Here is a 60,948-nt window from a genome sequence, read left to right as displayed (position 1 = left end):
AACAGTGCTTCTTTGTTCACAGCCTCACCCGCGACGCCGCCCCAGGGCAGTTCTACCCGGGTGTCACGAACGAACCTAATCAAGGTCTATCGAGCCAGCACCGCAGCACTCTCCACAACACTCGCGCAACTTCAAGCCTCGTCGACATATACCATTGCCAGGAACATCACTTTCGTTCAACGGTCACCTGTTCTAGAAGCTCAGCGCACACGACTGCCGTCGCTCTCAACACTCTCCATACTGGACCTGAGACTGCACACCAGTACGACACTGTGACCGGCCCACCATCTCAACACGGCAACGAGATCGCTGGCTTCAGACGCGAGCTCCACTCTTTTCAAGGTCAGTTCCCATATGTCTTGCCCGAGATGATCGCGCGTTGCATTCAACCTGGGCCATCGACATGCATCGCTCAGGTCTCGACGATAATGGGCGTCGTCGTGCCCGGAAAACATGCTCCAGTGCGCGGCGATGAGAGCTTGGTATCTCCTCGTTAGGAATCGAGCTTCTGCACCTTGCGACTAGTCGCAATATGGACCGCCAGATGAAGCCGCGCCTCGAGCGCCGTACGGCGATAGACTGGTCCTCGGGATCATTTGTTCAAGGTCGCGAGATCGAGTGCTAACCTGAAGATAGATCATTCGACATTCGACTGACGTTGAAAGAAACACCTTCACTTTGGCGCAACTCTGAACTCAATCCGACTTTGAGTGTCGGTCCGCGGCCATCAGTTCCTTGACCGCTGCAAGCCTTCAGCATTAGCCCGGCAAGTCCATTCGATTGACTGCCTCAATTGCCTCGTTGGTGCGTTAGCGGGCCTCGTCCACCAATCTGCCCACGAATCGCGACCGGCCCGAAGTGGAGCGGCACGCGTAGACTATTCCTGCGAGCTTCGGATCAGGCCAAAGTCGTGCCTGCCAAGCGAGCGAGCGACTGCGAGCATTGCGACAATCACTGCACCGACGATTGACTGAGGAGTGAGCTCTCAAGGCGCGACTCGAGACCGGACGCCAGTGTGAACTCACGGCGCGCCGCCCACGGCTACATCTGCGCCGCCACGAGCTGTCAAGAGAACAGACGTCAAAGGTTGATATATGGGTTCAGCAGTACTGACGATGGAGCAAGGTAAGCTCGCTTCCCTCCATCCTGGCACATGCACCGTACTTTCGGCGCCCAGCCCAAGGTTGTTTCTCGTGTCAGCCACCACCTACTACTATGGCGCCAAGTGAAGCACATCGGCGACCTTCATGCGTGCATTGCGATTAGAGTGTGTCTCCAACCCACCGCACTGTTTCGAACGAAAGGCTCCTCAAACAAGAGGCATTCTGGCAGCAGCCACGTCGTGTAACGTTGGGCGACTCAACATCGTCCACGTGCCAGACGTCGGCATGCCTTGGTCCCAACCACAAACCGACTCTGCATGGCATTTTCGCCGTGCAGCGTGTTTGCTGCAAAGTCGTCAGCATTCTTGCCAACCCGTACTAACGTTTCAATGCAGGACCGATCCTCCAGCAACACCTACCGATTCACGATTATTCGTTGTCCTCTGACCACGATTACAACGAGCAGTACTCTGGGCATGCACATCATCCGGGCTACGCCACAACCGGCTCAGTCGACTCGCTCCGACGAGATGGCTCTGCCCCGATACAGGCGCCCACGCCTTTCACCTTCACGGCCACTAATAGCGCAACGGGAGCTCGCTTCTTACCGGATCGAGGCGTAGCTTCAGAGACCACCAGGTGAGTGTGCCCTTTATTGGCTGCCAACCCCGACAATCCACCCCTCTTGCTTCTCGCGGCCCGGTCAGGTCGTCGATACGGCTTACTCGCAATCCTTGCCGACCATCGTCCGCAGTACGGCACTTGGCCTGGTATATACTGCCTGGCCGTCGCTCCTGCATCCTCAACCCACACTGCACACGGTTACACCGCGACCCAGCAGACTGGTCGCCTATCATGCTGAGACGTTCGAGCTCTATCGCTGATCACACGACAAATTATGTCACCCTGGTCGCAGAGCTGAGTGAAGCCTTCAGCTTGCGGTCTTATACTGTCATCTGGCCTACGTTACACACCATCACGCACTTTCCTCCTCTTATCCTTCGCTTGCATCGAAGATGGCAGCTCACAGCACATAGATCGTGACGGGCTAACTTTGGCAATTCACAGCTATCAATCATCGAACCAATTCGGGGACTCCAGCAGTGGGTCAATCTCGACCAGTCCTGCCTCAGCCGCCTCATCGCTTGCATACACAAATTACCAGCAAAACCATTGCACAAGCGTTCCCAGCTACGGTGCGCCTGTGCAGCTACCCCAGGTGTTCGTGCCATCTGCCTATGGCAATACTCGGGTACCGCCAATGTAAGTCGCCATGGGAGCACAGCTTCAGCAGCACATTACTGGCTACGCACTGAAGCTCACACCTGCTTGACAGATTAGACAGCAGTGGTATGCTACCACCCCCACACCCTATGCGGTCACCGTTATCAAGCTCAACGAATGCGACTGAACGTGAGACGTACACTTCGCCTTCCTTAGCTCGACCACAGCTTTCGCCAGGCGGCTACCAGCCCGGATACGCCTCCTACCCAGAGACTCCCCGGACTGCGCTCTCTTCCATCACTGGTCTGTCACTGTCAAACGCATCTTACCCCTACTCCAACGGTCACCACTCCCAGATGGCGTCGCCACCGTACGGCAATCAGCAGAACGAATGCGGCAACTTCCCATGGCCTAATTTAGAGATTCATGCTGAGATGACCTGCGAAGGCCAAGCAGTCACACCCGAGGTCCATGCAAAGGTAGAGAAGGGCTTCTTCATGTCCTCCGTCGACTCAAAATGGACATGCTACCGTCGCAACTATTTCTCTGTGCAATGTCACTTCGAGTTACACCCGAATATCACCAATGGGCGCATGCAACTGAAGCGGAACAACAGCACGCACTCGGAGACCATACAGGCTATGGGCATGCGACTGTCGGCTGCCGTGGATGGATCTGCCGGAAAGAACATCGAGCTGGTACAACACACGCCCAAGCGTGATGCTGGGCCCAAGAGCAAGATCGAGATTGTCAAAGTATCGCCGACGCCATCAAATGGTCGTGGGGAGCACACAGTATCACCACACGGCATATACCAAGTCCCCATGTCGACCTTCCACCCCACTGGCTCGATACCTGGACCGAACCTGCCCTTTCAAAACCAGCCTGAGCCAGGCAGTCCTTCAAATGCTGCAGCGCAGGCATCGCAAGCCTCGTCCAACTATCCATATTCCGCATCAGCTGCGTCACACCTGCCTCTGCCTGGCCAGGCTGCTAATCACACCTTTGAAAGAGTACAATTCAAGCAAGCGACGGCCAACAACGGCAAGCGAAGGGCGTCGCAACAGTACTTTCACTTGATCGTGGAGCTCTATGCAGATGTCCGAAAGAGCGAGAGCGACTCTCCATCATGGGTCAAGGTTGCGCATCGTGTGAGCGAGAAGATAGTCGTTCGTGGTCGATCACCTAGCCACTATCAGAACGAAGGTCAGAACTGCAATGGCCGGACTGGCAGCTCAGGAGGCAGCAGTTCATACAGCACGACAGGAGGCGCAGCAACATACGGAGGAGGCATCGGGTCTAGTGGCTTCCGGTCATCGACTGGATATACTGGTGGCCTTGCCGGAGCATCATACCGGAACAACACCTACGGCTTTCATCCATCTCCAGAACACTCCGGCAGTAGCGCTTCGAGTGTTGATGGTGGTGCTCAGGACTCTGACTACCCTCCTGACGCAGTCATGTCAGATACGGAGCGAAGTGAGTTCCAGAATCGTGACGAGTACCGTTACTACCCCGGGACCATCTACGAAGGTGTACCACAAGGTGGCCTACCTCTACCCAAGATCGAAAGCACTGCTCGATATTCAACAGATCCCTCATCGTGGGCAGTCAAGCACGAATCCTTTGACGCCAGCGCCGGAGCACAGCAATGGCCAGTCAATGGCCTGAGCAGATTCCAAGGCGTCGAGTCAAGTCGCGGCTACTACCCTGCCGACCTGGCTCACCAATACACCTGAGCAGACCGACAACCTTTCCAACAACACCACAACCACCACGCATCACGCCACCACTGCTCGTCAGCACCTGGGTAGGACCGCATCGCATCAAGACATCTCCTTTGTCTCGCATCTGCCGCGTTGGTCATGTAAGAAAGATACCCTCATACATCTTGACTCATCGACATACCACCACCCCACCACCCATGCGTCGCTACGCGCAGGACGTGGCGTTGACGCAGTAGGACGCCTCACCTTGATCACATTCGGCACTGGCACAGCGTCATCTTACAATTCGGACTCTATACCCCAACTTCGTGGACAGCAACATATTTAATCAACGCCTTTTTGGTGGCAGGCTTGCATTGCTGGGTGCAGACAGGTCATCGGGCAAGAGGTGGACTCACAGTTGCACTGGCGGCGTTCTGATGGCGTTTTCCCCCTCTTTTCTTTATGCTTTGATGGGATTATGGATATGGATATGGACACGGGACACGACGAGACAAAACTTTACTTTCTTTTCACGAGTGATGTGTGCATGAGAAAGAGACAGACAGATCAACAGAGCAGAACATTCGACAGATATTGGGAAAGTGACAGAGAAAGGAACTTGTGATAGTAAGATGACAGAACAGGGTTCAACAGAACGATAGACAAAATGTACGAGGAAAAGAGATAATGTGGATCTGCCGTGAGCCACAGCAAGTTGGGTGGAAGACGAGGGGATGAGACGACGATACCGGTGCGGGTTCTGGATGCCAGCTCACAATCTTTATTGATGGGTGCAGGGCTTTGTGTATGTCGAAAAACTTCGTGTGTAGGTAGCGCTTTAGGCTATTTTTCCGTCGTCGTCGTTGTTGTTGTTGTTTGCATGAAAGGCGTGGCCCCATCTTGATCATCACTTCATCATTTCATTCGCATCTTCTACATATCATTCGATCATCCTCATCGCTTCGGAAATACCTCAACTCACATCTCATAAGGCAGCTCCCCCAACTTCTCCCTCAAAACTTCCCCAACCAACTTCCACAACCTCTCCTGCAACGCCTCATCCTGCGCCTGCTTGCTCGGCTCCGTCACTTTCCTCTCCGGCACAATATACGCCCCATCAATACCCTCCACCCCAACCTCCCTCGCCGTAGCAGCAAACAGAATCGGTCGACACCCCTCGTCTACCGGATCCTTCATGAACGGCCGCACAGCTTTCACACCCATTTTCCCAGCCGTGCCGTAAGCTTCAATAGCCTGGTCCTGCTGATCCGTCGCCACGCCGCCGGGATGCGTGGCGTTGATCCAGGGGGCGGAGGAGGGCGTGAGGCCGAGGTGGAAGGTTTGTTTACGGCGGTGGAGCGTACGGACCAGGAGGACTTGGGCGAGTTTGCTGCGGTTGTAGAGGTTCATGGCGCCGATGTCGCGGTTGAGGTCGGAGGTGGAGGCGAATTTTGTGTCGCTGGGGGCCGGGCGGTGCAGGTCGGAGGATTGGAGGGCGATGCGGGAATCTGGCGTTTTCAAAAGAGTTGGTAAAAGGACCATCATGAGGTGATGCTGGGCAATAACGTTCACTTGCATGTGCGTGTCGAGGCCGTCTTTGGAGACGTTGTAGGGGCCTACGCCGAGGCCTGCGTTGAGGATTAGGCCGTCGAGTTGAGGCAGCTCGTCTTTGAGTTTGTTGGCTACTTCGGCGGTGTGCTTGAGGTCTTCGAGCTCGATCTGGATGGTGTGGACTTTGCTGGTGTCGCCGTACTTCTTGAGGCCTTCTTCGGCTTCGGATAGGTGCTCTTCTTTCTTGCCTAGGAGGTAGAGGGCGGCACAGTTGTGCTGGAGCAGGTGAGCACAGATACCGAAGCCGATGCCTGCACTTCCTCCGGTGACTACGTATGTCTTGCCACTGAGGTCGGGGATATCCTTGTTTGGATCGAAGCTGTTGTTGAGGCCGAGGGTGTTCTTGATGGCGTCCATGGCTGTATCAGTGGACATTGACAATGTGAGAAGTCATGGTCCGACAGGTGAATCTGAGAGCATACTACCTTATACATGTACGTTATGCTGCTCCGACTTAGTGATGACGGGTGACATCACGATATTGCTTGAGTTGTGGCGAAGCGATCGACATGAGTGTTGTTGTGATGAAGTCAACGTGGGACTGCATCTGGGCAGCTCCGGGCGCGATCTGAGCTGGCGATGTGCTGAGATGACCACGCCATGTCTTCAAGCTCAGCGACTCCTTCAACTGTTCAGGGGACGATGTTGACAAGATGTTGAAATAGCCGTGAAACATGCTCAGATTGAGTTGAACCTTCGCGGCAGCCATCTCGCGCCGCACCGTGGTGGCCGTGGGGCCCTTGCTCTGGCAAGTCGCATGTGTCTTGTAGATCCGACAGCGTCATCAGACCATCTGCACCAAGTCATGTCGCAAGAACATCTCGTGAGCATGGCAGACCCGAGCTGGGACGACATGAGTACTGTCAACAGGTGGCTCACCTGGGCATTCTCTCCGGCCATATCGGCCATCTTGGTGACGCTTGTGGTGTCACTGCTCAGTCCCATCCTCATCCACTGGTATCTCTACAAGACAGCTGTCGCGAAAGAGCCGCCGAGCATCATACTACTGGGACCAAGTGGTGCTGGCAAGACCAGTCTCCTAACACTGGTACCATTCTCCAACTCCTCACGCTTGCACCAGGATATTGACTAACAGATGACAGTTCGCGAATGGCACAACATCGACAACCCACACCTCGCAAGAACCCCAAACAGCACTATGCCGCCTGCCAGACTCAACACGATCACGCGAAGACCGATTCCGCTCCGAAAATGACAACTCCTCCCCATCACAGCCCACCTTCCACCTCGTTGACAACCCAGGCCATGGAAAGCTACGACACCATGCAACGACATCAATCCTCAGCAGGACTTCTGTGCGGGGTCTGCTCTTCGTTGTAGACAGTGCGGCAGTCAGCTCAACCGCGGGTCTCACCGAAGCAGCCGAGTATCTCCACGACATCCTACTTCTCCTACAAAAGCGGCACACCCAAGGCAAGACCAGCAAAGGACCCACAGCGATCCCAGTCCTCGTAGCAGCGAATAAGCAAGATGTCTTCACGTCACTTCCGGCTGCACTGGTCAAGACGAAATTAGAAGAGGAGATCGCCAAGGTTAGGGCGAACAAGAGCAGAGGATTGATGGACAGTGGTGTGGCCATGGACAACGATGCTGATGGAGACGACGAGAAGAACTGGCTGGGCGAATACGGAAGTAAGGAGTTCAAGTTCACGCAGATGGACGAGCACGGTGTGGAAGTCACAGTCGTGGGCGGGAACGTCAGAGGCAACGGCGACGAATCCGGGAAGGTGGAAGAGTGGCGGGCGTGGATTGGGGACAACCTATAGTCTGCAGGTGTGTTTCAAAAATGTGTTTCAAAAAGAATACGACGTTTGAGCAGCACTCTTTGGCGCCACGGGCGCGGTCTGGCATTGACTGCGCCTCGTTTCGGAGCCGCAGATGCGACCGTAGCATCTCGGGCGCTGTCACATGAGCTTGGCAATATCGACTATTCTGGCCGGGCGATGGCGCAAGCTGGTTCTGTGTGACGTGGCACTATAGGGCGATGCAAGAGGCGTTGAGAGCCGAAGCCACCATGCAGGACGACTTACGCCTCCTTGCTTCGTACGGCTGAACTTCATGCAGATGTGCGGGACCGTCCCGCCAGATGCGACTCTGCCTCGAGTAAGACTACCAGCGAATCGAAGACGAATCCAACGCGAGCGCAGATGTAGCAACAGTGAACTCCGATGTCGACGGTGGGCGTGCATCTGACCTGGTCGGTCTTCTTCCCTATCCCTCCTGCTTCGGCGAGGAGGCTTTGAGGAAGTTGACTTCGGCGGCATAACAACACAGGACAAGTCTGCGAAACAGAACATGATGGCGACGTCGAGGCGATGGTGTAGGTGATCATAGGCATCAACACAGGATGCGCGATCACGACAGCGACTCCAGCAGCACGAGCAGGAGATGCTGAACGACACCGGGCCCCAGTATACCAGTTCATGTCCATAGCCTGAACCATAATCTGCCATGGCCCATTCAGCCATTGCGAAAGGTCAGATGTTTCATCCTCCACAAAAGCTTCCAGGTTTTCCTCAGAAGGAAACATCAAGTGGTTGATGCCTCAAAAGCTTCCCTGCGACTCCCACAGACGCACCTTCACCACCTCAACAACCGCCATCCCCAAGCATACCAACCCAAGACACCATGGCACACAACAGCACCCTCCAATGCCTCCCCACCGAGACCGGATACCTCGATATGACAAAGGTCTGAAGGATTGATGTCACATCTGCGGGTGTAGGGAGCTTAGCGCTCGCGGAGCTGGAGGCTGTTGAGGGAGTTTTCGCAGAAAGTTATGGGGAGTCTTGGGGGGTTGAGGAGCATCGAGATTGTATTTGAGACGTGGGCGCTGGAAGCGGAGACGGTGCGGGAGGGGTTGGAGGAGGGTTTGGGGGAGGCGAGGGGGAGGCGAGGGGGAGGGGTGTTAAGGTGAGGTTTGCGATGAGGGGGGAGGATTTGGTGGTTTGGCATGAGGATGGGTTGATGGAGCGGGGGGAGTGGGAGAGGGGGTTGTTTGAGGGGTTGTTTGAGGGGATGGGGATCGGGTTAGCGCTAGAGGCAAGGTGCTCATAGGTGGCGCTCAATGATATTGGCAACAGATGGCCAGAGATCCCTCTTCACGACACAACCATGAAGGAGTGACGATCGCCACTAGAGCTGACTCAAGACACCATTACCGTCAGTGAACAATGCACATCGACCCAACCCCATATCTAGACCCAATCACCATCCCACCATGCCCTGTATCACACAAACATCAACAATGTCCTACTCAGCCCAACTATCCGATTTCTCAAACCGCTTCCTCGACAACCTCGATCGCCGCTTCAGGGAACACGCCGCCTCTCGTGCAGCATCTCCGATTCCGAGCCCTCGCCGCTGCACGCCCTCGAGTGAGCGTATCTTCCACTTTGAGGATGAAGAGCATCCAGCACATGGGGGGTCGTCAGTAGGGGCGCCCGCCTTGCTGCATAGAGCTGATCCAGACCGTGCTCTTACTGGTGTTGCGAGGTTGCGTTCAGCCCTTGCAGCCGGGAATGGCATCGATGAGCTATCTGCTCAAAGATCTGGTCCACGGCGTGTAGTCAGCGCTCCGGCGATCCTGAATCGTCGCCTGGAGATCAAACATACAGCGCCAGCCAGGCTGATTACAGTGCTAGAAGGGGGACTTGTAAAGTTCCTATTGCCTTCAGATAGTGAGAGTGAAAGCGATGGGAGCGTGTATAGCCGAGAGACGAACGCTGCAAGCGATGGTCATGACGGCCACGTCGGGGTTGGGGAGCATGAGACAAGAGGCGGACGGAATTGGCGATGTATCATGTCAGGGTGTGAGAAAGAATTCGCAACGGCATATTTGCTGAACGACCATATCGCGGGGGCCCACTGGATGGATGCATGAGATGCTAGCAATGAGCAGAATCGTTGGTCACAAGAGATGATGCCAGCGTCGAGGATAATGTAGCATGGCATTCATCCATCACTTCTCCCTCTCACCTTCATCCACCCACTATTACCCTTCCGCTTAGCATCAGATGCCGACCCGATGTCCTCATCTTCGGCGCCATCACTAGGCTTGACGCTTATCACACTCATAGCAGCGTACCTCGACTCTTGAGGTCGCCTAGACCCTCCCACCATGACAGGTCTGTCTTCTTCGCGGTCCTCGTCCCACTCCTCCCCCTCGATGAAGTCCCACTCTGCGCCCGAAATGTCTGCCAACAAGTTTGACCTCAACTTGTCGGCCAGTCTGGCAGATGACGCAAGCTTCCAGTCCTTCATGAGATCCAGGCCGGTTGCGCTGGCCAGGTTGTGGGTGGCTGAAGCGTGGGAGAACACGCCCAATCGCAGATCGTGGACTGGGGTACTCTTACCAGATGTTGCTGTATCCCTGCGATCGAGCGACGGTCGTTGATGTTTGCGGCTCAACAGGAGCAGTTGCCAGAGGTTCCGGCCGATGTTGCAGGCTTCTTCGTAGTTGTTGACATTGTCGATGCCCTGCGTCTTACACAACCACGCAACATCCCAAGCAAGTAATGTGATACCCTCGACATAGAGACCATATGACTTTGCATCCTCCTTGCTGAGCTGCGCAAGTGGGCGATCGAGCCACAGTGGCCTCGGCCTTGGCTGATTTCGGTCCAGTACACGCGAAGCCGCCGGACTCGATGACTGGCTGGTAGTTAATCCTGGAAATGAGATGTTCTTCTGCTTGTAGGACGATCTTTCTGGCATGATTACAGCGCGTGGGAAGTCCTCGTGGGGAAGAATGATCTCGGCAGGTAGTCGCACCGAAAGGTAGTGCGCACATAGGTTGAGTAGGCGAGCGACATTGTCGAAACTTTCAGATACGGAATCATGAGGCTCTTCTATGACCCTGCCTCCTGCTGCGGTCTTCCTGTGAGCAGCCTGTGTCCTCTGATTCAGCAAGCGTAGGTCGGGTATGCCGATGCCCCCAAGCATGTAGACAGATCGTCCATCCGGGCCTTTGCGCCGTTGGAGGTTGCTTGCCGAGGCTGCCTCGCGACACAGCAGACTACGAGCTTCGACGATCTTGTAGCGCGTGCGGTCGAGACGTTGCAAAGCCTTCTTGATGCTCGATGCAACAGGGTCCATGGCTCTTGATCTCTGCTTGTCCAGCTCGCTGCGCCTAGTAGCCAGATCTCTTCGACGATGCTCCAGTCTCTCCTTGCGCATATCGATCGTGCTCTTGTACTCCTCCATATCTGATCTCAAGCCTTGGGCATGGTCGAGGATCTGGGTTAGGCGGTCCTCGGCAGCCTCTCGTTCTGCCCGTGCCCGGTCGTAGCTGTGTTTCTTGATCCCGGTAGTGATAGCATCGAGATCGGCATCGTCTGGCAGCGATGCTAGCACACCGTCATTGCCGGGTCGAAGGATGGCCTCGGCATGAGTATGCGACTTCTCGCGATCGAGTAAGGCTGTCGCTTGTCGCACTCGAGGGCTGTACAAAGCTGACTGCACACAAGTCATACATAGCGGTCTCCTCCGCGTACCATACCCGCGCATACAGATAGCGCACTCCATCTCGTCACCTCTTGGGCCTCAGCACTACGGCGTGTATTCTATCGACGAAGAGCGGATAGTGCGGCCGGAGCATCGTGATCGAAGGTGGTAGGTGTTTGCGTAGGACGGACTCGCGTGGCAGAATGTGTGTCGCTATGAGAACATCTTCACTGATGCCTGTCCACTGTTCGCCTTGATGATGTCGCTGACAAGCATTCATCGCGGCGTGCATGTGGCGCCTTCCTGCCTTGCGTCAACTTCGGGAAGGCATGTGACGACGCGGGGCACGCGTGATCCCTGCAGCTGATCTTGTCGCGCGACTTCACGTCTTTGCTTTCACTTCAACCTCGACCTCGCCAACATCATCAAGATGGCAACATGTCGTCTGCACCAGTGACCAGTGATGCGCAGACATACATCAGCTCGGTGAAAGTGATGACGGAAGGTCCCGAACACGAGAAAATACTCATCACCGACGCGACTTCCTCGCCACTAAGCTCCGTACCAAGCTCGCCGCCTCCACCCCCAGATATGGCGGCAGACGAGAATGTGTTCGACTCATCAGAGGCAATGCCCCCGCCTGACAGACCGCTATCCAGAGGGCCATCCAGGCCGGGCAGGAAGCGTTCCAATGATGAGATGCTAGATGACACCCAGTCTGTCGAGCATCTGCAGCCTGTCGATCGCGACATTGCTCAGCTTGCCCAACAGGGCAAGAACGAATTCCAAGACATTGACTCTTCAGCGGCGATGATGCCAGACTCACAGACACAAGGTCGCTCACAGATCGATCATCGTGGAGAAGGACCGTTGACCAGCAGCGCGGCTCATTCCCAGAAAGCACCACCTTCTGCTCAAGGACACAAGCCGAAGTTGAAGGCACCAAAGGCTGCTCGAGCTGGCACCAAAAAGGGAAAGAAGACCTCCCAGGCGCCAGCCGAGCACGAACTCGCCGACGACGAAATCATTGACGACAGTTCCACAGCGACTGATTCGTCGGACGATGTTGGCGATCCACAGGACCCTATCCAGGACTTTGACTGGGCCAGCCTCGCTGATCGCTACCACCAACGGATGGGAGAATGCCAACATAACGAAGAGGTCGTCTTGCAAGAGTTCGGCCACCTGATCGAGGCAAGTATTGTCGAGTTCTGCCATCGAGCATCACGCTAACATGTCTCAGTGCTTCCACATTTGGGCAGCATCTGGACATGCCAAAGAGTCCGAGAGGAGCTTCAAGCGGTAGGCAAACGATACATATGACACGTACGTCGACATCGCTGACTGTGTTTATTCAGCTATAAGACGCAAGAGCTATACGTCCACCATGAGGAAGACGAGCTTGAGCGAAAGCGCCTGCACTGTAAGTCGCTATGTTGCCACGGTCGAGCGGGTTATACTTACACATTGCAGACATACAAGTGGTTGAAGCGTTCCAGAGTGCGCTGCGACTCCTCCAGGTTTGATACGACGTCAGTGGTAACCTTTCTTCTAGCAGTCGCACATCTTTTAGTTGAGCGTTCTCCTAACTTCGCGAAGGATGTGGTCATGAAGCAGTTTGGCAGCAGACCCGCCATCTGCGACCCCAATGAGCAACCGGAGCTCAAGGTCAGGCTATCTGTATCGATACCCAACATCAAGCTCGGAGAGTTCCCAGAAAAGGCTGCCGGCGACATCGACATGCGCAAGTACAAGTACCGGGGACACCACGGCTCACGTTGTGTAATACTGTGATCGCTGATGGATTTGGTCGGGAATATTGTCAGTTGCTCTGCTGGACCCCACGCGGACGTTTGCTCGGTAGCCTGTAGCTACACTGAATACGAATATGTCTAACACTTCCATGGCTACCTGAGGATGGACATTGTTTCACGCTCTTGGTCTTGGCGCGAAGCTTATGGCGGTCTTCGCAGTGGACGCTTGTTTCAACACCTGAGGACCACACATGGGATGTCCTCAAAAAAAAAGTGCAGTAGATTTTGCCATCAGAATTCATAAAAAGTACCCATCGTCGTCGCACTTGCTCCTTACCTTTGCGAAAAATCTCAGAGTACACCGACCCTTGAACAAAAGAACCTCGCAAGCATCCCACGGTCTCACAACACCTCAGCCTGGTATCATCAACAAGACGACCTTTCGAAGATGCATCATACGCGCTCAGCCGCCATGCTACGCCGCTACATCTCAACTCCCACCATGGCCCCCTACCCTCCCCAAGACACCCTCAACACCTTCAACGTCTTCGAAGAAGATCCAATAGTATCAGCGTAAGTTCCACCCCTCCCCACCAACCACCCCCTTCTCCCCCACTAACACTTTCTGCAGCATAACCCTCGCCACCTCCCTCCTCATCATCATCGCCTTCCTCGCCTTTCTAACGCACCGCGCCGTCGTGCATCGTCGCAAGGATAGACTGTCCCGCATCGAGAGACTCCAAGCAGCGAGGGAGGAGGCGAGGTACTGGGCTCCGCTGGATTTGGAGCCGGGTTGGGATGGGAGTGAGGATGAGGGGTGGGGGCTTGATGGCTTGGAGGATGGGGTTACGGGGAGTGTGGAGAGGGTTCAGATGAGGAGGCTGGAGGCGGAGAGGAGGGTGAGGGAGTTTGGGGATGGTGATTGGGAGGAGATTGAGGTCGTGGGGGGTTATTTGCAGCAGTTGTGATGGAGCGAATGTGGTATTCCTGCGCTTGCGCTATATCTTCATGGCGCGATGTGGCGGTTGAAGAGTATGGAGACCATTGTTGCTGCGTGGAGTTGCTGGTGGAATGCAGAGATAAGGCTGCGTCGCCTGCCACTAGAGTGCTTTTTGTAGAATGCTTGGGTCTATGGTACTAGGCTGGGCTAGATATGACCGCTGAGCGATCTGATGGTAGTGGAAGCGATGAATGAGTGCCAGCTACAGTGCCACTGTGCCTACTTCCCTCCCTTCGTTCCCTTTTTCGTCTTGGAGCCTCGCTTCTTCTGATTCTCGCCTGGCTCGCTAATAGCAGCAGTGTCCTGTAGCGTGCCTCCATTTTCTGTTGCCTCGTCGTCCGAACCCTGAGCTTTGCTACCCGACTCTCCGTCTTCACCTATCGTTAGAACACTCCCTGTCAGAACCACTCTGACTTCTGTGGTGCGTGCTTCTAGTGCCGCAAACTTTTCCTCCACATCACGCAGCTCTCCGGGCTCCATAATCCCATCGGACGCTTCTTCGTCAAGCTCGTGGCAAGCGTAGTCCTCTCTACCGGTAATTATCTGCTTGATCGCTTCGGCGACGACTTTCAGCCCCCTGCCGGGACGCCTGGTTCCCTCTTCCGTAACCAAGTACCTCTCGCGTCACGCATTCTCCCACAGAATCGAGTTTACGAGCTTCTTGTAAGTCGACATGTGATCGTCGCCATCGTGGTAGAGGCTCGAGAGTCGCGCCACTAAGGTCTTCCGGATGTGGTCGAACACGAAAGTCACCTCCCTGAAGATTGATTGAGTGCTGAATTTCAGTGCTTCTTCGTCGTTCGATAAAGACGTTTCCAGAGCTGACAAGAGCTCAGGCGTGGATAATGTCTGACCTGCATCCAACTTCTTTTGCACGTACTGCTCCAAATTCGGGACCTGAGCAGACTTTAGTGTTGCCATGAATGGCAGAACAGTGGCAGCGACGGAAGGGTAACTCGGATCCGCATGTACCGCGTGCCAGACTTGAGGCATAGCACTAAAGGCTGACTGGTCCTTGGATAGCAGATCCACCTTCAGCCACGGCTTCGCATCTCGCGTAATATTTGCATCTGAGTATTGGCCAAGCTGCACTCCCATAGCCATGCTGAAGGCGTTGGCCATCGACAAGCCAGGCGTAGGATCTGAGGCTCCGATAACTCACAGGCCAAGAGTACCTGCATCATACTCGTGGACCACCCTTACAAGATCCCCCCATGTCGACTTTTCGAGCCAGGACTGAGACTCGCACGCAGTGTAGAGATGGGTCATAGATTGCACTACATTCTCGTGGTTACACAGTGATCTGCCGTCCATACAGGACAGGTCGCTAAGCAGTCTGATTGAGCAGCCAACCAAGACGGGGAAGTGCTCAAACAATGAAGACAAGCTGGCGTCCGGTCGGACGCGCGTGTCGGTACCCAGAAGTAGACCATGAGACTTCTTTATGTGCTTCTCGAGTCGAGTGCGATACTCTCGATCGTCTTGTGTCCTGGGATCGGGGTTCCACTGTTCTAAGGTGTAGTATGCACGAGTGATGCGGTCCACAGTTTGATGAAATGTTGTTTCGAGGTGTAGTGTGGCAGGGCCCAGAAGATCGAAGATATCCTGTTGGATCTGAAGTGTAACCACAAGTAGCAGACTAACACCGGACTTGTGATCGTTGAGGAAAGCCGCGTACATAGAAGTGAAAAGATCCACGCCACCGTAGTCTTGATCTCGAGCCCAGACTGCGGCAGCCGCACGTATGTGAGGCGTCGCGTTCGACAGTACTCTGCCGAAAGGGTGTCCAGCATCAATGCAGATATATTTGCTCTTCTTCTGCTGCTTCTGCTGCTTCTTACGCTTCCCAGATCGTTTTGCTGTCATCTCCTCCATAATCAGTTTGATCGTCAGCCAAGCCGATGCACACCGGTAATCGTTTGAGGCCACGACTTCCAAGCTCTCGTCGTCGTCGCACTCGTCGAAGATGCTCATGGAACTCGCACAACTCGTGCCTGGCATAACGGTCGCGGTGGTCCGCAAGAAGTCGGCCACATTCCCAAAGTCATTGAATTCTGGAAAGTCGAGCATCAACCCGCTGGCACTCTGCCGCAACATCACGATGCCAGCTTCCGTTACTATTGCTGGGTGTGTGAATGAGATCTCACCGGTCTTGTACTTCTGCCATATCTTTCGAAGTCTGCGCCTGACGCAGCTGGTCTTCTTGAGGAAAGAGAAGAGTGCGACACTGTTCGCACCAATATCATCTTCGATCTCTACAGTACCGCCGTTGCTAGGCTCAGACGAATGCTTTGAATTTGTGTCCACAACTATCTCGTCAGCAGTGTCGTAGACAGTATCCCCGCAAGCTTTTGTGTCGGAGTCCTTGACATTGAGGTCGGAGTCCTTGACATTGAGGGCGTCAAATTTGTTGACAATAGAAGGGTCAGCAGGAGCTAAGGCAGTGCTAGCACTATCGCGATCTGCTTTTCCATTGGCACTAGCCCTTCTTGCTGCATGGAGGTTGTCGAGGACCGATCGTAGAGCCTCGACAAAGAACTTGTGTCCTTCAGTGCTTTGGTGCACGGCGCCTTTGTTCTCGCTGATCTCTTTGTGGAACATGGCGCACTCTCGGCGATCTCGTATTATACTGAGTAGTACGGTGATCGTGGAGTCGATTCCGCATGGCTGGCGCTTGAGGCACTCTGCTTCTCTCATGATGGCTAGAGCAAGCTGTCGCATTTGCTATGTAGAAAGCCTAATCACCTGCTGGCTGCTAGTCTTCTTGAATCTAGCAGCTATCTGGTTGTGTGATGGCGCCCTGCTGATAAGCCATCGTACCACTTCAGTCGTGCCCATCTTGTAGCGATAGTACATGTCGGTGTCCATCTTGACTGGCTGCAGCGCAAACGATGACTGCAGCCGCTAGTCTTCGACGTGATGCGAGAGTATTAAATTGCTGACGAGATTCAATCCGCGCGTTGTGTGTGTTGCGTTGTGACTTCCGGAAGGGCTAGAGTGGCAGAAAGCAGACCGAATTTCGAAAGCTGCACGCAGAAGAATTTCCAGAAAGTTGCATGTGATCCAATCCAGGACGACAGGGGGATATCTGAGTCAAGGTCAGATCCATTCACCTTCCGTCTTTAGCAGCCACAGTTCCAAACAGAGCTGAATGCTACAGTGTTATGTGCTCAGGCAAGGTGAACGAGAGATCACGCCGTACTCCTGTATGAAAGGAGAACCGATCGCCCTGGCCATTGCTATACGTCGCTGTCGAAGCTTTGCTATCAGGGCGACAGTGTCTGCCAGGCTGGCAAGATTTATAAGTGTAAGATCTAGGCTATATATAATGTCGTAGCCGCCAACTGCTGGTCCTCCGGCACCCTACTAGGTATATTCGTGAGCTGGATAGCTTGCTAGCTGTTTGTTGTCTTACGCAGCTTGTCAGCTCACAGAATGCAATCGTCTTTAGGATCTATAGTGGTCATGCAGAGCAGTGTTGCACACAAGCCTATTAGATCTGCGTGATGAGGCACGGCTACTCTAGGTCTTGTCGAACGGCCGTTTTGAACACTCCGGGCATTATTAGACACAAGCATGTCATAAGGCTGCGCGATGCGCTGAGTCGATGACTGCTTTATTCGTCGTCCTGTCATTGTCTCGTGGATGGTTAAAAGCCGTAGACGCACTGTCGTGCTTTAGATTCGACAGTCAGTCCAAGGCTACCTCGTTACCGAAGGCGGAAAGGTGATCTTGCGTCCTGCGGCAGTTTTCGTCCCCAAGCAGCGCCATCGCGACGAAGACTGCCTCGTGCGCTCTCGTGGCCGGGAGCGTGCCTGGTCATCGTGCTTGCGGGTCGCAGTATATTGCAGCAAGTTGCATGAGGCACTCTGAAGAATTAACGCTGGTAGCGACCTATTGGGAGCGGTGTTGATGCTGCAGTCAGATAGCGATACAGATGTCAACAGATGGTGCGAAGAAGACGGTGCGAAGTAGGTGACGCTGGCACGGTCTTGGCGCTTAGCACGAGGTGCCGTATTAGTCTACGGCATAGATGATACTGTATGTAGGATGAGACGATATTGGTTACGAGACGGTCACAAGAGAAAGTAATGTCTGTATACCTTCTTTGCTATCACGCAACAAGGTAGCATAGAGGGACGAATGAACGCTTTGAGTACACGGGTCATGACGCTTGAATCCAAATGCACAAGGCTTTCGTGTCGCGCTTCGTCACTACAGTCAGTAGCCTTTGAGGCAAGTCAATAGGGCGTGTTTCGTATTGGGCGTCGTCCTCCTCACGATACTGGATTGCCATCGCCTCTGTCTACGCCCAATTCCCCGGCGCCTGCTTCTTTCGCGGCTTTCTTCGCAGCTTTCTTTTCTGCTTTGCATCTTCGTCTCCTCTCTTGCCTCCTTGACTTGCTGTCACCCTCTTGATCGTCGTGCGCGCTACTCTGCTCATCGCCATCCGGTAGATGTGCCAGCTCAGCGCGACTCATGGCCGCCACGCTCGTAATCGTCAGGCTCTTGCCGATCAGCTCAATCTTGTGCGTCGAAGTACGTCTTGGCGCGAACCACTGACTCACTTCCACGTCCTGCCTGCTCTCATCGTCCACGAGCCCATCTTTCATTGCTTGGTCAGCGTTTTGGGAAGCATATCGCTCGTTGCCCGCCACGGCAGCTTCAACTGCTTCAGTCGCGATCGTGAGGGCATTGACTGAGGATTCCCCAAATCTGCCGACTAAAACATTGCTCTCGCGACATGTACTTTCCCACAATATGAAGTTTACCAGCTTCTTGTACTCCCAGGTCTCCATGATCTCCTCGTCATCCTTGGCTGGTAAGCGCTCCGCAAGGAGCTTGGCTACACGTTGGAAAGCCCATCCAACGACGGTATGAAACCCGTGGTAGTCAAACATCAGAGCCTTCTCCTCGGCCTGGAGTTTTTGCTTGAGACGATCTAAGATCTCGTCTACGGATGACAATGTGCTCTGGGCTAGTGACTGGTTTCCACTCCGAGTGAGAACTCTGGACTCAGTAAGCTTCAGTCTGCTAAGTATGTCTCGTAGGAGTACATCTGTAGCCGTCGACGTCTTAGCAGAGACCTGCGCAGTATTTCTTACCCTGAGCAGCGGTGAGAGCACACTTCGATCTTTGCGAGGAAGATCCATCTGCTGCCACTCGTTTGTGGAGATTTGCTTGATTGGGATTCCCATAGCCATGCCAAATTTCTTGGCGATTGAAAGGCCTTGCGTAAGGCCCTCGGTCGATTTCCTGAGGCCGATCGAGAATTCGCCGTGCGTATCGACAAGACTCTCCAGATCCGACCAACGGAAGTGCGCTGAGAAGTACTCGTGATCGCGACAGGCCTGCGTCAAGAATGCCACTGATTGTACAATGTCAGATTTGTTGCACAATGCAACGCCGTCCAAGTATGTGAGTTCGTTCCACCGTCTGAGGAGGCAGCCCGCCAGTGCCGGGAACGTGTGAACTAGCCATGACAGTGATTGGTTGCACTCTTTTGAGATCGTGCCGCGCACGAATGTGTCGGTCGTAGCATCGATATGTATATCTAGCTCCGAGCGGTAAGGCGAGCAGTGATATGCAGTGATATATGCCGGGTCCGCCCGGTACGTTTTGTCGTCCAGCCAGTTGTAGGCTCGTATCATGCCACTGTGAGTCCTGGATACTGCAGATTCCAGATGGCTACGAGAATTGCCGAGTACGTCGAAGATGTCTTGGTGAACCTGTGAGCTGCTGACGAGAAGCAGACTGATGCGAGAGTTTGGGTCCTCCAAGAATTGTCTGTACCGACGGCTAAATGAATCGATACAGTTGCTGAGGTCATGATCCTGTGTCAGTGAAGGGAAGAGCTCTATAAGCTTGGGTGCTGCTTCATAGAGGAGGTGACAGAATGGATGGCCGGCGCTGATATAGTAAGGTGAGTTGGTGCCGGGTCTGGCGCTGGGACCTAGTAGTCCTTGGCTTTTCGCATGCCTCAGGAGATTCATTGTGAGCCATGCCGATGTTCACCGGTTATCATCGACCGGTAAGGCCTGAATCTCACAGACAGAGTACCGGAAGATGCTCTTGTCCGGTTTGAACATCGTCTCAGGTGCAACAACTGCTCTCATCTGTAAGAAGTCCGCAACTGCATCGAAGTCGTCGAACTCTGGCATTCGCAGCGTAATATCACTTGCGGATGACTGCAAGACATCGATAGCAGCTTCTGTGAGGAGTGATGCGTGCTCAAGAGTGATGCTGCCGTTCAGGTACTCCAGCCATGTCTTCCGAAGCTTTCTTCGAGCGGAAGTGCATCCCTCCAAGTAGCAGTAGAGCGTGAAGGCCTTGTCGTCAATGGGATCTTCTAGCTCAGCAATGATATTACTGCCACGCCTAGAAGACAGACCCGGTGCACTAGATGATGGGGTGGCATCGCGGTCGGCTGGACCAGTATCTGCCACAAGGTCGTCATGTTCACTGCTAACCAGAGTCTCGAAGGCGTTGCGCAGGCTTGCCTCACTCGGACGAGGTGAACTTGCAATGGGATGTTGCTCATCAGGTTCTACTTTGTTCGCTCGCTGTAGGCGATCGAGGACCGTGGTCAGCACAACAATGAACTGCTGATGGCCAAGGTCACTCTCCGCAATGTGGAGGTCTTTGTTCCGAATGCTTTGATAGAACGCGGCGCACTCTCGACGGTCCTGCAACACACTTTGGAATACTGTGATGGCACTCCGAATGTCGCTCGGTCGCCGACTGGTGCTGGCAGCCTCGGCTTCTATGGTCTGCGCAAGGTCTCACATCTGTTGTGTCGCGAGCTTGACCTTGCTACGCCCACCAGCGCGACCCGTCTGTCGAAAGAAGTTCGGAGGAAGTCGATGTCTGGGGGCTGTGTCGCAAGATACTGGACCACGTACCTGGTACCTGTCTTATACCGCTGGTACATGTCCGAATCCATGGTGCTGGCGATGTGGCTCATCGACATGCTCTGCTCAATATGCGGACGGATAATGTTGTTGAGGAAGGTGGTGGTTGCTGGCAAGCTGGAACTAAAAAACTTGTGGCGCGGTCTTGCTGGCAATCGCCTAAACAGGAGCAGGACAAGCGAAGTTGCATGTGCTTCAGCCAAGCCCAGAAGGGTACCGCACATACCACGGCCACAACCCAGCACTCACGCTACAGCATGAAGCTTCACTCACGTTGTTCAGCATCCTCATAGTCTGACGACTGATCTTGAACAAGCCATGATGCCTCATCCTGACAATCACTGGCACAACCAGCCACCGTCGCTGGCACAGGAGTCTTGTTTGCCCACGCTCATCGTTACGTTCCATCGTGATTTGAAGCTGCGGCTATATACATGCGTAGTAGGAGATTACTGATCAACCACCAGGTCAGGCGGTGGATTCAGTCAATGATATCTGATGTTGATTTGGATTGCTGGCTGTTTGTTGTCTCAACCGCAGTCCGTGGCCAAAGGCAGTCATCTTCCTCAATTACTGCGGGCGCTGGAATAGGTTCAGCAAGTATGAGCCTGGAGACTGAAGCTACTGTGAAGTGTGCTGATATACTGCCCATCGCGATTCTATGCGATGTCCACTGCAATGTCGTATGATTCCGGGCGCGAGTTTGAAATATGTCCAAGATTTTCGCACGCGATGATTCCCGGCACCGGTCGTTGAGCGGCCATACCGTCATGTCGTGAGGTGTGCTTTCCACCCAGGCGGCTGCGTGCAGAGCCTGCATATTCTCTCTGCACCACAGTTGAGTGGCGTACCGCTTGAAGGCGCCAATCCACCTGGAGACACGACCTTTAATTGAGCGAAGGGCGCGCGGTGAGGGTTGCGACGTGCGAGCTTGCGAGCACTCGAGCGTACCCTCTAAGCGCCCCGGAGCGAGAATAACAATTAGACTCTGTCACCTTCGAAGCGCTGCGAACGGGAGGGTAAGGGGGTAGAAGGGGAAGGGGAAGGGGAAAGGAAAGGGGAAGGGGAAGGTCCGTGCTCAGTAGGGGTGGGTCTTAGGATAAAGGCCATCGCTAACAAACTCGAGCTGTCGTCTAATTGGCTGAAAAAGAGCTTACAATTATTTAATTGGCTCGCTTCTTAGCCCCGGCGCGGTGAATCCCTTTCCGAGTACGTAGGAAACAATGTATATGCACGTTGCGACGACAGCAGCATGCGGCATCGCGAGGACAGCGGACAACTGCTTCCTCGAGCTGCGGGTGCTACCCTTCGCTCATTTCAATAAGGACGGAGGCCTTTCAGCATATCATTTTATCCTTTCTGGTTCAGAATGTCGTGAGAAGTGCAATATGGCAGGGATTTTGATGTCAATCCCTCTCAACAGAAGGTGTGGTGCGAAGCAGATGAAGTGCCCACGGGGCTTGGCGCTGACACATCATGGGTCTATACAAGTACAGTATGAACGACAGTGCAAGGTCACAAATACGGTAAGTTACAGAGGTGCTTGGAATGACTTACAGACCAGATATGTTACTACTACGACGGAAGGGTAAGTCGGCAGATGACAGGCCTCCAGCCTTTCTGCTTTATGGGTACACAAACACTTGCTGCTAGGGTCTAGCTATGATCATTCATGTATGCTGATTTTGCAATACGTTTGGGACTGGCTAAGGCCGAGACAAGCTACTGAGCCTCTTTACTCATCCAGGCACCGGCTTCTGCGTCAGCATGTCCTGCTCGACCTTCTGGCCCCTTCACCTTCCTATCTCCTCTTGTTTCGTTGCATCCTTCGCAGCTTCCTTTATCGCCTTCGCTGCCGCCCTCTTCTCTGCCTTGGTAACCTTCTTCGGCACGGCCGTCTTCTTTTCGTCACGCGGTCCCTCGCTGCTTTCCGCTACAGTCTCGACCTTTCTCCCGTCCTCCTGACTACCCACGCTCATAATAGACCCTCTGAGCTTCAGATCGCACTTCGAAGTATACCTTCTCGCGTGCCTCAGCTCCTCCTGCAGATCTCTCAGGCCTTCAGCTGTGATATAGCCCTCAGCAGCCGTGGCCTTTGCTCGTTCGGTGGCGAAGCGATCCCTGTCCTTGATCTGCTGCTGTATCGCTTCAGCCACAGCCCTCAATACGTTGGGTGGCATCTCACTCAGATGTCTCGTGGACTCTCCCATGAGCATGTAGTCCTCTCGGAGAGCGTTGTCCCATAAGCTGGCGTTTACGAGTCTCTTGTAGCTTCCACATTGATCATCTGCTTCCGCATAGAGCTGCGGAAACTCCTCTTGGAGACGCTTTCGTACTTTGCTGGGCACGACGCAGGCAAGCAGCCAGACGGACTGTGCGTTGAGGCGGAGCTGATGTTCCTGGAAGGGCAAGATCTTCGCTATAGCAGAGAGGAGCTCAGGAGTAGATAGTTTTTTGACTAGCTTCTTCCTTCCGTTGAATCGCTTCGCCGTAAACCCCCGGGTTGGCTATCTTGACGTACTGCTCAATGCCCCGCAACCAGATTAAACCAATGGGTTGATACCGTGGACCGGTCGCAGCTGCAGAGTCTACTTCTCGAAGCACACGTATTGCGAGAGTTTTCTTATTGGGTAGATCCTGCGTACGTCCCTCGTTGACGGACCTCAGCTTCGTCTGATGATTGGCCTGGAGTCCCGAAGCTATCGCAAAGTCTTTGGCCATCGAGAAACCCGGTGTAGGATCTGTGTCCTTGACGATCTTCAACAGACCTGTGTTCTCCCTCATACCTCTTACCGCTGTTGTGGAAAGATCCGGCCAAAGCTCATCTGTAAATCCGAGCCACTGATGATGGTAGCATACGTCGAATAGATGGGCCATCGAGAATACGACATCATCCGTGTTGCATAAGGTGTTGCCATCCAGATATGCGAGCTGACTCAGTGATCGAGCATAGCAGCCCGTCAACACTGGGAACTGCTCTAGCAGGAACTTCAGACTAGCTGCGGGCTTTTGGTAAGGTTCAGAGCCCAAGACTATGCCTTTTGCTCCCAGAAGCTGCTCCCTCGGCATGTTGAAGCACTGTAGGTACTCAGTTCGTTATGCTAGCCATGGATACTGCAATTCTTTGTACACGGTGTTGATGCGAGAAGCAGTCTTCGTGAGCGCCCTATTAAGATTCAAGGATGCAAATCCTAGGGTATCGAATATGTCCTGCTGTAGCTGTACCATGATCACCAATAGCAAGTCAATGCGCAGCTTCTTGTCTTGCAAGAAAGCCGCATATGATATCGTGAAGGAGTCTGAACAGGCGCTGAGACCACAGTGTCGCCGCTGCCAGGATATGTTGCCGAGAGTCGTACAGTAGCTCGGCGACAGGGTGAGCCGCGTTGATGTAGTTGAGGTACGAGAGCTTGACGCTGCTTCGCTTGCGGTCTTCCTGCAATGTGTGACGGAGTACGCTGATGGTCAGATATGCCGAGATGCAAGCAGCGTCACCAGAAGCTGTATCGTCTTGATCCTCGCCGTCCTCATGATCAAAGATGCTTCGTGGTGCCTCGTAGCTTGTACCAGATGTGACGTCGATAGCCATTGGCAGTAGGTTGGCGATGTGGTCGAAGCTCTCAAGTTCCGCGTGAAATAGTGTGAGCTTGTGTGCTTCTCTCCTCAATATATCAATCGCCGTCTCTGTGATGACTGACGCGTGAGGGAGCGATGTCTTGCCAGCTTTGTAGCTCTCCCTCGCACACTTCGTCTGGTTTCGGCGACACTTCGAAAGAAGCGAAAAAGCACCTGTCTTATGTCTCCCGCATCGTCCTCAATGTCAAATTCGTCTTCATCGCGCTTAGAAGTCGCGTGTCTTGGTGCAGGGCTGGCATATGATTCTTCCTCGCTCGTTGCATTGTCGTCACCGTAGTCGGCGCAAATGAGGTCGAAGATGTTGACAGGCGCAACACTCACCGTGCCAAGATCATCTGCGGTCTGTCTTCTTGGAGAAAGTGCTTTGTTGATGTCAACCAGCTTCTCGAGGATTGAGGACAAGACGTCAATGAAATGCTGGTGCCCATCCTTTCTTTGAAGGCCGTCGCCGCCTTTGTTATCGAACTGCCTGTAGAATAGAGCGCATTCTCGACGATCTCGCAGCACGCTCTGAAGTACTGTGAGAGTGATGTCAATCCCAGATGGCAGTTTCTTTGCGGTCATGGCTTCCTGCGCGATGGCTCGAGCAAGCTCTCGCATCTGGTGAGTGGCGAGTCTGACTGTCTGCGATCCTTCGCCCTTGTCGACCGAGATAATGCTTCGCGTGCCTCTCGGGGATGTTTTGACGAGCCATTTCGCAATATGCTTAGTCTCTGACTTGTACTGTATATATCTGTCTGAGTCCATCGTCGGCGCAGTAGCTGGGGTGAGCTGACAACGTCGGAGATGTGATGCTGAGCGAGGTAGACAGCCAAAGGATGATATGACACTTTCGACAGCAAGCGTGTACGGTGTAGCATTGATCGGTCGAGGCAAGCTGGCTGTAGAAGAAGTCGACGAATGATGAGAGAAATCGTGGGTCCAGCGCATGTGACCCGGACCTGGAACGACTTGCAAGCTCGGATCCTTTCCATGTTCTGTTCACCTCAGCATTTTTTGAGGCCCTTCACTTCACCCGACTCGCGCAGATGACAGGTCGATTCGAGTGCTCGCCTCGCCGCCAATGGATTACTGTTGCGTGGAAGCAAGACACCATGCTTGGTCGATACGACAATGTGATGCATCTCCCCTAAACAATCTCGCATTCTTATATACCCACGGCCAACAGACCATATATACCGGTATGTTCGACCGGGTAGTTTCCAAATACGAGACTCTTCTCCATATATGTGGCGTGGTAGGCTTGCTGGCCGTTTGTTGTCTCCTGAGCCCTTTCACAGCTTTCTACTCGGCCCAGAAGTCCCGTCGATGAGGTGGTGACAGCCTGTGAAACTGTGTACAGGAGTGTTTCCTCATTTCTGCACATTCCAAGAGCCATGGTAACCGATCATGACCGTTCTTAATCGTGTGCTGAAGTGACAGCACTTCTCGATGTGATGATTCAGCATCATTGGTCTCGATGAGCAGGGCGGATATTCCTCCAGTTGCCGGAGATACTCATCGCACAGCGTTAGGCAGTCCCTGCGAAGACTTGCCATTTGATGCTTTTCGACCCGCACGAGGTTGTTCTCATGCTCCTTGGCAAAATCTGCACCTAGGTACCGCCAGGCGGGAGATGCGCGAGACGCTGCAGTTCCGGGGACCTCAACCGCACTCTGACCTCGTATCTGCAAAACATGGGGTCAATATATCTACTTCTGATGGGAAGATATTGTTGTCGATGTCGGCGGCTTGTGGAGACAGATGCGGTGAAGGTGAGGTGGGACAAGTCTTGGCGCTCAGGTAGGAATTCTACGATATGGCAAGCAACAAGCATGGAGAGGACATGGCACAACTGTATACGCGTCTGTCATGCATCTGTATCTATGCTGTATGTCTCCACGATAGCCACTCCATCACGTTGCGGCCTTGGGTTACTCTCAGCCACCAGCAAGATCCTTTCTGCGGCCCATCTAACGCTGTCCCCCCCCCGAATATCAATCTTCCCAGCGATCCTACACCCTCTCCGAACACACGGGGTGATCTCCTGCTAGTCGGTCGTCTAGCCCTTCAGGGTCAGCTTCTTTCCGTTCAGCTTCAGGCGGACCACATTATGCCCGACCGGCGTGACGCATGGTGCTACCGCGATTTCATCGTCCAAGGCCGGCTCTGTGCGCGAAGCGACGGCCATGTCGTAGAGCCTCGAACCATCCTTGCCCATATGCCGATCGAATATTTTCGCGCACATGCTGATGTAATCATTTATTGGAGATGTACCATCGTTGGCCAGTATGTCGCGCTCTCGACAAGCGGCAAGCCAGAATATGTCGTCCACCAGAAGAGATGGGTTGTCCTTCTTGCCAACATCCCGTACCTTCCCGAACTTCGATTCTTGAAGCATCAATTGCACTTCGCGGACGATGTCTACGAGCGTGGCGAAGAAGATGTAGTAGTCGAAGCGCATCGCAAAGTCGTCATTACCCAAGGACTTTTTCAGCGCGGAGAGCAACTGCACGGGTGTGAGGGGCCGATTGTCACGAACCGCCTCAAGCGTGATTGCATCCAAAGGACTGGGGTTGTCGGCGGCCAGGCCCTTGGCAACGTGGTGCAGCACAGAAGGCAGTTCATCAGAGATGCAGAAGGCTACCGTTGATGCCGCCGCTTGAACAGTATGTAGCTCCTTCATGAACGTCGAGCACAGTTGTACGGTCCTGATGTTCTTTCTTCCAAGTGTCAAGGATACTCTGCCCAGCTTTCTCGGCTCCCTGGCTTTCGCGGCGGTATAATGGTGCGCTTCCAACCCCATGGCGAAACCATAATTCCTAGCAGCTGTAAGCATTGGCTCTGTGGCATGGACCGCCTCAATCAAGCCCAACGACAAAGCGCCTTGCGACTTGATGAAGAACTCCATGTCTATCCACTCCTCGGACAACAGCTGGGACGCTTTACAAATGGAATAGAGGTGAACCATTGCCAAGCCAATGTTGCCAATATTCAGGAGATCGACTCCGCTGCTGTGTAGAAGCGTTGTCAAGTTCAATGAGTAGGCTGTACCTAGAGTCGGTAAGATCTGGACAGGTCGCTTCAGGAAGTCCGCTGGTTCAACCTCGTAAAGTTCAGCCACATCTTTGCCGGCCGCCTCCAGCATATCGTGTTGTATCTTTTTTGCAGCAGCGTCGAGCGTCTCGTCAACTTCATGTCGTACCCACGGCTCGTACCGGCGCTTGAGCTCATCAATGCTGGCGGACGACAGCTGTGCCTGGACTGTGACATCAACAAGCGAGACCAGTACAAGTGTTCTACCTTCTCCGAGTATGTCGAGTGCGTCGATCTCGTTCTGTAACATTAGGATGAAGGTAAGAGAGACTCTATGGTCGGTTGAAGCACGAAACTCTGCGTACTGCGCCGTGAACAGATCCTGCGGACCAGCGTCTTGCCATCTGGCAGCAAGGTCATCAACGTCCACTTTCGATTCGTATAGCTTGAGACAGAGTGGATGATGAGCGTTGACGTTACGGTCCAAGACCCGGACTGCTCTATGGGTCCTAGGCAGCTGAGCTGTTCGAATGTGCCTCCGAAGTAGACTGACCGTGATCCAGGCGTCGATACAGAGTAGTTGAGATGTGAGACCTTCCACGTTGCATTCGAAAGTCTGCAGGACGCCCTCTTCTGTGGTGATGTTCAACTCCAAAGAATCTGCAATCGTGTTGAAATCATCGAAGCCCGGATGTGTCTCTGCGAAGTGGTCGATATTCGCTTGCATCAGCTGATTCGCAGCTTCCTTCATCGCGAAGGCGTACTCGCTAGGCAGGGTGCCATTCTTGCAGCTCGTCCACGCCTCACGTAACACTTTACGAGCCTTGAAGAACTCCTCAAGCAATGTACAGAGAGCGAATGCCATGTCATCTGGTTCGACTTGCATCTGTACACCGACATCGTCGACATGAACGAGATGCGCAGCATCCTTCGTCAAGCGTGCCGCTATAGCAGGACCGACTTCCGCTGGCTCTTCCACGTGAAGCTGGCAGAAGCCGGCTACCAATTCCTCTATCCTGGCAGGTAGTCTCGGCTGCTGGACAATGGGTTGAGTGGCTCGATATGCTCTTTGCAAGCATGCGAGCATCTCGCTTTGAGTACCAATGAATTGGCTGTGCTTCTCATCGCGCTCGAGTGACTCTTTGTCCTTCTTGCCTCGGACCCTATACCACTCCGCAGCCCCCTTGCGCCCACGGATGGCGTTTTTCAGCACAGAGATGGCTGCAGTGATGTCGAACGGCGCCTGTCCAGAAACGGTTGCTCGCCTCTCCACGTCTCCAGAAAGCTGGATTAAGTCAGGCGGATCGAGGAATACTTGCTGAATGCCGTTGCCGTGCTGTGCAGCACGCTCTATGTAGGCGGCAAGAGCAGCATCTGTGACATGTCCTCTAGTGTTGTTGACTAGCCACTGTGCGACATGGTGAGAGGCTGTCTTATAGTCCGCCACAAGATCCGCGACGGTCTTCCAGTCCATTGTGTCTCTTGGGCTGCTAGGCGTACTGATGTAGTTTGGTTGGAGAATGAGCTTGACGAAATGTGCTGAAGTAGAGTGCCCCAGCGATTGAACTTTTGTAGGAGCTTTAGAGAGAACGTCGTGCTACCTCAAGGGCACAGACACTCGGTGTTGCGCTAAGACAAATCCCTGTCAAGGCATGAAGCACAAGCGAGTGCTCGCGCTGTGCGTTCACCACGGCCAATTTGGCAAGCTACTCCATCTTGACGCCATGATCTTCTGGCATGATGGTCGTCCGGGTATATACTGTGCAACAGGATCGCCATCTGCCACGCAGGCCGACACTGCTCTCGTCCAGAATCCAGTCCCAGCCTACGGTTGTAGGGTCACGATGAACGCTATGCCCATTATGTCCAGCAAGTACCCAGAGCATGACCTAGAAGATGCTCCCTGCTCATGTGCCTCTTCACTTGGAGCAACAATGCCACTGTACTGGACACCATGTCAGTGAATCTTATATATCGTACAGTCGGAGCGCTGCGTATAGGGCTCTCATCTTGAGGAGGTCAATGTCTTCACAGTCCAGACTGACCTGCTCCAGGAGCTTTATAAGCCACAGCCAGTCTCAGATAGTTTGCTGCGTTCTGCAAGTCCTGTCTGGCTTGTCTTTTTAGCACACATCAGCGACGTCAGCGACGTCGCTAGAGCTTCACTCCCGGTTTGAACGCTACTGGAGTATCCCGATATTCATATCTCTGGCCTCGACCACGTATACCCATCTTCTCCATCTTCCAGAAGGTGGCGTGGATGTGAAGAGACGGCCCATGGCGCTTCCTGCGGGCGGCGAAGACGCTTCGCCTGCATCGACATCATCGTCTCGAGACCACGAGGATTATCGTCATGACGGACGACGATGCAAAGACGAAAAGAAGGCGCGAAGCAGGTGAGGTGCGACACGTCTTGGCGCTTGGCACGAAGTGGCATGTTGCTCTACAATATGGACAACACGGTATGCAGAACATCACGATATTGATAGCGAAGGATACGGGGGAGTCAATGGGGCAGTTACGGTTCTGCTATACATCTATCAATCACCAGGTCCAACTTCACATGCCTTCTGCTTCCCTTACATCCTCCATGCATGCTGCGAACACTTAATCCAAGGCCCATACGCAGTTCGTATCTTCGGTGTTTACAACCTTCCTTCGCGATTCGTCAGATCCGAAGTCCTGGGAGTACCTGGCTTGTTGTTGGATGACCTTGTCAGCCTGATCCTGCCATTCCCTCAAACTTAGCCCCACGCCGGAGCGCGAGATGCGATCTAAGAGAAGTTCTCCTCTTCCCAACACATGCTCGTGATAGTAGCGAATTTTGCGGCCTGTGGTGGCAGAGGCCTTTGCCAGTTTGTTCATATCAATCTCATCTGTGGAGCGTGTTGGTGATAGTGACTGGGTGTTGTTACGATGTCCACAGTCGTTGCTATTTGTGCCCACGCCAGATCTGATGCACATCGAGCTGAGATCAGTCCGATGAGTCTGGAGCCGGTATATCTCCTTCCGTGGGTTCGCCTCGCAGCTTCTCACTCGCTTGATCGTCCTCTGTTGCCTTACTTTCCGCCGCCTTGGCCTTGGCCCTCTTCCTCGCAGCGTTCTTTTTCTGAGACGCGCTCATGTCCCCTGCCTTACCAGCCTTCTCACGCTCGGCTTGATTCTTCTGCTGCTGCAGAATGTCCCACGCCATGGAAGCTTGGACTTCAAAATCGATGCCTTGATTTTGCCACTTCTGGAAATGCTTCATGTGGATCTGCTTGGTCGCTCGCAGATCGCGTTCATGATCGCTCAGGCCATCGTCGGTCATCGTAAGCTCGCTACCCTTGAGACGAAGCTTGAGACCTTTTGCGGAGACTTTGGAGGTCTCACTCCACTGCTCGGTCACAACCACAGAACCCGGGGTGATCGGTGCTTTTGCTTCATCCAGTAGTCTTGACCTTTCTGTACTGATGTGTCTAGTGAAGATGGCAGCGCAGATCTTCAGGACGTCTGGCCAGTAAGGTTTCTGATTCTCAAGCAGCAAAGCTTCTCGTTTCGCCGCAATGCGGAAGATCTCGAAGACGACCTCGTGCGGCTCGTGGACATTCGTGAAGGACTCAATCTCGTGGAAGCCCTCAAGACTCTCTTGGACTGCGACCCTGATCTCATCCCCCACCTCGCACAGATCGCCGAATAGAGTGCAATAGTCGAGCCGCACTGCTGTCTCCTCGGAGGCAAGTACGGAAGACAATACAGAGAGTGACTGCTCAATCGAAACGTGTCCGATGGCCTGTAGCTCGTTCAAGGCATTGTCAGAGATGAGCTTAGGATGGGTAGCGGCGGTTTCTCGCAACACCGCGTCCAGGATTGCTCGCGTCTTGCCAGTCATCGAAAGGCCCGCACCTTTCACGAATGTTTGAACCGCAGCGTACTGTCTTGAAAAAGATGACGCAATACGCATGCGATCCGGAACGGGTGTCGCTTCTGGCAGCTCTAGGCCACCCCATCGACGATGCGACCCTTCTTCAGAGCCAGAAGTGGTCGCACGTGGCTTCGCACCTAAAGCCAACGCGAAAGCGGAGGTCATCGTCGAGATCGGAGCAATGGAGCCAGGCTCACTGGCCGACCCAAGACGACGAATACCCTAGCTGTCGATCACGAAGTCGACATCTGTCCAACGGGACTCGAGGTGACCCGAGCTTCGGCACGTAGTGTATAGGTGCGCGATGCTGAGTAAAAGTGCTCCAGTGTTGCACAGTGCAATGCCGTTGGCATGCAGCCGAGCAGAGATGGAACTGGCGTAGCTGCTGCCAAGTACTGGCAGATTCGTGAGTAAAGGCGATCGTAGCTGCAAACGCCGTATCGCTCCTTCTAGACTATCTGATGTGTCGGCAAGTCCCTCAGCCACCGAGACGGTATTGCGCTGCAGTAGCTTGTAGGTCTCCTCGTGAGCGTGTAGCTAGAAAGGTAGGTCCGCGGTCATGTCCTTCAGCATTTTGCGCGATGTCGAAGCCCTCAGGGCAACGGCAGCAAGGAAGGGGACGTGGCTTAGAGGTGCTTGCTTCATGACATCCAGAACGTCGAGCTGAATCTGCAGAGTCGTAACGAGGTTCACGCCGATCGCTTTCTCTATGTCGTGCAGGAACTCGATCCAGTCTGCCGTCGCGCGATCTGGGCATTCGCCAGGGCCAGCCAGGTGCCAGATATCCGCGAGCTTCTCCACTTCGCGCGAAGCCATGAGAGTGCTAGCGAGAGGATGGCTAGTAGCAATGTGCTTTTCGGCATTTGCCGACTCTTCCCTGTCGGTCGGCGATGTCGACGAGTAGTTCTGCAGGTTAGTGCGCAGCAGAACTAACTCCGTCCAGGCGTCTATAAGTAAGAAAGACGAAGGTTCATTGCTAGCCATGGTGATGTCGTCGTACTTCAGATCGACCAGTCTGCCATGCTCAAACCCCAGATCCAAGTTCAGGAATGTTGCAATCTCCTTGAACCGAGTGAACTCTGGATACTCTGCTGTTATGTGTGCGGACGCGTCTCGAAGGCGAGAAATCCTGTCCTGGGTCAGTGACGCGACAGTCCCTAGGGCGAGTTCGCTAGAGCGATAGCGCTCCCACCATGTACGGATGTTTTTGCGCACGTCTGCAACGTCATTGAGGTAGCATAGTAGAGCAAGCCTCTTGTCCCCGACTGTGTCTTCTAGCACGACTCTAAGCTTGGCAGGCGGGTCCAAGACCACCGTAGCATCCTCTGTCGTAGGTGGAGGGGTCGAGATCACTTCGTTGGTCTCTATAGTAGTGTCCATTACAAGGGATTAAAAGCTGTTGAGAAGTGCGCAGATCGTTTTCGCGACAGTTGTATCTGCGGCCTTCGACCTCCGATGCTGTTGCCGTAGATCTTTGTTGGTGTCGTTGAGATATCCAAGCACGCTTTCTATCGTGGTGACAAAATATACATGGCCGTGATCGCGTTCGTCGAGTAATTGTTCTTGATCAGCCTCCTAGTGTTGCGCAAACTCCCTGCGACCGCGCACCACATCGACAAGCACGACGATAGTGTCGTCGATACCTTTAGGATCTCTACTGGTGCACTGGGCGCGTTCAACAATCTCGCGCGCCAACTGTCGAAGGCTGTCCACCGATAGCGTGATGTCGCGTAAACCAGCAACTGTATTTGTGTTCTCTCTACGTGCCAATACGAGTGTAGGCACAATTGTATAGTCCATTGCGGTGTCGGCGAGCCACTGCACCACATACTTCGTGCCGATTTTGTACCTCTGGTACTGTTCTGTGAGTGAAAGATCGTCCATAGCGACTCGAGGATATCGCGTTTCGGGTACGGAGTCAGCAGATACTGTCGCGCCGAAATGAATGTCTTGATGTGAAATACACAGTACGAGTTGAGGTGGTGTCAACAAGATATTGAACAAAGTCGTGGAGAAGTGAAGAACTGCGAAGCTGGAAATGCGATTAGGCATATATATCGTGCACGGCCATTCCTTGGCGTGGAACTTCGGTGCCTGAACAGCTAGAGGTGAATGCTTTTTGCATCGAGCGTTCACATCGCTGCTTCACCGAGTGTCAGCCAGATTGTGCATGCTGTTGTGCTCGGTGTCCAGAATGCACGTCGAGCTTTCCCACCAAGCTATGTACCACGAGCGTCCAGCGCTGATGGTTAGTGTCTACAGTCGTCATTGTAGTGTGTATATAGTGTACCGTATGTATCAACGAGTGACGTTGCTACTGAGTTTCTTTCGTGGACGTATATTTGACCACTGCAACGGTTTGCCATCTCGCGCAACAGTATGCAGACTCTCTTTGTTGTAAGTCCTTGTCTGGCATGTTGCGTCCTCTTGCACACTAGTCATGTGTCCAGCAGACTTGATGGTCGTGGCGTGTTTCGACAGTAACATGGCTAATCTGCAAGCAATGTTGAAGTACTGCCGCTCATCCTGCTTGATCGCTCGCAGAACTCGCGCCTACAGGGCGATATTGTAAGATAGATACGAGACAGCAGTTGACTAGTGCATACAGTGAAGTGGCGTAGCATCTCAATGTAAAGGGGCACGAAAGGTGAAAGAGAAGGTGAAAGGAGGAAGGAAGATCTGCGGCTTGTTCTCCTTTCGGCGCGCATCGGAAAAACGTTCGCCCGTTAATGACCGCTTTATACGAGATGCCCTACTACGCACCTTCTCCCATCTAAGCACCGGCTTCTACATCAGTATCTTCTGCTCCATCTTCCACCCTCTTCGTTTCTGCTGCCGCAGCTGCCCTTTTCGCCTTCCTGTTGTCTCTCTTGTTTCGCTGATTGACTTTCTTCTTCGGGCCCGCCAGCTCAGTATTACAATCTTCGGTTGCGACAGACGCTGTACCAGGACCACTAAGAGTCATCTCCTTCCCCTTTAATGTCAGTCGCAGTCCATCTGTTTCAGCCCGAGGACACTCTGGCTCTATCATCATATCGTGGTCTCTGTCAGGAGCTCTGCATCGAGCGATAGCCATGTCGTAGACCCTAGAGCCTGACTTTGCAATGTGTTGCTCAAGTATCTGTGCACAGAGCCTCAGGGCATCTAGGTATCTTGTAGCACCGGTGCTCGCAAGCTCGCGCTCGCGATCGGCCGCAAGCCACAGGATTTCATCCACCAAGACGAAGGGCTCGGTCTCTTTGCCCATCTTTCGCAAGCCACTGTTGGACGACGACTTTAGTGCTGACTGAATCTGCTTCAGCAGATCCCACAAAATAGTGAAGAAATCCCACAGGTCGAATTGCATCGCCAGGTCGTCCATTTGCAGTGCCTTTGTCTGGGCTGAAAGCATCTGAACATCCGTTAGAGTGCTTTTGCGACGAACTGCATCTACAATAGACTCGTCTAAGCACTCTGAATCGGCAGTGGCAAGATTTTCAGCCAAGGCGTGTAGGATAGATGGCAGTCGACCCATAATACTCCACCTTGAGCGCGAAGCCACCGTTTCTTCTACATCCCTATGCTTGACCATTCTCGAGCGAACGCGCGTGACCTTGGTGTCTTTCGCCTCTCGCTGTAATCTCACTCTGCCAGGCTGCGCAGGTTAGGCCTTAGACCCGACGTACTGGTGCGCCTTAACTCCCATTGCTAGTCCAAAGCTCTTCGCCACCGCGAGTGCTTGCCGCGGCGTATGGCTCACGTCTAGGAGGCCAAGAGATGACGCGCCTTGAGCCTCGATGAAATAGGCCATGTCTTGCCAGCTCTCGGATAGTAGACCAGAGGATTTGCAAGCGGTGTAGAGGTGCGCTATTGTCACTCCGATCCTGCCAATGTTCAGAAGATCCACTCCGGTGCTATGCAGATTGCCGATCGTGTTGTGCGCGTACGCTGCGCCAAGGGTCGGTATCACATCAATCGCTCTCCCTGACAACTCGTCAACTGAAACGTCGGGAATATCTCCTGTGGTTCTTCCAACAGCTTCTAGGACATTGTGCTGGATTCACCGCCGTAGAGCACTAATAGCTTTATCAACGCAATTCTTGAAGAGTGGCTTCAATTGCTTCAAAAGCTCGTCAAGCTCACTAAAAGACATCTTTGCCCGCGTAGCACTGTCGACTAGAGCTGTAATGACATCTCTTGCGCCTGAGCCAAGCGTGTCCACGATATCAATCTCGATTTGGAAACTCACGACGAAAGCCAGCGAGATGGCCTGCTGGCGAGGCCCTCTGAAGTCACTATAGTGAGCGGTGAAGAGATCTTGCCAGTCGCCGCCTCGCCACGCATCAACGAACCCATCAACGTCCCAGCCAACTTCGTGCAGTTCTATACAAAGCTTGTGCTGTGCCTCCATGTGCGGTTCTAGTTCTTGAGCTTCGCTACTATCGGCACCTAAGGCAAGACATGCCTGTCGATGTCGTCGGAGTAGGTGTGCTGCAACGTACGCGTCCACGCAAAGCATGTCTGGGGTCAAATCGCGACCGCTACAACTGCAGGATTGGAGAATTCCGTTCTCAAACACTATATCCAAGTCTAAGCGGTCTACGATTGTATCGAAGTTGTCAAGACCTGGTCGTGCATCTGCAAAGCGCTCGGCCTTGGTCTGTATAAAGTGGTTCGCGCCTTCTGTGACCGCGAAGGCATACTCGGGTCGACACACATCATCACGACAGTCCTTCTAGACGGCGCGCAGGAATTGCCGCATGTCGTAGCACTCTGCCAGTATACCAGCGATAGCGAACGCTGAGTCGTCCGGCTCGTCGATGATGTTCGCGGCAATATCTCCATCAGTCACGATTCGAGCTGCGTGCTCAACGACCTCTACTGTGGGAATGTCCGGAATTTCACCAGGCTCTTCGAGATCAAGCTGAGTGAAGGGCGCTCCTGTAAGCTTAGCCAGTGCTGACGCGGTCTTGACCTGAGGCGCGGCGCCGTTTGCAGCTTGTTGAACTCTGCGGAGGCAGTTGGATACAGCGATGAGGGCATCAATGAAGCGTTGGTGCGACTCGTTAAGGCTGAGTTGTTCTTCGGTTCGCGCGCCCCGTGCTTTGTACCACTCCGCGCATCCCTTGCGACTGCGAATGGTGCTGTGTAGGACTGCCAGAACGATCGAGATATCCCAAGGGGTGCGGCCGCTGGACGCGACATGTTCTTCGATATCCTCAGCAAGCTGAACCAGATCGTATGATTCTAGCTGTACACTGTGGGCGATGCCATATTGAGCTGCCGCGAGCTCCACAGCAGCAGCGAGCCTGCGACTACTGATGTGCCCTCTGGCAGACTTCACGAGCCACTGCGCGACTTGACGCGTCCCAATCTTGTAGCTCTCGACAAGCGCTGCAATCGTCGCTTGATCCATGTTGACTCGGCCGTGAAAGCTCATCAGTCGTGTAGATGGAGTGCGCCGAGCTTTAGTTGCAAGTAAGAAGAATGTGCGACGCGGGAAAAGAAGAAGAGGCGGGGCCAGGCAGAAGTTCTGGGAGGCCCGTGCGGGATGAAAGTGCAAGTGAATCTCATCGCCCGCGCGTGATTGGTCCCAACTGCACCCTGCGAATAGTCTTCAATGCGAAACACTTCGCATGTTGAAGTATCATCGTCGGAGCATCGTGTACCCTGGAATGCGTATTGTGTATACAGTTTCGTGTAGGCGAATCGGTGGAACCGTATCCAGAGAGGCCATCATCGAGGTTTTCGATGTACGCTTGAAGAGCTGCCCACCGCGTACAGTGTTGGCATGCTGGTTCTGTCAAGAGCACGATCTAGGTCAGTATACGAGTGTCAAACGTTTGGTAGGCCAGGTTCTGATCCATCAAGAATGCTTATATGTCCGGGACGTTTGCTGACGGAAACAATTGCATGCTGCACTGCTTTTCCGTGAAAGGCTTCGTGGTGATACTTGGCCTAGGCGATTCGTGAGGTCCAACAGTCCCGGCTGACAGGTTCTCGAAGGCCACTGTGGTCATACATGCTGTCTGCACCTCGCAACAGAAGCCGGAGCAACTGGTGGTGACCCTGGTACTTGGTAGCATGCTCCTTCTTTAGGCAACCATAGTCAAGATGTCGGCATCGTGCTTTGTTTGTGGGTCAACGGTGTAAAAGGAGAGGTGAAAGGAGAGAGGCGAGTGGAGGAAGGAAGATCTGCAGCATGTTCTCCTTTCGGCGAGCATCGGAGAAACGTTCGGCCGGCGATGACCTCGATGGACTTTACGCCAGTCGCCCTGAGACGCGCTTCCGTGACAATGTGCAGGCCACTTTTGCGCCATCTTCACTGCAAAGGGCCAGTGCCAGTGCCAGTGCCTCTCCTTCAAACATGGCGCGTCTCGGCCGGTTGGGCTTCCTCGGGATAGCAGTCTTGTTTCATGTCATCTACATCTACTCCATCTTCGACATCTACTTCGTCAGCCCAATCGTCCATGGCATGCGGGCGTATAGTGTCGATGCGCCCAAAGCCCCAGCCAAACGATTGGTGCTATATGTCGGTACGTGAACCCTGCCACAGCATATCCGCATGCTCCACATCACTCACACTTCCACAGGAGACGGTCTCCGCGCAGACAAGGCATTCCAATTCTTCCCCGACCCATCAAGGTCGCCGGACGATACATCAGCACAGGAGCCAGGACCGTTAGCACCCTTCCTTCGATCGAGGGTCCTCGAACATGGCACATTCGGTGTCTCGCATACTCGCGTACCTACCGAATCACGACCTGGGCATGTAGCATTGATAGCGGGGTTATACGAGGATGTGGCAGCAGTAACAACAGGGTGGAAGCTCAATCCAGTCAACTTCGACAGTGTCTTCAACAGGAGCCGGCATACATGGAGTTGGGGAAGTCCGGATATCTTGCCTATGTTCTCAACAGGTGCTGTGCCGGGACGGGTCGACGATGCAACATACGGACATGAATTCGAGGACTTCAGTAAGGACGCCACGGAGCTGGACTACTGGGTCTTCGATCGCGTGAAGCAGTTGTTCAAGGATGCAGAGACAGACGACGCCTTGAACGCACGGTTGAGGCAAGACAAGCTGGTGTTCTTTTTGCATCTGCTCGGATTGGACACCACCGGACATGCCTACCGGCCATATTCGAGGGAATACCTGCGCAACATTCAGGTCGTGGACCAAGGGGTCAAGGAGATCACGGAGGTCATCAACAACTTTTACGAGGATGATGAGACGGCTTTCGTATTTACAGCAGACCATGGCATGAGTGACTGGGGTAGCCACGGAGACGGCCATCCTGACAACACACGGACTCCACTCATTGCCTGGGGATCTGGGGTTGCGAAACCCAACACTGTCCGCCGAGGGAGGGCGCCTGGACATGAAGATGGCTTCTCCCACGATTGGCATCTTGACCACGTTCAGAGACACGATGTTGCACAGGCAGATGTGGCTGCGCTCATGGCATACCTAGCCGGCCTCGAATTCCCAGTCAATTCGGTCGGAGAGCTGCCCTTGTCATTCCTGGACGCTACAGACGAAGAGAAAGCCAAAGCTCTTCTGACCAATGCAAAGGAGATCTTGGAGATGTACCGCATCAAGGAAGAAGAGAAGCAGGCCGAGGTTATGCGATACAGACCATACTCTGGATTTGGCGACGCCGAGCACAGTGTAGATCAACGGGTGGCCACAATCCAGCAGCAGATATCGAAGCGACAGTACAAGCAAGCAATACAAAGCTCTGATGAGCTCATCCAGCTCGGTCTCAAAGGACTCCGGTATCTTCAAACGTACGCCTGGCTGTTCTTGAGGACTCTCGTCACTGCGGGATACCTGGGTTGGATCGCCTTCGCCTTCACCACCGCTGTGGATGAGCACATGCTCGATGGCAAGATCGAGCCATCACGGCCAGTAGGACTTGTGATTGTGTTCTCCTCGATCTTTGTCGGACTCTACAGCTTGCTGTTTATGCAGAACTCGCCGATCACTTACTACGCTTACGCGTTGTTTCCGGTCGTCTTCTGGGAAGAAGTGTTTGCCCGACGTCAAGCACTGGTAGAGGGCTGGCGGAGAGTGTTTGCGAAGTTCTCTAAAAGTGATTCGAGCAAGTTCGCACTCAATGCTTTTGCTTATTTGGCGTTGCTCGAAGTCATGGTAAGCTGCCAATCGTGCCCGGGACAACGAAGTCTGTGCTAATGATGCCTGATGTAGGTACAAAGCTACTACCATCGCCAGATCTACACTATCTGCTACTTGCTGGCTGCTGGCTGGCCACTGGTATACGGTCTTGACTTTGTGAAGGCCAACTGGACATTATGCACCACCTGGGCACTTGGATGCACTTCGATGAGTGCTTTCACGCTGCTTCCTGCAATCAAGGTTGAGAGTGCCAGCCTGATGTAAGTGTGGTCATGATCAGCATCCGCGGATGTACTGACATTGTGTAGCTTGTTCGGTGGCTTCCTGATTCTCGTTCTCGGAGTGCTCTATATTGCGTTCGAGAAGAGCCTACTCGTGAAGACTTCACCTTCCGGGAAGGGACTGGGTGCAGACGCACCTGACGGCTTGTCACGCATTATTTTTGGAGTCCAGGTAAGTGCTTCCCTCGCAAATAAGGAGCGACTTCTAAGACTTTCAGGTTGGCCTGGTTGCGCTTGCTATGATCGTGACACGATCGAGCGTTGCTTCTCTGCAAGCCAAGCAAGGCTTGCCACTCGGAACGCAGATAGTCGGTTGGGCGACTTTGAGTAAGTCATCTTCATGTTTCTGTTACATCGATCATTCATCATCCCTGGCCATACATCACCTTCGCTTTTCCGACCATGGCCATCTACACCAACGACCCCTCGGCTGTGGACGATGTTCTTCAAATCATCGAGCGGCCTATAATGAGCTTCCGGAGACTGCCTTAGTGGTCGCAGATCCTCCTAGGGTTGTTCCTGGCGTTCTACCTGCCAGTAGCGTATATGCTCGGCCTTCTCTACGAGATAGGACGATACCCCATACAACGCATTCGCCAGTCTCGTCGGACGCATGTGCCTGGCAGCGACTCCTGGCTATGGCATCGGATCTGGCACAGCTCGCCTCGAGGCCAAGTCATACTACTTCTGCTACGAGACGACATTCCCGAGCCGCTCACAGGTTTGTCTGTCGGTGAAAAGACTTTGCGAATTAAGCGGTCCATGTTCACTGTGCATGACGAGTACATGACCGGAGAAGTGTGAAGCTGGACCTGTCGCGCATCACTCTCTTTCGTCCATTGGTGGAGAAACAGTGCTAACGACATGCAGCTGCCTCTCTAGTCGTCCCGTTCCTGCACGCCCTAAGCCCTCGAGACCACTACCTCCACCGCCTGGCCGTGATCTTCCTGGCCTTCGGACCACTCTTCATCATCCTCACGATCTCCTACGAAGGACTATTCTACTTCTCCATCGCCATAACCCTAGTGTCATGGGTCCGACTCGAACACCGGATACACCAACAATCCTTCACCACTTCTGCCACAAAGATGAATGGCAACGCCCTCGAAGTAAGCAACCCTCTGGAACCCGCCGTCTCCGCAGCAAAACAGCGCAAAACAGCCCTCAAGCAAGGTGACTACCGCAGCCTCACTCTCAGCGATGCCCGCATCTGCCTCTTCTTCCTCTACCTCCTGCAATCCGCCTTCTTCAGCACCGGCAACATCGCCTCGATTTCCTCCTTCTCCCTGGACGCCGTGTACCGACTCCTACCCGTCTTCGACCCTTTCTCACAGGGCGCTCTCCTCGTCCTCAAACTCCTGGCCCCTTTCGCCCTCGTCTCCGCCAACCTCGGCATCCTCACAAAACGACTCCGACTACGAGGCGGCAGTCTCTTCGCCGTCGTCATGGGCATTGGCGACTACCTCACTCTCCGCTTCTTCTGGGAGGTGAGAGATGAGGGAAGCTGGTTGGAAATTGGGGAGAGCATTAGTATGTTCGTTATCGCGAGTGTGCTTTGTGTGTTCGTTGCTGGGTTGGAAGCTCTCAGTGAGGTGTTCGTGAGGGGCGTGGAGTTTGATGATGAGCCTTTGACTGAGCAGGTTAAGGAAGTCAATGGGAGTGTTAATGGGGCGTTGAAGGAGAAAGCGAAGAAAGCAATGGGTACTGCGAATGGGAGGAAGAAGTAGGATTGAGAAGATAGATTGCAGGAAGCGCACATAATGTACAAATGTTCATACTTGGCTGCCTTCGTGGCATGCGTCGGCACAGACTCAATGGGAAGGTGGTCTGAGGCACTTTCAGTACGAAGGTATGTAACCTTGAGCCTTGCTCGGACGACGAAGAGGAGCCTATCGGAACAGGTTTCCGATTCCTCGTCCTGTTCTGGAGATTGAACTGCATCACCCATCAACAGAGGCTCCACGATATCGCGAGTCTTGGTTCTCATCCGGATTTGGCAGCAGCTCTGCTTCACGGGCGTTCTTCCACTGAAGCTCTTACGACCTCGACATCCAGTTGAACGTTTCCACGCCACACGGCTATCTATAAACGACGTTGCGCACTGACGCAACCCTGAGATCTGCACAAAACTCACTCTCTGTGCTTCTTCGGCAGGTCTTGAAGAAGTGACCACAGTTTGCGCCAGTCGCCCTAGGTTCTTGCTCAGCCTGCGCACGACTCCTCGTGAGACATTACGCATATCTGGTTCACCGACAGCCATTGATGCCAGTAAAGGACAACGATGAGGGAACGTTTACGCATCAAGATGCTCCGCATTCGCGCCAGCACAAAAGAAATTGCCTAGAGCCATCGTGCGGTGTCTTTGCATGTTTCAGCTGCAAGTCTGCGGTGGATCTACGCACACAGCAACCAGTCGGAGCTCCTGCTCAGCAGCGTGGACACGAAGATTACATGACGGCAGTGATTACGCCGCACTTGGTTTTTTCAGACTTTGCTCTTTTTCAGCCTTCAACTATATAAATTTCACCCTACTAGCGCTACTGTAACCTCCTGTTATATATTCTAACTATCTTGTTCTTTTAACCGCATAACGCGCTATCTAACACGCTATGAGGTAATCTCTTTAGCAATACTATAAGGCAATCCTTCTTATCCTCCTCTAATAGCGCCCTAACCTTTAATAAGCCTTTACGCCTCGACGTCCTATTCCCTTTAATACCTATAGGCTATTTATTAAAGAACAATATATTAATAATAATCTTACTATAGAGGTTATTACTAACCTTCTCTAGAAGAAGTTCTATCCTAGGTACTCCACTAAGACACTTTGTACTTAGATTAAGAAGTAGTAGAATGTATCCTTATTATAGAGGAAGTAGAGAAGGATATAGAATTAGCTAGGCCTCTTAGAGTCTATTATACAAATGTTCTTTAAGGACAATACTAAGGATAAAGATAGTATAGTTAATCTTAAAAGAGCTAGATAGGTCTATATACTTCGAGGTCTATAGGATATTAGACTAAGGAATAATATAACCCGAAGACTTCTAGAAGCCGATATTCAAGAGGTTAAATAAACGATTACTATAATATTAATATAGCTACTTAAATTAGGGACGGTATATAGCTATAGTAGAGAATATATCTACTAGGAGGTTAAAGAATAAATAAAGCTACCCTATAGTAAGGAAAGTGTTAAACAGGTACAGATTAATAGTAGCGGAGTGGAGTAAGAGATCAATCTTCAACTGACTAATAGCACGAGTATATAGCAATATATTAGGAACCAATGTGTTGATTGTATTGGATGTCTATCTAAGCTAAAGGGGAGAGAAGGTATCTCCCTATAAGCTAAGTCATCGTAGATGCCTTAGGCTACTAGATCACTTCCTAATTGTTGACTCCCTTTAAGATGCTATATCTTAACACTCCTACTTATCTCGTATAGGAGGTTACAGTCTGCTCACTTCCTGTCAATAGTACTTAGATCTTTTTATAACAGGTTAAGCTAGCTTACAAACCTCTAGAAGTGTAGACTAGGCTTTAGTTTTGTAAACCCGTCTATAACTATCTTAGAGGTTAGGGTGTACTTAATAGTAATAAGCCTCCTCTACCAAAGTTTCCTAATAGCATTATAGGCAATGCTAATGTGCTTCGACTTGTTATAAACATATATATCTTTTACTAGGGTGAGGGCAGCTTGATTGTCACCTCTTAATTGGACTAGTCTCAAATTTGATACAGTCTCCTAGTTTCTAGTGATTCTTAGTTAATAGGAATAGTCTCCTACTAACTCTAGACAATCTATTTCTCTTAGTAGTGAAGCTAGGAATTGGGACTGCTTCGTATATACATTTATAGCTATATATCCAGCCTCTATTATAGATGTTGCTATAGACTTTTGCTTCTTGCTTATCTAAGAAACTAGTGCCCTATAGAGGAAGAAGACATACCTAAGGATTGAGACTCTGTCTGCTTTGTCTATTACATAATCAGAATCACAGTATCTAATAAGGTGTCCTTTTCTAGACTTTAAGAACTAAAGTCCTAGATCAGGGTATGATCTTAGGTACCTAGTGATCTTCTTCAAAGCCTTTATATAGTAGGTGGATAGGTCACTTACAAATGAGCTTATCCTTCCTAGGGCAAAAGCAATGTCTAGCCTTATAATTGTTACTAGCTATATCTAAGTACTATTAATACTCTAGTACTCTGCCTTGTTACACCTCTTATCTATGTGGCTTGAAGGTTTAAGGGCCTCATAGCTGTCTATAGGTGAGTATATAGGTGCTACCTTCTTATAGTTCATTACTATCTTAGCTAGGCTGTCCCTAACAAAGTGTCCTTAGTCAAGTTTCGAGATTCCTCTCTTCCTGTCCCTTATGACTCTTATGCTAAGGATCTTTTCAGGTTCACCTAGATCTTTGATCTTAAAGATCTTACTAAGTTCTCTTTTGAACTAGAGAACATCTGTTAACTTTAGTGTAGTAATTGGAATGTCATCTATATGTATAAGGATTATGATCTCCCTCTTCTTATAGATAAGTAGGCATAGATCTACTTCTGACTATGTGAATCCAATCTCTCTAAGCTTTAACATATAGAGTTGATTCTAATCTCTAGCTGCTTGCTTAAGTCTATATAAGCTTTTAAGGATTTTGAATACTATGTTTAGTAGAAGCTCAACTCCTAGTAGTAGTAACATAAAGATGTCTTTATAGAGGGTGCTTTCTACGAATGTATTGTTTATATCCACTTAGTAAAGATGAGGATCCTTCTTATATACAATAGCTATAAACACCCTAAGGGTGTCCTGTCTTACTATAGGTGCAAATGTCTCTATAAAGTCAATACTAAACTTCTATAAGAAGCCCCTTATAACTAGTCTAGCCTTGAACTTTTCAATAGCTCTACTAATGCTTCTCTTAATATCAAAGACCTATCTTAATGTAACTAGATTTGCTCCTTTTAGTAGAACAGAATTTTCCTAGGTGTTGTTACTCTATAGAGCATCTAGTTCCTTTTGGATTGCTTCCTTCTAAAGATGTCCCCATTTCTTGTTATTTATAGCATCCTTGTAGGATTTTGGAATTAGGACCTCTTACTTATATATAATAGCTTCTATAGTTACTATAAAGGCCATTTCCTTAATTTCTTCTAGGAATTCGCTATCCTATAGTATTGAACTGTCTACTGATTGTATAGCTATAAAGAAAGCTTAGTAAAAAGCAGCAAGGTTCTCTAAGAGGTCTATTGCTTCTCCTACTTTAGTGGTTAGTTCGGGCTTAGGGACTATAGATTTTAGGGCTTTCTGTTTTATATCATAGCCCTTAACATCATAGTCAGCCTTTCTCTTTCTAAGGGATGATTTAGGGACCGTCACTTATAACCTAGTAACGTCTATTTCCTAGGGATCTAGGGAGCTTCTCTTAATTAGCTGATCGATTTTCTGAAATTCCCCTACGTTCTCTAGAGGTTAGGGAAGTTGCACAAACAGCTTTCTCGGCTAAGCGACTTTAGGGCTCTTAATTAGCTGATCTATTTCGGGGGTACTTTAATAGACGCCTAAATAGTAGGTCGATTGTCCTAAGGATACGTTCTTCCTCGGCCTTCCTAAGGGCTTCCTAGCTAGTACACTACTTAGTAGATTCAATATTAGAACATTAAGACCTATATCACCTCTAGACTAGTCCTTAAAGAAGTCTATATATATGTGTTGTTTAACAGCTCTTATGTCTAGTTCCTAAAAGAGCTAGGCTTTAGCTATATTTTTAACATACCTAATAAACACTACTTCTTTACCCCTATTCATTAGCTTGTCACTTCTTGCCCATTGAGGTTGGGATCTTATGTCTATATAGACAACAGCTTTGCATCCCTAAACTTTCAAATGCTTAATGGTCGGTTTGATACTATCAAAAGCCTTATCTAGTGAAACCTTAAACCTATCGTAATCTAGGCTATTTAGCAGTTTGTTCCTTATATAAGTTTAGGCCTCTAGTACTTTAGGCCAAAATTTAACCGGCATTTTAGCCTCTTTAAGCATTACCCTTATAGAGTCCTCTAAGGTTTGTATTGACCTCTTAACTAGTCCATTCTATAGAGAGTTATATGCCTTAGTCGGCTCGAGCCTAATCCCCAAATCCTTCTCCTACTACTTCACTAATACAATAAGTTCTTTTGTATTGTTAAGACTTACTGCTTTTAGCTACGCTAATGATTTCCTCTCTACTTTGATCTTCTAGTTCTAGAGAGCAACTAGAGCATCTTCTCTTTTCCTAAGAGGAAAGGTCCACTTCTTCCTAGAGAAGTTGTTAACAATCTTAAGCTAGTATTTGAATCCTAGTCTTAAGATTAGTAGTGGGCCACATATGTCAATAGATATAGGGGCAAGTCTTTCAGGTCTTCTCTCTATAACTTTGCCTTTGTACTTCTTCATCTTTGCTATTGAGCATACTCTGCACTAGTGAAAGCCATCCTTAGGGATAGGAATGGGTTCTTTCAAGTCTGTTACCTTATAAAGATTCTAGAGCAAATTCTTCCTAAAGTGTACAAATCTTCTATACTAAAGCTCCTACTGCTTTAGGTCGGTCTCTAATTAAGCAGTCACAAAGGCATTCTCTATTAGTAGTGCACATAATGAGTAATGTGCCCGTTCTTATAGGAGAGGAGAAATCTTATTGATGAATAGAACCCCCCTAAGGAGCTTTGTCTAGACAATAGTCTTACTAGAGGGGGAAATAAGAGAAAATAATAGAGGTTGAACACCAAACTACTTACTAAACTAGTTCTATAAAACCAGGTTTACTCCTAGCTTAGGTATAAGTAGGACATCTTCTAAAACAACTTTTCTACTAGCTCTCCTACTCATCTCTACATTCCTAATATAAGTGGCTAATAAAAACCCACCTCCTACTTTAATCCATTTCTTCCTTATTAAGGGAGTTATAGATCTAAAGAGGCAGCTTTAGTCAGTTATATAGGATAAAGTATAGGAGTTAAGTAACTACTCTAACGAGGGGAACTTGCCTTAGATTTCTATAGTTAAGTGAGCCACTTCATCATACTCATTATTATTAGACATTGTCTCTAGGGATGAGCTACATAAGTCATATAACTCTTAGGCGGAAAAACCTTTTCTAGTCTTCTTTACTTTAGAGGTATAAGACTAGGCCTAGTTCTTCTAGAGTGACAGTATGTTAGAGCTAAGTTTCTTCACTATTTTCTTAAGTTCTTCTATAGAGGACTTCTCTCTTAGTGTCCTCCTTGAAGTGGGTAGTAGAGTTCTCTTCTTCTTAATATATATTATATTCTAGGAAGATAGTGGTTAGGAATGAGATCTAAGGACCTTTCTTGCCTTAGGTAGACTAGGGCAGTCCTTAATTAGATGATCCTTCTTATAGAGAAGGTAGGAGAGTAGTCTTACTAGACCTAAGGGCTTGACCTAGGTGGCTACTATACTATACTTAGCCTTAGAGGGATCTAACCTAGCTTCTTAAGCTTCAAGGATCTTTAAGGTCCTTTTATGATCTATCTTTAGCTAAGCTATAATGGTATCCCTAGCTATATAGTAGTTAGGTAGTAGTGAGCTTAAGAGCTAGGTCATCCTTACATCAGCTTTCCTATAATACTGACCCTCTAGGTCAATATTAGCAATCCTTTTCCTAAGAGAAACTAGGTGTGTCTATACAGATCTAATAGTGAACTCTTTACTTATCTTAAAGGTCATAAATTGCTTTATAAGCTTATATATATAGGTTAGTAGCACCTAGCTATACTTGTTCTAGAGATACACCTACTTCTTAGTAGCTCTTCTAGATTTATATAAGCCCTTAAGCTCAAATTCATCTTCTTCTATAATCCTACTAAGGATACTAAAGTTGTATACTATATTGTGTCTTGTCTATATTAGCGTATTAAGGATCTCTTAAGTTATAGCCTCTTCTTAGAGTTTCAGTCTTGCCCTTAATATTGTTAAAAGACACTTCTATTAGGTCATCAAGTATAAAGAATGCTAATTAGCTCTCTATCTTATATCTCTAAAGGTTGAACTATCTCTTCCGATTATCCCTCCTAAGAATTAGGATTTTGCCTCCCTTCTCCTCTGTCTTCTCTTAGTATAAATCTATAATAGATTGGATATAATGAAACAAGGTGTATATGTTCTAAAGTAGTAGCTTAGATCCTGCCGAGGCTTCTAGTATAGAATAGGAAAGTTCGTAGGTATAGATACTAAGGCCTACTTAGTAAAGTAAAGAAGGAGCGGTATAAGGTCTCGGGGCTAGGACATAGGTCTGTCTCTCCTAGTAGAGCTTCAAATGACTTACTTGAAGTCCTTCTTAATAGTATCTCGATATAGTTCTACCTATAGAGTATCTTTAAGGTATTGGCTTTAAGTAAGCCGTATAGAGTCCTTATCTAGGTTACCTATTACTTAGTATCGAACTAAGCTCCTTAATAGGATAGACGGGGTAGACTTCTGATTCCTAGATGTTTTCTACTACAATAGTAAGGGATATAAGTAACCTATACTAATATAGATTACTCTTATTCCTATATAAACCCGGGCTTATAACCTATTAAACAGGTTCGGATTAATAGTAGTAGAGTAGAGTAAGAGATCAATCTTTAACTAACTAATAGCAGGAGTATATAGCAATATACTAGGAACTAATGTATTGATTATATTAGATGTCTATCTAAGCTAAAGGGGAGAGAAGGTATCTCCCTATAAGCTAAGTTATCGTAGATGCCTTAGGCTACTAGATCACTTCCTAATTGTTAACTTCCTTTAAGATGCTATATCTTCATAGCTATTTAATAAAATGCTCGTTAACCGAGAAGGTGTCCTAGCGTAAGATTTTAGCTATATACGGTAGATTAGATATAATGATTACGAATATAGGTTAGGAGGCATGTCGTACGGTACTAAGACTGACTTAGTATACACTAAGTTAGTCGAGACAATAGTACGGCAATACTACCGAGACACCGTACGAATAGTAGGAGCGATTTAGAGGACCTAAAGTCGCTTAGCTAGTTAGTACGAGACTGTCGGAGGAACTGCTATCGTAGGATAAGATATAGGTAAAACCGATAAGGCGTAGTAAAATAGAACTAGGACTAGAGCAGGATCCCTCTATATAGATATAAGAGAGGCAGTCTCTATACCGATAGTAGAGACACCTTTAGTACTAAACACTATTCTACTATATACCTTCGTATACTATATTAGTCCTTCCTCCTTTCCTATTACGTATCCTAACTTCTATATATATATATATATATACTATACCCTTTTAATAGGTTATAAACCCGGGTTTGCTTAATAGGACATCGATATACTAAGGAAGTACGACGTAGGGTATTATAATCTATACCCGGAATCCGTACGGTAACGTACTAATAGACTCGGGGGGTCTAAGCTTATTCTAACTACCGTAGTTAAGTAAGGAGCTTGCTATATATCTAAGGCTACCTTCGCTATAGAAGACTTAACAAATCACGAGGGCCCCCGGAAGGTCGGCCCTACCCTTACTCGTAAGAACTAGAAGCGCTAGTTCGTTATACTACGAGACTATCTCGAAAGCCGGAAGGTATTCTAGGTTATCGACGACTCGTCGGCTAATCTCCTAGAATCCGTTACGCCTAAGATTACTTCGAAGGCGAACGGTAGAGCGAGATATACTATCTTAGTATATTTGTCCGAGGAGGATAACTAAGAAATCTTAGACATACGAGATACGAAAGAGATCTAGAAACTTCTATAGAAGAAGTATAGTAAGGTCTATAAGGCACAAGTAGTAGCGCTTATAAAACAGCTAGTATCGTTTAAGCTACCGGACGATTAGACAATTAGACAAGGGTAGATATATCTAGGTAACCTATCTATATAGATTGCCGAAACAGATAGTAAAGAGACCTACTATAAGGACCCTATCCGGAGGTTTAAGTACCTACTAAGCAGCCTCCCGGACGTCTACGCTAGTACTAGGGACACTATCCTAGCCTAGCTAAACCTAGGCTAGGAATCCGCTATAACCTTACTTAAATCCTACGAATTACGGATCTAAGAGAGTAAGGGCAAGACCGCTCTATACTCCTAGAGGTAAGGGGGTAAGAGCGGCTACTTTATCTACGATAGTAACTACCTAGTTATATCGTGCCCGGAACTAGATTCCGTAAAGGAGTTTGTTAAAAAAGAAGAATACCTAGAAGTAACCGGAGAAGAAGTCCTATAAAGAGCTAGTCCGGGATCTAGAGAAGGCCTAAAACGCCCTTAAGAAGTCTAGGAAATAGCAGAAGGATAAGAGAAGCCAATCCGACAATAAGACAAAGGCAAAGGCGACACGAGCCTATACCTTACGAGAAAGCGATGCCGAGGAAATATACGACGACAAAGTCGCCTATTCTACTACCGAAGTAAAAGGCAAGTTTTCCGCCTCCGAATAGTTACTAGACTCCTATACCTCCTTATACATAACTGATAATAAGTCTCTATTTAGATCGCTTAGGAAACTAGCGAGAAGGAAAGTAATTAAAGTCGGTAGGGGGTACCTAGATATATTCTATAAAGGAATAGTAACTATAGAAGCCCTAACGGGGAAACAAATTGCTCTAGAGAAAGTCTTATTTGTTCCTAATCTTAGAGTTAATCTAGTTTTATAGAGGTAGTTTAGTAAGTAATTCGATATCGAACCTCTAAACTTTATACTTAAGTATAAGAGCGGAAAGCCTATCGTTCGAACAGTACTACGAGAGGGGGTACCGGTAGTATCTTCGATATCCGACTCCCTAAACTAGGTAGATAACAGACCCCCGGAGATGCTATACGAGGAAGCTCTAGCCGCGGTAACTACCGAGGATTAGTAGGAGCTTTAGTATAGAAGATTCGTATACCTAGGTAAAGGACTACTCCGGAACGTCTATAGGGTAAGTAATAAGAAGGACCCGATTCCTATCCCGGACGAGCATAACTATAAGGTATACTCTATCGCGAATATACGGAAGTTTAAAGGCGCTATCGTAGAACGAAAGAACGAAAGACTTACGCTTATATCTATCGACATCTACGGACCCTTCGAAAATACGATATCTAGGCTAGGTTTTAAATACTAGCTAGAGATCGTAGATAACTTCTTAAGAAAGAAGTAGGTGATCCCGCTTAAGAATAAATCCGACGTACCGTAAGTACTACGATAATAGCGGCTAACTATAGAGAAAGTATATAAATGCTACGTAAGAGTAGTACGGAGTAATAATACACCTAAGCTACTAATAGTTCTAAAAGAATAGGACAAAGAATCGGGTATTTAGTACGATACGACGGATACTTATAACTCTATATAAAACGGAGTGGTAGAAAGGTTAATCTAGGTATTAGAGAACGCGATCCGCGTAATACTCGAGGAATTAGGGATACCGGTAGAATTCTAGCCTAAAGCGCTAGAGGTATAGGCGGTTATACGTAACCTACTACCGAACGGACCGTTACTTAACGGTGTCTAACTTTCGCCGGAAGAAGTATTTACTAGCAAAGTACCGACGGTAGATCACCTAAGAGTATAGGGTTATAGGGTATTAGTTAAAGTAGAACCGAAATTATATTTAAAAGGGCTACGATAGGATAAGTTAATAAACCGGGGTAAGGAAGCTATTTTTGTTAGATACGGTTAATAGACTAAGTAATAGTTGTTCTAGGAGCTAGCTATACGAGCTATTAGGTAGTATAGCCAAGTAGATTAGTTCGAAAACGAGAAGAGGGGAGATCTAGATTTAGGTGTCTTCTTTACGAACTAATCTAGTAAGGCACCTAAATAAAGGCTAGTCGGTCGACTACCGGCGGTCTCGCGACTACTACTAGTTTAGCAACTAGCGAATACTACGATAGTAATCTTACGATCCTCGAGTAGCATAATACCTAGGCCCGACGAGAGTAACGTAAGCGAGATAGGGTATTTTATACCCTAACTTTCTACTACTAAAGTAGCCGAGTCCTCTATAGAAGAACCGACCTAGCTAATCCCCGCTCCCTACGTAGAGACCGAACCCGCTACGGCTAAGGACAAAGGACTAACTGTCTTAAGACCGCTCTATATCTAACTTTCCGGTAGACTAGATAATATCGCGGACTATAAGAAGATCGAGAAAACCCCGGAGCTACCGGAACTAATCGTCCGGAGGAAAAGGACTAGGGATCCTAACGATAACTACGGCTAGGACTAGGACTATAAGGCTAAGCACTACAAAGCTATAATAGCTTTGTTCTACTAACTACTATAGGTAAATAATAGACTTACCGATACCGACGAACGTATATTTATAGCTACGGTAGAGGAACTGTTCGACGAAGTCTAAGAATACGCCTTTACTATATTCGGACCCGGTATTGCCTACTTATAGGAAGTACCTATCCCGAAGATATATAAGGCTACGGTAGGGGATCCTAAATAGGGCTACTTATAGAAGGACGCTATCGATACCGAGCTACTCTCGTTATTAAGTAATAATACCTAGGAAACGGCTGTCGCTCTAAGGGGGGCGAATATAGTTACCTCTAAGTAGATCTTTGACGTAAAGAGACTTATTAGCGGAGCAATCAAAAAGTTCAAGGCAAGACTTGTCGTAAGGGGGTTTTTATAGAAATTCGGTATTAACTTCGAAGTAACATTCGTACCTATAGTACGCTATAACACCCTAAGGGTCTTTATAGTAGTAGTTTACGAGCGGGACCTCGAGATATACTAGGTCGACGTTAATAATACGTTTACCTAAAGCTACCTAGCCGAAGACATCTATATAAAACCCCTACTAGGAGTCGAAACCCTACTAAATACGGTCCTTAAGGTACTCCGGAGTCTCTACGGCCTAAAGTAGGTAGCTAGAGACTAGAATAAGCTCTATGTCGCTACGTTAGTTAAAATAGGATTCTACTAGTCCGAGGTAGACCTATATCTCCTAACTTATACTAAGAGAGACATTATACTACTTATCTATATAGACGACATACCTATTATAGTACTAAGGTTAGCCGATATCTAATAGTTTAAGAAGCAGTTCGCGTAATACTTTAAGATTAAGGATCTCGGGGAACCGGAGAAACTACTAGGACTAAAGATTACTCGCGATAGGCGTAACGGTACCCTAAAACTCGACTAGGGCTATTATATCCGTAAGGCCCTTACTAAAATAGATATAGTAAAAGAAAAGGCAAGCCTAACACTCTCGCTAATAGATAGTTACGATAATCTCCGTCCTATAGCCCCGAACGACGAGAGATATAGTAAGGATAACTACTAGAGCAATAATAGGACCTAGATATAGCTAATAACTATAACGAGACCGGACCTAGCCTTCCTACTTAGGAGAACTAGTATATATGTTGCGGATCTAACAAAGCGGTATATAAAAGTACTAAAGAAGGTCTCGAGATACCTAAGGTCGTTCCCCGACCTAGGGTTAATATTTAGACGTAGTAGCGGTACCCTAACCGGATACTTAGACTCTAACTACGCGATAGATCGAATAGATAGGGTCTTAATTCAAGGACATGTCTAGCTAGTATACGGTACGCCTATATCCTAGATAAGTAAGAAGCAAAAGTCTATAGCAACCTCTACTATAGAGGTAGAGTTTATAGCGATAAACGCCGCCGTAAAACAATCCTAGTTCCTAGCGGCTATCCTCCGAGAGATAAACTACCCGGAGCTAGTAGGAGACTACTCTTTCTAACTAATAGTCCTAGCCGACAAGAGTACCGTCGACAAACTAAGACTAGTACGCCTTATAGGGGATAACTAGGCGGCTCTAACCTTAGTTAAGGACGCCTATATCTACGAAAGATCTAAGTATATTAATGTTACCTATAACTATATTAGGCACCTCTAGTAGTTAAGGAAGATTAAAGTAGAGTACTACTATACTAAGGAGATAGTAGTAGATAGTTTAACCAAACCGCTAGCTAGTCCCTAGTTCTAGACCTTCGTACGATAGCTATAGCTAGTATAGTAGAAACAATCGTTCCTTACCTTACGACCTAAGTAGGAGTATTACGAATATAGGTTAGTAGGCATATCGTACGGTACTAAGACTAACTTAGTATACACTAAGCTAGTCGAGACAATAGTACGTTAATACTACCGAGATATCGTACGAATAGTAGGAGCGACTTAGAGGACCTAAAGTCGCTTAGCTAGTTAGTACGAGACTGTCGGAGGAACTGCTATCGTAGGATAAGATATAGGTAAAACCGATAAGGCGTAGTAAAACAGAACTAGGACTAGAGCAATATCCCTCTATATAGGTATAAGAGACGTAGTCTCTATACTAATAGTAGAGACACCTTTAGTACTAAATACTGTTCTACTATATACCTTCGTATACTATATTAGTCCTTCCTCCTTCTCTATTACGTGTCCTAACTTCCGTGTATATATATACTATACCTGTTTAATAAGGGGAAACGTTAGTCGATTTAGGTGGCGAATATTGTAGTGTTATTAGTACGGGCTACTAAGGGTACGAGAGAACCGGCGCGGGTAGTACGGTTATAGGTACGGGCCCGATAGCCGCTACCTACTAGAGTCTAAGAACGACGGGTACCGGCTTATAGGAATCCCTCTAGACTAGTAGTCTACTATTCCTACTACTACGGCTATTACTAGGGTCGTAACTACTTAGAGAAAGTAGGCGGGCGGTCTCGCTCGCTTAGTAAGGCGGTAAGCCGGGCTTATATCTTAAGTTACGAGATCTTAGTGTCCTACTATATAATCTTGGCCTTAAGTTAGTCGACTTTGTCCTCTACTTACTCGAGATAGCTATTAGTAGTATTAATACGGCCTACTAGCTAATCGGTAAAATTCTTATAGTATTCCTTAGTTACGGTATCGTCTAAGGCTATTTATAGTCTCTAGATACGGGCCTTAGTATCTTCCTAGGATGTGTAATATGTTATAGTATCGGCTTATATCTTATCTCGTTCGGTAGCTATATCCTATTAGTCTTCGAAGACGATATTATATTCTTCTTAGAGCTTCGCGAGTTTAGTATCGACTTGATCGCGTTCCTTACGATAGCGTCGTACCTAGGCTCGGGAGTAGTCGAGTATAACCTTCTAGTAGGCGTACCTATCTGTAGTGCTCTTAACTTTAAGATATATAGTATTAGGCTATAAGGTAACTACTCTCTTAAATGCTTCGGTATTGGCGATCTTATAGTTTATTAGATTATACTTAAAGTCTATATCGTTAAAGTCGATCTAGTCTATACGAGAAGGCGCTACACTATTAATAAACTATATAAAGTCGATACCTTTACTATCGTCCTCGTAAGACGAGAGACGAGTGTCTTTGATATCTAGTCGTACTAGCTTCTTACCTTCTACCCTACTACCCTCGTGTCGTATTAAAGACTAAGGCGTATTATTAGTTATAGGAATTTATAAATCGGGTATATAAAGATAAGAGAGAGTAGACCTATCTGTTCTATTTCCTTACTTATACTATATCCTACTTACGCGATCCGGATATATACTATCGCTAAGGATCGAGTTATGCTAGTTCTAAAGTTCTAGGTTCTAAGGGTCTCCGGTTAGTAACTCGGCTAAGACAGAGGGCGTACGATATAGGTGTTACTATCGCTAAATAGTAGCGCTAGGTCGTATACTTAAAGGTCGTAGGGGAGGGCGTCGAGAGGTCTCGTCGGTATTCTCTATTATCGCAAATTAATCGTACGGTCTAGTACTATCGTACTGTCTCGGGCGGTCTCGGTATCGTACGTAGAGGTTAGCTCTCTACTCGTAGGTAGGCGTAACTAACTATTACGGGCGAGAGTACTATAATAGGGTCGGGTAAGGACATATCTAGTTACGCGAGCTATCTAAGAGAGCGTAAGAAGCGCGAGAAGATAAAGTCGCGCGAATCGAGCTAGCGGGTACTAGCGGCTACTAGCGCGCGGGCGTACGGCCGACGATACTATATTACGAGGTAGTTTATAAAAAGGGCTGTCTCGTAATAATCGATTAGTATTATATATTTGTCGTCGATCTTGTTCTTACGAAGGAGCTTAACGGGCCTACCGGCTACTAGCTAAGTCGTAGCCTCTATCGTATCTTCTTGTTTATATAACTTACTAATATCGGTAGCTAGTTATTTATCTACGACTACTCCTACTTCTAAGGAAGATAGTCGGAGAATCGTGCTTATAGAGACTAAAAGGAAGTGCTCTAGTTTTAGTAGGATCCGGTCCTATTAAGTATACCTCGGGTCGGACTTGTCTTATAGAATTGTATCCTAAGAGCGTCGTATAAGACTATCTAGCTTTGCCCCTTATACGCCTAGTCTATACACGATCTTAAAGAAGAATTATAATAGGAACTCGGCCTGTCAGGGCGAGAGCCTGGCCTGTGAGATGCAAGGGTGAAAGCGAGAATGCAGGTGCGAAGTGCAGATGTAAAAGGGTATGGTATGATTGCTACACAAAACAAAAGATGAAGGAAGCAAGAGAGGCCTGGGGAAGGCCAGATATTTATACGCGACCCTCGCGAGTGCGTGTCCCCGCATCAACAGGGCTAACCCGTGCGAAGCCGCGCTCAGCAGCTTTGCTCAAAACCTTATTCCAACCTGCCCTACGTTCCGAGTCTTCCACGTGCTTCTTCCAGGGTCCAGCGCAGTCGCGGGTGCTCGCGGGAGTGCCGTGAGTCACACAGTCACGAGCCGAAGTGAATCTGTCAAGGTTTGGTAGAGGGGTGAATTTGGAGGGCTGGGTCCCGTAGTGAATGTTGCGGGGCATGTGATTCTTGGCGCTCACACACCAAGCTGGACTGTCACTTCTTGACGACTTCTGAGCACTCTGAGGCTCTTCTGTCCCCACCTTCTGTACTCTCTGTGGGGAGACCATGACAGTAGCCCCCCCGAACAAAGCTGAGTTCCTACGAAGCCGTAGTAGTTCCACATATCGAGGATGTTCAGCTTCAGTACCAGGCCTAGGCCTGATGTCATGGTCGATACACCATTGGTAAGCCCCGTCGAAGAGCTCAGATTCGAAGAGCCTGCCGATGTTGACTTCTGGGCCGTCTGCGCGGGCGTGGTATTCTTCGATTGCTTGACGATTGAAGATGATATGTTGGATAGGTTCCCATGAGGTATCCCACTCAGGGCAACCTTGCCATTCGACTTCATACTTGATCGGCGGTAGTCCTTCAACGTCGTTGGGCTCTACGCGGATTCCCCGGATCTTGCGGACGGCATAGTCGTCAGAAGGTAGGTTAACAGGCTCGTCGACTTCTACTTCATCGGGAGGACCTGGCATGTCTTGGTTTTGGTTCGGGAATGGGTCCTCAGCCGACGGCCGAAGGCGTACGGGATGGAAGACGTCGTGGATCTTTATGTTCGCAGGAAGAGCTAGACGGTAGGCGTGTGAACTGATACGCTCGGTGATCTCAAAAGGACCTAGGTTCTTCCAGTTCAGCTTCTTGGAGGGGCGGTCTGTCTTGATGTTCTTGGAGTTGAGGTAGACCATATCGCCTACTTGGTAGTCGGGAGCTGGCTGGCGACGACGATTGGCTTGATCCTCGTAGATTGCTTGTGCGTACACCATCTCGTCGTGAACTTCTTCATGGATCTGTGAGAGCATAGTAGCGAACTCGTCTGCTGCTTGCTCGTTTGCGTCTTCGGTAGGCGGGAGAGGTTCTTCTGGTTCCATGCCTGTACGAGGGTGGTAACCTCTCGTAGTATAGAAGGGAGAGTAGCCAGTAGTCTCCGAGTCCCAGTTACGAGTAGCGAACTCCACCGCAGGGATATGCTGAGGCCAATCCTTCTGGTGGTAGTCGACGAAGCAACGAAGGACCTGCTCGAGGATAGCGTTCGTAATTTCGGTCTGGCCGTCGGTCTGTGGCTGAAAACTGGTCGAGAGGTTATGCTTGATGCCTAGGATAGCACACAGACGCTTCCAGAAGTGCGAGATGAACTGGGTGCCTCTGTCAGAGGTGATGCTATCCGGGAGGCCTTGAAAGCGCCAGACGAATTCGTAGAACAAGCGAGCAGTCTCCTTTGCGGTCATGCTCCAGCACGGGATCATGTACCGGTCCTTGGAGTGACGGTCCACGATCACTAGAAGGGCCTTTGCTTTCACGCCGCTGAAGGTCTTGCCGTGAGGAAGATCGGTGATAAAGTCCATAGTGATGTGCTTCCACGGACGATCAGGAGCCGGGAGAGGGTGCAAGAGACCGTGGGGACGGTGGCGGTTAGCTTTGGCTCTTCGGCAAGCAGCGCAGTTCAGCACGTAGCGGCGGACGTCCTTCCAGGAATGCGGCCACCAGTAATACCTAGCGAGGAGCTTGTGGGTCTTGGCTACGCCTGGGTGACCCCCAGAGGCGGAGTCGTGGATGATTTGAAGAATCTCAGCTCGGATATTAGAGCCTTCGGGCTGCGGTACGTAAAGCTTCTTACGGAAGTAGACGACACCTCCCTGGAGCTCGCACTCGGACAGCGAGAAGCCCGGGAATGTCCTCGCGCCAGATTCAAGGGCCTGAACTAACTCTTGGGCGTCTATGTCGGCATCGTACGCTGTTCGTACTCGTGCCATGATGCCTTCGGGCTGCTCCTCATTATCAAACCCCTCAAAGTCTGATTCGGATGAGCCGTCGGTCGTTACTGAGCCCTCTTCATCGTCGTTCAAGTCCTCAGCGTCCGAGGCGTATTCTTCAGGCTCGGATTCATCGTCACTCTCGTCAAGGTAGGCAGGAGCGAGCACGAGAGTAGCAAAGGAAGCGGCGAGCGTAGGCTGGCCGTTCGATAGGTACTCTCGAAGCTCGGAAGAGAGGTTGTGCTCTTTGATGACTTGTTGCCCTGCGATTTGCCGGCCCCCTCTTCGATCAACTGGAGAGTCACCAGGGCGGCGGGTAAGGGCGTCGGCCATCGAGTTGGCCTTGCCGGGCGTGTACGAGATCACGAAGTTGAACCGGGAGAGGAACTCGCTCCAGCGGGCCTGGCGACGATTGAGCAGCTTGCTCTTCATAAAGTAGACGAGGTTCTTATGGTCGGAGCTTACTTGGACGGGCATAGCAGAGCCTTCGAGCTCGGGGCGCCACTCTTCGAAAGCTTTGACGATGGCGAGAAGCTCCTTGTCGTAGATCTCGTAGTTACACTCCGTGGCGGTCATCTTCTTGGAGAGGAAGGCGACAGGTAACCAGGGGGATTCAGGCGAGCGGCGTTGTAGCAGGACACCGCCCACCACGCCGTCGGATGCGTCGGTCTCTACACGGGTCTCCAGTTCGAAATCGAAGTGCCGTAGAAGCGGGTTCTCAACAAACTTCGCTTTGAGCAAGTCAAAAGCCTCCTGGCATTCGTCGGTCCAGGCGAACTTCTCACCCTTGCGCGTGAGCTTCGTCAAAGGGCGTACCACGCCCGAAAATGCGTGGATGAAGCGGCGGTAGAAGTTGGCAAAGCCTAGGAAACCCTGGACCTCTTTGACGTTCGTAGGAGCATCCCATTCGACGCTAGCGTCGATCTTCTCTTGGTCCATCTTGATGCCGTCTGCGGTAATGATCAAACCAAGGAACTTGACTTCGGTCTTCTCAAACTCGCACTTGTCGATGTCGAGCTGCAAGCCGGCGTCTGCGAGCTTCTGAAGGACCTTACAGACGTGCTCGCGGTGCTCCTCCTTGGTCTCGCTATAGACTAGGATGTCGTCGATGTAGGCAGTGCAGAACTGATCGAGGAACTCCTGAAGGATGTCGTTAATGAAGTTCTGGAAGGTACTAGGCCCGTTACAAACGCCGAAGGGCATAACGAGCGACTCGAACAGCCCGTAGCGAGTACGGAAGGCTGTGAGATACTCGTGTCCTTCTGCCATTCGTAACTTGTTGAACGCAGCGATGACATCGAGCTTGGTGAAGTACTTGGCCTTAGAGAGGCGCTCGAGCGTCTCCTGAATCAACGGTATTGGGTAGCGGTTCTTCTTTGTAACAGCGTTCAAGCCTCGGTAGTCTACGCAGAAGCGTAGACCACCGCCGGGCTTCTTGACGAACATGACGGGACTGCCAGCGCTGGAACGGCTCGCTCGAATGAACCCCTTCTTTAGGTTCTCTTCGAGGTATCTCTTGAGGACGATAAGCTCTTCTCGGGACATGGAATATAACGGTCCGAACGGTGTCTCTGCACCTTCTTCTAGCTCAATCTTGTGGTCGTGAGGGCGATGAGGAGGCAGCTCGTCTGCGGCTTTAGCATCGAATACGTGGAGGATGTGGTGTGCCCAAGGAGGGACCTTCGTAGCAGGGTCGGTAGGTGTACGCTTCTTGTCGAGCTTCTCGAGGGCGATGTCGATATCGCGGAGAGAGGCGGCGAAGACTTGAGCTTTGGGCTGCTTAGCAGCAGTGGTGAAGGCAGCGGCGTTCACCTGGAAGATCTTGGTATACTCAGGACCGCGCTGAGGCGGCGGAGAAGGCGGAGGTGCCGGAGGAACTTCTGGAGGGAAGCTGACAGTAAGGGAAGTCCAGTCGATGATAGGTCGGTGTCGTCTGAACCAGGGGAGGCCGAGGATAAACTTCTGATGCGGTAGGGACGTAAGGAAGCTGGTGATCGACATACGCTTGCCTCCGAGGGTGATTGACGTGTGTACAACATGAGTAATCTTACCAGTGGTAGTCTCCGTGCCGTCAAAGAGTTCAAGGGTGCGAGGGTACTTCAGTTCCTGGGGTTCGAGGTTGAGAGAGGTCGCGAGTTTATAGTCCATAAAAGACTCGCCTAGTGCGCCAGTGTCCATGAGAGTGAGATTGGAAGAAGAGAGTTTCTTTGAGCCGATATTTACATTCGTGACGAACGGTTTGCAAGCGTGGTCCTTGCCCGTCTCGTCGTACAGGTCTAGCTGTGCTGTATTGATCCTCAACTTCTTTCCTCTCTTCACTTTCGGTAAACGTTGTTCTTGGTCTTCATCGCGTCGATGAGGAAGACCTAGGCTTTTTCCTGCTCAGCGGGAGCAGCAGGAGCAGGCTCGATAGCGCCGACAGCGCCGCGAACCGGGTTGCGGGCGTTACGGGCAGCGAGCTGCGGACAGTTGGCTGCGATGTGGCCTGGACCGCCGCAGTAGGTGCAGAGTCCGGCCTGGCGACGGCGAAGCTTCTCTTCGGGAGTGAGCTTACCGTTGACGAGGCCCTGGACTCGAGGGACGGCGGCACCAGCGCTGAGATCCATAGCGTTACCTACAGAGACGGGAGGGAG

The 60,948-nt window shown here is 50.4% G+C and overlaps 18 protein-coding genes across 18 annotated transcripts; 5 read left to right on the top strand and 13 right to left on the bottom strand.

Moving 5' to 3' along the window:
- Nucleotides 1–1,094: 1,094 nt before the first annotated feature.
- Nucleotides 1,095–4,066, top strand: CLAFUR5_08654 (uncharacterized protein; the record flags this gene model as incomplete). The annotated part of the gene is made up of 4 exons (XM_047907802.1): nucleotides 1,095–1,125; nucleotides 1,499–1,742; nucleotides 2,172–2,366; nucleotides 2,440–4,066. The coding sequence occupies 4 exons, from the start codon at nucleotides 1,095–1,097 to the stop codon at nucleotides 4,064–4,066; spliced, it is 2,097 nt and encodes a 698-aa protein (XP_047759657.1).
- Nucleotides 4,067–5,014: 948 nt separating this feature from the next.
- CLAFUR5_08653 (Putative oxidoreductase bli-4, mitochondrial) lies at nucleotides 5,015–6,022 on the bottom strand (the record flags this gene model as incomplete). The annotated part of the gene is made up of 1 exon (XM_047907801.1): nucleotides 5,015–6,022. The coding sequence occupies one exon, from the start codon at nucleotides 6,020–6,022 to the stop codon at nucleotides 5,015–5,017; it is 1,008 nt and encodes a 335-aa protein (XP_047759658.1).
- Nucleotides 6,023–6,404: 382 nt separating this feature from the next.
- Nucleotides 6,405–7,434, top strand: CLAFUR5_08652 (Signal recognition particle receptor subunit beta; the record flags this gene model as incomplete). The annotated part of the gene is made up of 2 exons (XM_047907800.1): nucleotides 6,405–6,695; nucleotides 6,751–7,434. 2 exons carry the CDS (start codon nucleotides 6,405–6,407, stop codon nucleotides 7,432–7,434), a joined length of 975 nt encoding a protein of 324 aa, XP_047759659.1.
- Nucleotides 7,435–9,622: 2,188 nt separating this feature from the next.
- CLAFUR5_08651 (Autophagy-related protein 14) lies at nucleotides 9,623–11,194 on the bottom strand (the record flags this gene model as incomplete). The annotated part of the gene is made up of 1 exon (XM_047907799.1): nucleotides 9,623–11,194. The coding sequence occupies one exon, from the start codon at nucleotides 11,192–11,194 to the stop codon at nucleotides 9,623–9,625; it is 1,572 nt and encodes a 523-aa protein (XP_047759660.1).
- Nucleotides 11,195–11,551: 357 nt separating this feature from the next.
- Nucleotides 11,552–12,639, top strand: CLAFUR5_08650 (uncharacterized protein; the record flags this gene model as incomplete). Its single annotated transcript, XM_047907798.1, has 4 exons — nucleotides 11,552–12,307; nucleotides 12,357–12,415; nucleotides 12,472–12,536; nucleotides 12,587–12,639. 4 exons carry the CDS (start codon nucleotides 11,552–11,554, stop codon nucleotides 12,637–12,639), a joined length of 933 nt encoding a protein of 310 aa, XP_047759661.1.
- A 676-nt stretch (nucleotides 12,640–13,315) lies between these two features.
- Nucleotides 13,316–13,835, top strand: CLAFUR5_08649 (uncharacterized protein; the record flags this gene model as incomplete). Its single annotated transcript, XM_047907797.1, has 2 exons — nucleotides 13,316–13,440; nucleotides 13,499–13,835. The coding sequence occupies 2 exons, from the start codon at nucleotides 13,316–13,318 to the stop codon at nucleotides 13,833–13,835; spliced, it is 462 nt and encodes a 153-aa protein (XP_047759112.1).
- A 251-nt stretch (nucleotides 13,836–14,086) lies between these two features.
- Nucleotides 14,087–16,468, bottom strand: CLAFUR5_08648 (uncharacterized protein; the record flags this gene model as incomplete). Its single annotated transcript, XM_047907796.1, has 3 exons — nucleotides 14,087–14,444; nucleotides 14,508–15,024; nucleotides 15,184–16,468. 3 exons carry the CDS (start codon nucleotides 16,466–16,468, stop codon nucleotides 14,087–14,089), a joined length of 2,160 nt encoding a protein of 719 aa, XP_047759111.1.
- Nucleotides 16,469–18,144: 1,676 nt separating this feature from the next.
- CLAFUR5_08647 (uncharacterized protein) lies at nucleotides 18,145–19,860 on the bottom strand (the record flags this gene model as incomplete). The annotated part of the gene is given in 2 exon segments (XM_047907795.1): nucleotides 18,145–18,954; nucleotides 18,973–19,860. 2 exon segments carry the CDS (start codon nucleotides 19,858–19,860, stop codon nucleotides 18,145–18,147), a joined length of 1,698 nt encoding a protein of 565 aa, XP_047759734.1.
- Nucleotides 19,861–19,878: 18 nt separating this feature from the next.
- On the bottom strand, nucleotides 19,879–20,810 carry CLAFUR5_08646 (uncharacterized protein; the record flags this gene model as incomplete). The annotated part of the gene is made up of 2 exons (XM_047907794.1): nucleotides 19,879–20,637; nucleotides 20,691–20,810. 2 exons carry the CDS (start codon nucleotides 20,808–20,810, stop codon nucleotides 19,879–19,881), a joined length of 879 nt encoding a protein of 292 aa, XP_047759118.1.
- A 1,761-nt stretch (nucleotides 20,811–22,571) lies between these two features.
- On the bottom strand, nucleotides 22,572–25,161 carry CLAFUR5_08645 (uncharacterized protein; the record flags this gene model as incomplete). Its single annotated transcript, XM_047907793.1, has 5 exons — nucleotides 22,572–23,247; nucleotides 23,300–23,856; nucleotides 24,004–24,088; nucleotides 24,138–24,471; nucleotides 24,525–25,161. The coding sequence occupies 5 exons, from the start codon at nucleotides 25,159–25,161 to the stop codon at nucleotides 22,572–22,574; spliced, it is 2,289 nt and encodes a 762-aa protein (XP_047759117.1).
- A 1,294-nt stretch (nucleotides 25,162–26,455) lies between these two features.
- CLAFUR5_08644 (uncharacterized protein) lies at nucleotides 26,456–28,903 on the bottom strand (the record flags this gene model as incomplete). The annotated part of the gene is made up of 1 exon (XM_047907792.1): nucleotides 26,456–28,903. One exon carries the CDS (start codon nucleotides 28,901–28,903, stop codon nucleotides 26,456–26,458), a length of 2,448 nt encoding a protein of 815 aa, XP_047759116.1.
- Nucleotides 28,904–30,403: 1,500 nt separating this feature from the next.
- CLAFUR5_08643 (uncharacterized protein) lies at nucleotides 30,404–31,498 on the bottom strand (the record flags this gene model as incomplete). The annotated part of the gene is made up of 1 exon (XM_047907791.1): nucleotides 30,404–31,498. The coding sequence occupies one exon, from the start codon at nucleotides 31,496–31,498 to the stop codon at nucleotides 30,404–30,406; it is 1,095 nt and encodes a 364-aa protein (XP_047759115.1).
- A 372-nt stretch (nucleotides 31,499–31,870) lies between these two features.
- On the bottom strand, nucleotides 31,871–32,713 carry CLAFUR5_08642 (uncharacterized protein; the record flags this gene model as incomplete). Its single annotated transcript, XM_047907790.1, has 1 exon — nucleotides 31,871–32,713. One exon carries the CDS (start codon nucleotides 32,711–32,713, stop codon nucleotides 31,871–31,873), a length of 843 nt encoding a protein of 280 aa, XP_047759114.1.
- Nucleotides 32,714–32,908: 195 nt separating this feature from the next.
- CLAFUR5_08641 (uncharacterized protein) lies at nucleotides 32,909–33,217 on the bottom strand (the record flags this gene model as incomplete). Its single annotated transcript, XM_047907789.1, has 1 exon — nucleotides 32,909–33,217. The coding sequence occupies one exon, from the start codon at nucleotides 33,215–33,217 to the stop codon at nucleotides 32,909–32,911; it is 309 nt and encodes a 102-aa protein (XP_047759727.1).
- An 889-nt stretch (nucleotides 33,218–34,106) lies between these two features.
- On the bottom strand, nucleotides 34,107–34,847 carry CLAFUR5_08640 (uncharacterized protein; the record flags this gene model as incomplete). Its single annotated transcript, XM_047907788.1, has 1 exon — nucleotides 34,107–34,847. One exon carries the CDS (start codon nucleotides 34,845–34,847, stop codon nucleotides 34,107–34,109), a length of 741 nt encoding a protein of 246 aa, XP_047759113.1.
- A 129-nt stretch (nucleotides 34,848–34,976) lies between these two features.
- Nucleotides 34,977–35,723, bottom strand: CLAFUR5_08639 (uncharacterized protein; the record flags this gene model as incomplete). Its single annotated transcript, XM_047907787.1, has 2 exons — nucleotides 34,977–35,340; nucleotides 35,377–35,723. 2 exons carry the CDS (start codon nucleotides 35,721–35,723, stop codon nucleotides 34,977–34,979), a joined length of 711 nt encoding a protein of 236 aa, XP_047759532.1.
- Nucleotides 35,724–36,047: 324 nt separating this feature from the next.
- CLAFUR5_08638 (uncharacterized protein) lies at nucleotides 36,048–36,752 on the bottom strand (the record flags this gene model as incomplete). The annotated part of the gene is made up of 1 exon (XM_047907786.1): nucleotides 36,048–36,752. One exon carries the CDS (start codon nucleotides 36,750–36,752, stop codon nucleotides 36,048–36,050), a length of 705 nt encoding a protein of 234 aa, XP_047759533.1.
- Nucleotides 36,753–37,679: 927 nt separating this feature from the next.
- On the top strand, nucleotides 37,680–41,460 carry CLAFUR5_08637 (GPI ethanolamine phosphate transferase 1; the record flags this gene model as incomplete). The annotated part of the gene is made up of 6 exons (XM_047907785.1): nucleotides 37,680–37,848; nucleotides 37,906–39,467; nucleotides 39,525–39,712; nucleotides 39,761–39,905; nucleotides 39,952–40,060; nucleotides 40,604–41,460. 6 exons carry the CDS (start codon nucleotides 37,680–37,682, stop codon nucleotides 41,458–41,460), a joined length of 3,030 nt encoding a protein of 1,009 aa, XP_047759536.1.
- Between the last annotated feature and the right edge of the window lie 19,488 nt (nucleotides 41,461–60,948).

Source organism: Fulvia fulva, chromosome 3 (genome assembly GCF_020509005.1).
Source record: "Fulvia fulva chromosome 3, complete sequence".
Classification (NCBI taxonomy): domain Eukaryota; kingdom Fungi; phylum Ascomycota; class Dothideomycetes; order Mycosphaerellales; family Mycosphaerellaceae; genus Fulvia; species Fulvia fulva.
Note: the sequence above shows the minus strand (reverse complement) of the source record. Positions and strands in the feature narration are given on the sequence as shown.